The sequence below is a fragment of the Dioscorea cayenensis genome, chromosome 17 (assembly GCF_009730915.1).
Source record: "Dioscorea cayenensis subsp. rotundata cultivar TDr96_F1 chromosome 17, TDr96_F1_v2_PseudoChromosome.rev07_lg8_w22 25.fasta, whole genome shotgun sequence".
Lineage (NCBI taxonomy): Eukaryota > Viridiplantae > Streptophyta > Magnoliopsida > Dioscoreales > Dioscoreaceae > Dioscorea > Dioscorea cayenensis.
In genome coordinates, this window is record NC_052487.1 from 16,085,756 (window position 1) to 16,157,844 (window position 72,089).

The following is a 72,089-nucleotide window of genomic DNA, read 5'->3' on the forward strand; positions in this document are numbered from 1 at the left end:
GGAGAATTGGCAATAGCAGTGGCTTTCACTAGGTAGGTTGGACACTTACTACACTTAAATGGCATTTTGTTGGATATAATTCTAAATGCAGTAGAATTTCAATTTCAATGTAATTAGATATACTTAGTCTTCAAAATACAGTGCAGTCAAATCTTGTGTTTGGTTGAATGCAACTAGAATTACTATATCATAAGATTTTATGTTTGTTTCAAAAGATTTGTAAATCTAAAATTGGAAAACACATGCATATAAGGGTGTGTTTGTTTGGCCCGATATAAAACTACATATGACTGTAATTACAAAAAACTTCAAAATCTAGTATTTGTTTAGTTGGATTTGAGAATTTGAAGGTAGTTAGAAATGCACTGTACATGGATTTGGTTAGTTTTCAAACTACATCCAAATCGGGCATAGTTCAATCTCCTGCACTTTGGTTTTCAATAGAAGGGCTCGCACGTAGTGTCACATGAGACAGAATGAAGAGGTCAAGGGATTCAAGCCACCACTATATATAAATAAAAATAAAAATAAAGGCATTATATTATTTTATCTAATAATAAATGGTTACTATTACATTTTTATCAATACAAAAAATTATAAATAGTGTAATATATTTTTTATAATTATTAAAAATAACAATAATTTGTTCTGAAAACATAATTTTATATTAAATTAAGTAATTATATGCATAATTATTTTGGTTACTATTAATAACAATTAATTGTGTATTTATAATTAATTAAATTTAATGATGATCCAAGGTGGGGGTAACCTTACCAATGGTGTTTATATCCTACAAATACATGTTTTTAAAATCCAGATTTACAAATTTTTCCAAACAAACACAAAATTTTGTAATCCAGCATTTTCAACTACAGTCAACCAAACATCAGATTTGACTTTCTTGCATTTTTAACTCCATAATTTACAACTACAGTGTAATTGAAAATCTACTGTATTTTTAACTACATCTAACTAAACGCTACCTAAGTGTATGTATATGTGTGTATATATACATATATGCATATATATATATATAAGTAGATGTATATATGTGTATATATTCATATATACATATATATACATACATGTATATGAGTATATGTATATGTAAACATACTATGTATAGGTATATATGTGTGTATATATATGCATATATGCATATGTATATAAGTATATATGTAGAAGTGTATATATGTATATGTATGTATGTATATGTAAACATACCTATGTATGTTTAGATAAATATATATATATATATATATATATATATATATGTGTGTGTGTGTGTGTGTGTGTGTAAGTATACGTGTGTATGTATATAAGGTTATGTGTATTGTGTATATGTATATATGTGCATATACATTAATATATATATATACATACACATATATACATCACCTAAGGATTTTCAACTCCCGAGATTTCAACTTAAGCCCAATTTGAATGAAAGTTCAAATACATCTGTGGGAGTAATTGGCTTTACCTTAGTGTTTTAAAATCCCTCAAACCAAACAAAATATATTTTTAATGTAGTATTTGAAGTTACATTAATGTACATTCAAATACCACAAAACAAACACTATCTTATTAAAATTGAGAGAGGGACAGGAATCAGAAATCTCAGACTTGTCAAGCATTCCCTTATGGCTAAAAATATTTTCGCTATCTTTAACGTTGAGAACAAAATTTGGATTGATATTTTTAAAAATAAGTATAGAGGGTCGCATCCTTGGAATAAAGATAAATCTTATCATTCTTCATGGTTTTTTAAATCTATTTGTAACTCAGCTGATTCCCTCAAGACAAATTTTAAAATCCTTTCTACGCATCCCTCTTGTTTAGATTTGTTGAAAGCTCCTTGTATTATGGATCTCCCCATCACCCACAAACCTACCTTTCTAAACATGGATCTTTCTTTTGAAGATGTGCATTTTAATGATCTTCTTGATGACAAAGGTTTACACTCTACTTCTTTGGAAACTCATTTTGGTAAACATTTGGATTTGGAGTGGGTTAACAATATCAAAATTGATTCTTCTATCGATAATCTTTGGGTTTTGGCTTCTCCCACTAATAAGGCTACTATTTTCTGCTTCTGTGTATGACTATATTAACAATAATAATAGTGCTTCTGATTCTTGGAAAGGTTGGAAATCCATTTGGAAACTCTGTGTCATGCCTCGTATTAAAATCTTCATCTAGAAATTAGCGTGTGACAAATTAACCACGGGATTTTCTATATAGCTTGAATATTGGGCCTTTTTCTCTCTGTTTCTTTTGTGGGATGGAAGAGGAAACAGCTTAGCATCTTATTTGAAAGCGTAGTAATATTGGCATTGTTGGTACACAATTATTTCCATGATTGACTTGATGCCTAATGATGCCAATTATTTTTACACTGGAAATTGGTCGATTTACAATATTAACTCAAGAGCAGGGGATTTTTGGGCTAAACCAATGATTGCTTCTGTAGCTTGGCTCATTTGGAAAGAGAGATGCAAGTATATTTTCAAAAAACTTATCCCAGACTAGATCTATTATCTCCAAAGCTGGAGCTCTATGCGCAGACTTTTTCAGAGCTTCAGGAATAATATATAGGGAGTACTCTAAGCCCTCTACTCACTTGACTCTATCTTTGTTTTCACAGATGCCATTTGGCTAGACATGGCCATTTTGAACCAAAACCGTGGAACCGAATCATAATCAAACCGCAAAAAATTGAATTGGAATTAGTAAAACCGTAACCATCCTAAAGCCGGAACCTGAACCTTCATACAAGGTTCCGTTTCGGTTTCAGGATTTGAAAATCGTGGAACTTGCGGTTCAACTGGCAGCTTAAACCGCTGGTTCCAAGTTGAATCAAAATATCAAATTACATATATATTATTACATTATATAAAATAATGTCATGATAAATAATCTAATTAGGTTTACTTTACCCAGTAATAACACATTAGCACCGGTTGAACACTTGAAGTCTTGAACCAATTGATTAGGTATGATTAGGTTTTTATTTTGTTCTCTCTTTTAGCCTCACAAAAACCCTAAATACTTCCAGAGATCCTCCTCCGATGAAACCCTAACCCTAAATCTCCAATGAGAATTCTTGAGATCCCTCCCTGATCCTTTTTGATGTCCTCTACTTCTGAGTTTTAACCTTGACTCCCAGTCTCCCTCTCAAATCGAGTGGCCATGGCATCTCCTCACTGTCATCGTTTTCCTTGGCTACCCAGTGTTCCCTACCGAGCTCGTCGCCCGATGCCCCATCTTTGCAACGGTGTTGCCTGATGTTGTGGAGCAACTGTGCCAGATCCCTAGAATCTCAAATCTCCTCTACTTCTTCATGATCCTAGCTTCCTCACAATCTCAAAAAAGTTCAATTGGTACGCCCACACCCACTGGTACCCAGTGGCACCCGTCTGTGATCTTGACAAGTGAGCGTTGTACACCAAACGAATCCTTGGCCTCGACATCATGGTGTGGTGGCATTATGTGAAGGAGCAATGGCAAGTGTTCGACGATCAGTGCCCCCACAGCTTCGCCCTTCTATCCGAGGGCTGGATCGATCAATGGGCCTACTTGCAGTGTGTCTACCATGGATGGTGTTTCAATGGCTCCGTTGGCTACGAGCTCATCCCTCAAACTCCTGATGGCTCGCCCGTGAATCCCTATTTCTTCACTTTGTGTTCATTGAAAAAGTGAGGATCTTGCTTCCCATCAAGCTAAATTTTTTTGATTTTTTTTTATTGAATTTGTATGATGTGCAGTTCTAAGAGCCAAGAAGGCTTGTGTTGTTGTTTACCCAATTTGTTTTTCTTTGCTAGCGCCGGCGATGATCTTGTTTTTCTTTGTTTGTTTAATGATATTTGTAATTGTAACTCTGTATCTGTAACTCTGTTTATGAATGAGAATCAGAAACTTGCCAATGGTCCAAAATTGGCCCGTTGCTGAAAGGGCCAATTTTGGACCGTTGGCAACTTGGTAGTTGGCACAATTGGCTATTTGACCAACTGGCCAATCTGCCAAAGCAGCCAAACAAAGCAACAGTCATATTACTAACCATTATAATTAATTAATTAATTAATTAATTTTTAAAATTCACATCTTGCTCCAATTCCTTGGCTATAAATACATCACTTCACTATCCAATTCCCTCATACTAAATTTCTCTCAATTGCTCTCAAGTCTCAACTTCTAATTCTCTGTAGCACTCATAATTCAAACAAAAAAAATGGCAAGCTCCGGAAGTGGTTTTGGTGAGAGTCGTGAGATAGAACATCCAACCCAAGGAAGTGAAAGTAATTTACCACCGTCATCATAACCGGAATGGGAGGTAAGTGGGAGAGATTCAAATTCTGAAATCTTCAAAATTCATTTAAAAAAGACAACGATGGCAAGTTCGATGTTTCTTGTAATTATTGCAATAAAGTTTACAATTATTCGAAAGGAGGTGGCTATGGGACTTTCATCAAACATTTGCAAGCAAAGCATCCACTTAAGATTGGATTGAACAAAGGACAATCTCAAATGACAAGGTTTGCTTCTCCTTCTAACTCTACTCAATTATTTCATTATAATGAAATGGAATGTAGAACTGTATTAGCTTCGATGGTTGCTATTGATCATTTATCTTTTTGCTTTGGTGAAAATTTGGGTTTTACTAATTTTTGTCATTATTATGCAAATCCTAGTTTTAAAAAAGTTCCTATAAATACTTTGAAAAGACATCTTTTGAAATTATATAAATAACGTAAAAGTGAATTAATACAATATGTTCAAAACAACAATTTTCATGTTTCTCTTTGTAGTGATATTTGGAGTGATTATTGGTGTGAACATTCTTATATGGGTTTAACTTGTCATTGGATTGATGAAAATAATATTTTACAAAAATAATTACTTGCAGATGTTTTGATGATAGGCATACTGCTGAAAATATTTGTAAAATGATTTTGGATATTTTGCAAGAATATCCATTAATTAATAGAGTTTTTTCAATTTCTTTTGATAATACATGGGCTAATATCGCCTCCATTTTTTAGTTTAAAAGAACATGTCAACCGAATTTTGGTGGAAAAGTTTTTCATATACGTTGTGCATGCCATATTTTAAATTTATGTGTACAAGATGTTTAGGCTAATGAGCTCAATCAACATATATCTCCAATAAGAAAAGTAATTTCATATATTTGGGTGCATCCACAAGTTATGAAAGAATGGGCAAAGTTTTGTAAACAAAATGGAATGAAACTAAAATGTTTTTCAAAAGATGTTTCTACTCGTTGGAATTCCACGTTTAAATTACTTAATCAATCTTATGAGTATAGAAATTTATTGTGGTCTTTTGCATCTACTTACATTAAACATCATACACTTTTGCCAACTCAATGGGAAATATGTTCTACTATTTTAGATATTTTTCGTGTTTTTATGTTGCTACTCATACATTTAGTAGTGTATACAAACCAACTTCTCATCAATTTTTAATTGGAGCCATAAATATTAGTGGTGCTTTAATGGAGGGACCCAAACATCCTCCTGTTTATGATGCGATTTATGGATGAGAGAAAAATGGTTGAGTTATTATAAAACTATTCCCGATATTTAGTAGAGATGTTGAACATTTATTATTTTGATTTGTTGGAATTTAATGATGAAGATATTGATGTAATGTTAATAGTTAGTAGAATTAGAACTTTGTATAATGAGTTATGTGAGACATTTTCTTCACCTTCTACTCATGATGAAGAAGCGGAGCCTCCACTACCTCCATCCTCCTCGAAATTCACAAAATGAGGAAACAAAATTTTAGAAAGGAAGAGGTCTAGAACATCTAGCTCCTATTCGGAGCTTGAAGTTTATCTAACAACAATTTTTGAGTTTGGTGATGACACAGGTCCAAATTTTTCAATTTTAGAATGGTGTAGGCACATGGAGACTTTTTCTACTTTAGCCAAGATTGCTAAACAACTCTTGTAGTTCCCGCCTCAACCGTCGCAGTTGAACAAACATTTAGTAATGGAGGCAACATTTTAGATGAAAGACGATCAAGGTTAGGTCCAGAATCATTGGAAGCGCAAACTTACCTCGATGATTGGGAAAAAGCTAGACTACGAAGTCAAGATGACTTTATACACTCATCATCATCATGACGAGTGGGTAAATGATGGCTTTAGTACAACAACAACGGCTTCTAGTTCCAACTCCTCCGACGATGATGCAAGCAATTAGCCATTATGAAAATATGGGAAATGTGTATAATAAAAATAAAAGAACTACGTGGGCATTGATTCCCCGGGAGAATATGTAGGCAACTTGATATAATTAAGTTCAAGACTTTTATTTTTTATTTCTTCTCCTATTGTACTTTTATTGCAAAATATTGTTTTGAGTTATTAATACTTTTATTTTTTAATAAAATATCATATTAAATTAATTCTTATATTTTTTTCATTTTAATTTGAAATATTGAATAATTTAGTTTTAAAAAACCCCGAACTCGTCAAACCGAACCGTTGAAACCGAACCAGCGAACCGGAATCGCCAAAAATCCTTGCCTAGGTGGTTCAGTTCCAATTAAAGGTTTCTTTGAACTAGAACCGGCGGTTCCTGAATCATGGCCACGTCTACTCTTGGCATCTGACTACAAATGGCACTGGTCTTGATTTATTATTATCTCTAATCCTGATCTGGTCTTGCTTGCAGGGTCAATGGGAGAGCCAATCATTCTTCACCGGTGAACACTGACATTGATGCTGTTATTCAAGCTCTTCAAATTTGCAGAGACAGAGGACGGAGCCCACATAAAATATGTTGTGACTTGTGACTGTAAGGAATCACCACCCTTACAATGCCTGGCGCTTTAAACCTTAGATTCAGACTTTCAAACAACTGATGGAAGCTTTTCCAAACATCCCAATCGTCACCATCCCAAGAGAAGACAATAACATCGCCAATGAATTAGCCGCTCATTGAAGACTTAACCCACAGTTTTTTCTCTTTTTCTGAGGAATGGATCATCCAAATTGGCTCAAAAACATGTGGTCGGAGAAATCTACACTTCTGATCTTCTTGTTGTTTGTTTTAAAACTTTTTGCTGTTTGTTTTAGCTTCTAGCTCTTTTTCTCAAAAAGGAAAGAAAAAAAAGTACAGACTAGGTTTTATCAATATTCAAAACATATCACCTCAGATAAGGTATAAATGAAAAAAGCGTCACCAACTTTGGTAGTTCAAAAATAAAACAAATTTATTTGTGCCAAAGATTACCAATATTCAAAACTTCCTGCATTATTTTGTTTTTAACAACAATAATTTGCCAGTGAATAAATAAAATACGACCCGTTATAGTTCCTCCAATGACAACGAAATTTCACCCATCGCTTACTCAATTTCCAAACAGACTAGGTCAAAAATAATACCTTGCTGCCGGACTTCTCAACAAGAAACTGTACCAAGAGCCAAGAACCTATATATACATAAAACAAGTTAGTAATAGCATCTCATTAGAAATCATAAGGGAATCTTTATGTCCAGAAGTGAATGTTAGAAGAGGAACACATGCAATTAGACACAAAGAAAAGGTGTTATGTATTATCCTTGTTCTTAAAATTTCATGATGGAATGCATGATTAACAGTTAAGTAAAGCCATATCAAAGATAAACCAAAATCTATAGGTTCAAAGAAGCATAAGTTATAGAAAATAAACATCATCATTATCCATAGATCACTCACTATTTATGGATTCAAAAAACAATGCAAGGTAGAACATGAGAAGATGCACAAATTGCTGCAGTAAAGACTGAATGCAATCAAAGATACATGGAACAATTCATTAGATTTGACACGAGCTTGCTCGTTTAACTTAAGATATATATATATATCAGACAAACAAACAAACAAACAAAAAACCACATGTTTCTTACTACATTTAACACGTTTAAATTATTATATACACAAATCACCAAGGTTTGAGAACTTTATAAATTTTGCAGACTATATTGGTCATTAGGCTTGCTTGAAATCAAGATCTTTTATGTAGGTAAACTCAATTGAAACTGAACAATTTATGTAAATGAACTTAATTGAAACAAGAATTCGGGTCCATATTCCTTGAATGACTATAAATAAGGAACTTTAACCTTGATGAATGCTATGACTTTAACTTTCTCAAAAGTGTCAAGTGGGTTCAATAACAGCAAATGTGAGAGCAGTCCCTGTAAACATCAGCAGTTGACATCTTAGCATGATAGCAGAGAATTTCTTGGGCATCGCACAAGTGATCTTACATGACCACGAAGAAGGAAAGAATTACAAATCAAATGTTCTTGTACACAAGATCATGGAAAATGTGCAAAAACAATTATTGCTAGAGATGCTCTAAAGCAACAACTTAGTCCATGAATTCATTCAGTTGCTGGCAAACAATAGGCCTGCTCAAGAAAACGTACAATTGATTGAGAAAGTTCCACTTGATATTAGTCATCATTGAGATTCCCAAGCTTCATCATATCTAAGGCATTCTATGATCATCTTCATGTTAGTCAGAGATAGACTCATTCATTAGTTCCATGATATGAGATCCATTACTGGAACCCTGAAACTTCAAAATTTGTTATGCCCACCCTTGGCATAATTCCCCTTACACATGGAAGATATTTGCAATACAGCCTTTGCAAAATAGCTTTTGCATGCCTTTCCACAGCTCTAAATTAATAATTTTTTCTTCTGACAAACCATACCATGCAAAAGTATCTTCCCTAAACTAGTCCAAGTTTTCAGTTAGCAAATTGGAACTTTTAACAAGTCTTTGGATTGCAGCGACAAGACAATATATAGAAATCCAACGGTAATCATAATAATCCTATTTTAACTTTATTTTCAAAATTGTAATTTTTCTTTTACAAGTGTTGTTTCAATTTCAGTTTTAAGATTACAAAAGTGATTTGGCTTAGTGCACTACAATGGCTTCCAGTCGGACCTCGAGAATATTCTCCACATTAAGTATTAATAACAGAATGGCTGATACAATGTTATTTAATGCTTCTATTGCATGCGGTGCATAGTCATGTTCCACAAAATTAAAAACTTGTGATTGAGCTTTTGCATCTTGAGTACGATATTAGATAAAGATTTAATCAATGTCAGTAACTGATTCGTTTTTATATACATTAAAAAAGATTCCAGAACAAGAATTCATAAAATAGTGATTTTCTTTAGAAAATGCTTTGGTGGTTAGAACTAAGAAACCAGGATGGAGATTATGGAGGCATGGGAGTGGTTAGTCATTTACTAATAGTGATAACGCAAGAACAAAAAGTCCAAAATGCTGAAGCAAGACCAGAATTTGGAAGATAGGAAGAACATTATTTTTATTGAAGAAATCATAAAGCATCCATTCAAGAGTTCAAAATGATGATAGAGGTGGGATTAATCTTGGCATAGAAGTAAGTCTGGCACCAAGGAGGCAGTTCCCTAGTTCCTAATTTTTGGCCTTCAAAACATGGATTTAATGGTTTTTCTTAAAGCTATGATTTTATTGTCATTCTATGAAGAATCTGACTTATTTTTTTATTAGCAGCCTCATTTTCACAAAATAAGAACAGATTTTTTTTCCTTCCTAGTGACAATAGGTTTGGTACATGGTCCTTCCGAAAACTTAATGTCAATAACTTCCATTAAGTCAAACTGGGGTTGTAAAGGAGCCAAGCTCAAGCGCACTGAGTCTAACTCAAGCCTTGCTCAAGCTTGGATCAAAAATGTTATCGAGCCAAAGCCAAAACTCAAATTTGGCTTGCAAGCATCAAGCTCTAACTCAAGCTTGACACACCTCTAACCGAAGCAATGTCAAACAGTGTCATTGAAAGTGAGAAAGGTACTCGCCTAGGCTCTCGGACGAGGTGAGGCAAGGCCCCAATGTCTTAATAACCCCTATCATCGCCTTCAATGCAATGATGCCAAGCGCCAAGCACTAAAAAGGCGCACCTCTTATTTTTTTATTTATTTCTTTTTGGTCAGCCATATATTTAATACTTTCAATTGGTGTTAATTGTGATTTTAAAAAGACAAACTTACTAAAGAGAAGGAAATAAATTTAGGGGGAGAAAAACTAGGTGATTTAAGTGTATAGCAGCTATTTTTTTAAAAAAATAATGAGTAAATTAAGAGATTAACTAAATGACTAAAGAAAATTGAAGGGGTAGCAAAAGCTGCACTTGCTGTAAATGTTAGACCAAAAATGAACGCAAGCATATAATAACAAAAAATAAAAAGATGAAGATGGAACAAGGCTAGTGTTTTGTTGAAATCATGTTACAAAGGAAAAACATAAAAAGGACTTCAAAAAGCCAAATTCAACAAGAAATCAAAGCAAGTTAACTTTTTGATTTATTTTCTTCTTTTATATTTCTTTACATTCTCATTAAGCATGGGGTGAAGTAGCTAGGACAACTGGGGTTGGAGAAAAAAGGAACACTAGGTCATAAGCAACAGGAGCAAGCTCAAGTGCTAGAGCTTCAACTTTTACACCAAGAATTATAGATGAGGAATCCGAGAAGGAGCTTGCAGGTTATCAATCTAGTGATGGAGTTACAAGTAGCTTAGATAATAAGGATGTTGATATTGTGGAATTAGATGACTTATGATAATAGAATTTGTACTCTAAAAAACTTGAGTTTACTTGACTTTATGTTTTGCTTTGTTTAACTTTATGCTCTTCTTTGCTTGACTTTAGTTATTATATTTTATTATGTTTATATATTTTACCCAAAAATTTTAGATGTATATATTTTTTTAAGCTATTTATTAACTAGTGCTTAACTTCAATCGGGCGAGCGCCTTTTATGGGGCCTCTCGCCTAAGGCAATAAAAAGTCTTAGCGCCTTAAGGGCACCTAGTGCTTTTAATTACATTGATCTCAAGCTACTGGCCCGAACTCGATGTAGTTCATTTAACTTTAGATAAAACCGAGTTTGATGGGATTGTAACAAACATCAGTTAATTGAAGAACATTGTAAATATCTCCTAATTAGTTCAAACAGTTTATTTTTCCTGATAATCTAACTATAACATCTAGTCAAGTTTAACAGCCTTAACTTGAACCCAAGTCTAGTTCTTCATAAGTTTTCCTTAACAATTCCACTAATACTATCAGTTTTAATGAGCCTTATTGAAGCAACTTGAACAAGTCTTTTGTTGTTTCTATATAAGCTCGGCTCCTTTTACTATTCAAGCCTAAAATCTAGGCTAAAGATTAGCTCCTTTATTTTTCAAATGAGCTCGAGAAAGACAAGAATTGAGTCAACTCAAGCCGTTGGCTATGCTCTTTCACCACCCAAAGTTGAACTATGTAAGACATACTGAAAAGAAGAGCTGAGCTTCCATTTGCTGCAGATATTTCTTGTAGTCAACTCATGTAAAAATTAATGCAATCAACATGTCCATATAAAATTGCACAGCATTGGAGAAGAAAATGGGCAAAGAATACCTGATCAATAATTGAAATTCAACATAAAATCCACCGGTAGATCCTATGCAGACTGCATATCTGAAAGAAAAATATGTCAAATGAACACATTCACAAAATATAAAAAAATTTAAAAAGCGCCGAAAAGGTAAAGCCTACACATTCATATCTAGATACATTGACAGGTCTCCATATGTAGTTAGAAAGTAATTCAGATATGACTCAACTTGGCCAGAGTATAAACACTTCTTGAGACTTTGAGTTTATACCAGTTTATTTGAGATGGTTGAGATAGACAATAAAATGAACATGGGTTAAATCAGCATCCAATGTCCAAATATATGAAATAATTGGATAATCCCACCAAGAAAACTAGAGAAGCATTTTATTTCGAATGCGGCAGTTAGGAAAAAAGATGAATTATTAAAAATTTAGCCCAACCAGAGAGGACTTACCACAGTGTTACGCCAGGTAGCCAAGGTTAGATAACGGACTCAACATGTGAAATTGCCTTTTGCGAAAAACAAGATAGTATAATTTGCAGTATCAAAGCCACAAATTGGTCACTGTTCCCTTTCAAAACCATATTAGTAGTGTCTTGAATTAGATTTTTCCTTAACTGATGATTAAAATAAGCATTTATGCCATGCTGGTAGGGGCCTCTTCACTAGTCAATAAATTGGTCGGTCTGGCTACGTCCGTGCCCCTTACCACTCTGCTGTAAGTAACTTTGAATGACTGTGATCCATATGGTCTATTCAGCAAACTTATTGGCATTCTAAGAGTTTGTTTGCGACGACTTCTTCCTCTTATATAGATACTGAAACTGCCTCCACCTTCATACCTCCTATTGCTTCTTGAGACATAATTTTCTCCACTCACCTGATTTTTTCCTTTAATCTCAGTTTTCAATTCAGTTTTATTTGCTTCAAAACCACAAGATTCTCCAAGTTTTTGTGCATCTGCTGTGTGATTCTCAGTCACTGTAGTTTTCCTATCAGTGATCTCTGACACCGCAAAACCTTCTTCAGATAAAATTTCTTTCTTTACTTCACCAACTGTAGGCTCCGGAGGAGAGTTAGATTCACACCATTTGAATTGCTGGACTGAAGAGTTGCCTCCATCATGGATTCAGAAATTGGATTGATGACAGGTGGAAGAACAGAGAACTCCACTGGATGACAGCCTGGCCATATTGTTCCTTGCATATACTCAGATGCATTTTGATTCATATTGCATTGCCAAGCAAAATGGTTGGGATGGAACATAGAATTGTTCATAGCAAATGTGCTGCTCGGTATTGCTTGTGACTGGGTAAATGGTGGATACATGAAGGGTAAAGGATGGAATATGTTAGGAGGCCGTGGAGATGATGGATAAGGGAGGTGTGGAGATGTGCAGATAGGAGCGGTTGGCAAGGGAGATGCAGGTCCTGGTTGGAGACTGACATTCAAAGGCCATGGTGTGACAGTAGGGATTGCTCCACTTGGGGGAAGACCAACACTTACAGCCACAGGACCAAGCACCACAGCTGGAGAAGGATTAAATGGTGCAGCAGAGGCAGACAACTTCTTGTTTGGGATGTCTCGCAAATCATTGTTGTTCAATGATAGTGTTGCTTTCGTAGTATCACAGGTGGTGACTTCAGTAGTTTCAACCTTTTCAAGATCTTCATTTATGGTAGACGTTAGATTAGGCTCAAGCTCAATGCTTCTTGGCAAAGTATCCTCAGAATGTTCTTTCGATACATTGGAGACTCTGCACTCTACATTCTGCAAGCCACTGTTTGCATCAGGCAAACTAGGTTTATTATCTCCATGACTATCTCTATCTAGTGGTTGTTGCACCTTGTTGTCAACAGCATCATTTGCCAAACAATAGTTGTCTGTCTTTTTCTCACAGAACTCATTTTCTTTGTCCGGGCTCATCAATGTTGACGAATTTTCTTCTTCAACTGTTCCTAAGATTCCTTCCTTCTCATCACCAACCTCAATCTCCTTAGCTGAGAGACAGATATTGCCTTCAGCAACCTCAACCAAATTCTCTTCTTCTTGTTTCAATCTATCAACAGGTTTGAGAACACTAGGATCCACATGATCATCAACCGCAGCTGTCTCCTTCAGTTCAATTTCACTTTTCACAGACACAAATTGCTTATGTAATGAAAGATCCTCCTTTGGTTTCCTGATCTGGATCTTAGTAATAGTTCCAGGAGGTGCCAATGCAACATCTTTGTATGATGGAGATTTGCCAAGACTAACAATCAAATTGCTATGTGATTCAATTACTTCACTGGCTACACCTCTTTGATTATTTATGGCGGTGTCATCTGGGGTAAAACTTGTCTGAAAATCTGGCTGAAGGCTTACTGGCTCGCTACCATGTTTGGGATTATCCATTGCCTCACTACTAACAGACGAAGGTACTGTCTTCACCCTGTATGTTACAGCTTTGTATATTTTCCTTCCAAATTTGGTACCAGGTGACTGAACTTTCATCTGGTGATTATCCGTGTAGCCTCCGGGAAGTATAGTTCGTTTCTTTAACAAGTAGTAACAGCTATTTGAAACAGTAAACTTCTGTTTTGAATGAACTACTTCATCATTAATATCATTCTTCTGATAGCTGTAGACCTTTCCAAAACTTGAACGTCGTTGCTTGAATCGCCGTCCAGCAAGGCCAGCTGACCTTGGTCTTTGAACAGGTTGCCAGCCATCTTCTACCTCAGTGTTTATATCTGCTAAATCTTCTTTAATAACAGATTGCTGCTTATCAACCACTCTTTCTGACTGTCTGGAAACTTCAATATGTTCCTTGATTAGAGTGTCTTCTTCTTTAGGCTCAACAAGTGGATTGCTACTAGGCATATCAATTTGGCTATATATGGTTTCTTTAACTTGCTTCTCATCATCAGAAGTTGGTGCATTTGAATCTTTAGAAGATAGATCAGAACTTGTCACCTTCAAGCTTTGTGAGGATCGCCCTTTCAACTGAACCAGTTGGAATTGTATTAGTTTGTGCAAGAAAACACAAATCTCAGATATCAAATATTCTCAAAGGTTTTTCTGGAAAAAAAAACTGTATTTCTCCTTCAATTTTATTACATTGAATTAGAAGGTGGTTATATTCTTTGCATTCATGTACAGTAAATACTAATTACTCATACAAAGGTGTGGATCTTCAATTGTCTGAACAAGCCAAGGGCTTCTCGTTCTTCCCTGAAAACAAATTTCAAGCCCAATACTTCCACAGATGGTCATGGGCCAACTATTAATTGCCTAAATTGATGTAGTTTGGCTCAAGACAAGGTAAAGATTATTAAAGCCTGGTCCCCAAAGCTAAAAATCATATCCAAGAACGAAGTAATCCCCAAAGTATCTAAAAGTAATGTATTTTTCACAATAAATTGTAAATGTAACATATAGCCCTCAATAAATTTGTGAAGAAAATTCAAGTCTGATCAATCCAAGCTAGAATGAGTGTGACCCTCCTCAATATCAGCCACTACTTATTTTTGAGATAAGTAGCCTGCTCAACCTAGGTTTGTTGTAGGGCTAACTCAAGTTCTTCCAACAGTGTAATTCTTTAAAGAATATACTAGAGCAATTGTAGGTCAAGAAGCATAACACATACACTTTACTCCACATGTCAATAAACATACAACTTAGGTGGTTCAAAGCTTAGATTGCAGTAGATCGCTATTAAATAGCAATCTGTACCACAGTTTGACAGAGGACCTTTAGGGTACCTTGGGGAAATGCACCTAGTGTGGTAACTAAGTGGGTGGCTTTAGAGGCATGTACAAACTCATAGTGAGGAGCATGACCTTGCTCATAAAGGTAATGAAATTATCTGCAAAGCCAACAATGGAATCCTGCACTAGCTGCTGCTTTTGAAGCATGGAAGAATATCAAAACTATGAATTCAAATCAGTAGATACACTAGATTCACAGATGTGTTAGATAGAAAGTAAGAGAATTTGGAAATTCTTGTTTACTCTCCTAATTGTAATTAAACTCGGACCGATCTTTCACTAAATAAGGATTGAACAGAATAAATAATGAGTATCCTATGAACCTATAATATGTATTTGTATATAAATTTAAGACGTTCAAACCTTGTGCATACATCCAAATACATACGAGACCTAAATACAAGAATAAGATAGAGGACTAAACAATTATTTAATAAATAAACAAGTGGTCAAACTAAAAGAAGAAGAAAAGCTGAGACACCACTACTCCTGCAGTAACTATCACAAAATTAAGTTATTCGGTGTGTTAAAACTCAAGAAATTTAAATAGGAAGAAGTTTGAATTCTCTTGGTTGCAAAGCATTATAAAAGCAAAACTAATCAGATGGTTGTTATAAAAATTTTAACATCAACAAGATGATGGAAGTTATGAGGATCCAGAGAAAAGGCCAAGAATATGCACATCTCAAATGACTATTGTGCAAGGCCCAATCGCGAACTGGCACAAGAAGCCCATTCAGAATGTATCTATGAAAGATCCAGCATTTACCAACATTTAACAACATTTACATATTAATCTAGCATTGCCAAAGATCATTAGATAAACAGGTATCCTGTGTTGTACTTACATATATCCAATTCCTCGAAAAAGCGGATCAGATAATTAATGTTCTTCAGAAGAATCCACAAATAAAGGTTGAATTTAAGTTCATGAGTGAGCCAGGATAGCATGCATTCCATATGGACAATGATTACACCTTATATGATAGACTAATGTATCAATTCAAGCTCTTATTCTTAAGGATGCTGCTGTATGTTTCATGTAGTATTACCATTCTGAAATCAAATATCACAGTGCTTTCTTATAAACCCTTATTCCGGTCATATTCCTTTTCCAAGAAGATAATTTTAGTAAGTCTATTATCAACAAAAAAGTGAATTATGTTTAGGGTCATACCTTCAAACTGAGATTTTTTCTCTTAGCTGATTCAATATCTCTTCCCCTTAGATCTTCATCAGGATTAATGTAATCAAGGAGGTCTGAAACACTGCCAACAAGTAGAAAGAAAATTTTTTAAGAACCTCATCACACAAATCAACAATAATAGGCAGTAAAAGTTGTCATACAATGAAGTACAGATCTTTCTGACTTATATGCACCAACTAAGAAAGCTAGACAAAGTTATATTAATGAATAATTCTCCTAATAAAGCATTTATATACCTCAGGTGCCCTTTGCTGGCAATAGATGCATCAGGCTTACGGGTTCCATTGCGAGCTGCTTCTTGCTGCTCAAAAGCCTTAGACTCAAAATACTCTAGCCAAGCAGCAGCATCCTGCAAAGGTAACGCAATATGAACTATTGATGCTTGACACAGCCATCAAAAGATTTAAAAGTGAAATATGAATCAGCTCCTTTTCAGCCTAACTTTCAGAGAGTGTACCTGAGTACGTAAATCATCAGGACCAAGTTTGGCACGAAGAATTTGCAAAGTAGTTTGTTCATGCTGAACACTTAGAGCATACGCTTCCATTAAGGAGAGCGCAATGGCTATAGCATGGTAACTGGCTGCTGTCTGAAGAATATTAAAAACAGAAAAAGGTAATTTTTTTGAAAATGCTAGAAGAATTTAGAGAAGACAGCCACTTTACAAGTGCGGTTAAGACTAACGCATTTAATTCTTCTTATATCACGCATAGTAGGAGATTTTGCCACTGAGATGTGCTTTAATTAAAACATGTTGACAAGAGACAGTGATATGAATCCTGTCAAGCTACTAGTCAAACAGCAGCAGAATAAGATATTCTGCTGCAGGTTTACATATATACCAGCATATGTAAACTATATGCTAATTTTTTTTCCATTCATTTTACTATATGTATAATGGATGGGCTGGTAACCAAAATGAAGTCATTCGGCTGCAAGTACCTTGACATCAGAAAGGAATTGGGATATGCTTTCAAAATAAGAACTGACACAACAATGGATGAGCTAATAAACATATTTGAGCAGAATTGATAAGATCCCAGTCGAAAAATTTCTACTTCAGATGCATAACATGAATAACTCAGAAAAAGGAATTGTCATGTTATATGTTGAACAATTTGGCATCACAATAAATACTCCAAATCACAACCTCATTTAGATTGGCATAAATTGCCAGTATCTAAAGGTTGTCAACATTTCAGAACTCTAAACCGTGAATAGAATTTCAGGTATTAAGAGAAGACCTGTATATGATCTGTGCCAAGTAATCGCTGGTTGCATTTCAACGCTTTATGAAGATATCTAAGTGCCACATGCACATTCCCAAGGCCTTCCTCCATCATAGCAACATTTATGTATGTGGCAGCTGTGTTTGGATGAGATGGGCCACAAGTAAGATGTAGAAGATATAACGCACGCTTCACATACCTAATTACAAAGATAACAATACTGTCACTGAGAAACTAAATGTAACGTCAAAAATAGAATGGTCAAGAAAAAGAAAGAAAACAACAAAAAAAGGTACAAGCATTTAAAACTAGCTTACATAATGAGAAAATCAAATAATTAAGACGGCTGTAGCTCTCTTTTTTAGAATTCACAACCTGTATAGGTGATTTATCATTTGGGAGAGTGATTTCCTGCCAATTTGGCCATCGATTGACAATTACCAAATTGTCACCTGTATCTTAAGCCATGGTCTTTGAAATTTTAATAAACACATCTGCCAAAAGGGTCTTCTTGTTAATACCATCTCTAAAGACCTCACCTCCCTCAAGGAAGAAAGTCATCTTGACCTAATTATTATAACTTCCAAAGGTACCTCTTATGGTCAAGAATGACTATATATTAGCCTAATAATTCTCCTCCCCGAATTTGACATAAGGTCATTCTGATAATACAGATTTACAATATACAAAGTTAGTTATAATATTGCAGAATCATGCGATTTTTGTCTTTATACCATTTTCTCATAACCAATTATCTGACTAAAGATATGATCATAAATCTATAATGATATATGTCCTAAACTTGTTTGGTCTATTATCCCCATTAAATTACCTAAAATTTCTATAGTTCCAACATTTCATCTACCAAACAAACCTGAGCTCTTGGTATTTAGATCCATATGATCTGAATCTGCATCGAGCCAGAAAGAGTTTAGACCAACTAGCTTATATCCAGACACTCGAGCTACACCTTGCAAATGAAATAACTGACTATATTTCTCTTAAATGATTGTCACACCAGAACAATTGTGGTATTACCAGGATTCAAATAACTCAAAATGATGAGTACCAAAGTTTATTAGGACAGAACACAATTTACTTAGCTTGACCAGCCCTGAGGGCTGGAGTTGACTTCTATAAAAAGCTATGACCTAATTGATTTGAATTCCAAAAACAGTAAAGGTGATGAACTGCATAAAAACAGTGAGCACAAGCTTCAGAATCATAAACAGTAGTCACTTTCCATCATACCAAATGTAAATTGATAAAAATAATTATGACCAACCATATTGATTTTAGAAAAAAAAAAAAAAGCATGCCATATAGAAGCATGATCTATCCATACAGTTCCAGGACCCAGCTTACTTGAGAGCCAATTCTGTATGCTGAAGCCTGTAATAGAATACAGCAAGGTCCCCATAACTCTTCATTGTATCTGGATGATCCAATCCAAGCTCCCTCTCATTAATATCTAATGCCTTTTGTTGATAAATTGTGGCCTGTAAATGTTGTGGTCGGTAAAACATTTATCTTAATGGAGATGTAAGAGAATAAAGCAACATCTTAATAACCCTTTGCATCATATAAATTATATAATTTTTCTTTCTTTCAAAAGAGTTCAAAATTTTCTAGATATGCAAAAGATTGATATACTTTCTTTCTGTAGAAAATAAAAGCATATCTAGTTACAAAATATCACACTTAGTCTTGGATGGTTAATGAAATATTAGACTAAAGCACACTACCCTAGCATCAAGCAGGAAGGGAATGCATACTAGGAAAATGAAAGCAATTATTATTTACTGATTCTTGAATAAATGCCAGAATTTAGAAAATTACCATAATTTAATGCTCCAAACAATCAACATACTCATGGCTCGATGAATAAATAATGCAATTTTATTGTTTTTCTTATATTTGGTAGAAAATGGATGGAGCAAAACATTAAAAATTACTGCATATGGTATCAATATATAACCCTTCAATAAAGTAAGTAATTTTGATCAAAATAATTTGCACTACCATAACAAATTGAAAATTATTGCATATTTATTGCATCATAGTTAAATTTTTTAGGTAAAAATTTTGGTTTTATAAGGGTATAGATACAACAAAAACTTTGGCAAGGCCATATATGTAAAATACCCTATACAAAGGTGTAGAACTTTGAAAGGGGCATATACAAAATACATATGTGTATATATATACAAACATTAATAACAAAATTCTTTTTTGCATAAGGAATCATATGCAAATAAATTTATTTTAGAGGGGCATACATGTAATTACAAACTATGCAAAATAAATAATATTTAATAAGGTAAGTATGCCTTCCAATATGGTATAATTAGCTAAATTATCATATAGAGGGAGAGGGAGTAAAATTGCTCAAGGAAAAAAGCAATGAATGTTGTCCTAAGTTGGGCAAATTTATCCCATAGGCAAGCATTGAATAAAAGTCCATATAATTTTGTCCAAAGGGGCAAGAAAAAAAAATGCTCTTCTGTCCTATCTTTGCTACAGTGCAGCAAACAAGGTATCAAAATACCTAAACAGGTTTTACCCCCAAACCAATCTGTTCAAAGTACCTAAACCTGAATGATAAAATTGCTCAAGGAAAAAGCAATGAATGTTGTCCTAAGTTGGGCAAATTTATCCCATAGGCAAGCATTGAATAAAAGTCCATATAATTTTGTCCAAAGGGGCAGGAAAAAAAAAATAGTCTTCTGTCCTATCTTTGCTACAGTGCAACAAACAAGGTATTTAAATACCTAAACAGGTTTTACCCCAAACCAATCTGTTCAAAATACCTAAACCTGAATACACCCATCTCATAAACATGTTGATCCACCTATCAACATACTTATATAGTTTATGTTGATGTAAACACAGCCCATTTTGTTTCACTTAACCTGTCCGACATGACTTAGTTATTACAAAATAAATGCTCATAAAATTTTTAGGGAGTCAATCTCTAGATTTTCATCTTGAAACTTAATCATAAGAAATATATTAAATAAGTTACGACTATCCCCCATAACAATAATAATGAAAAATAATAATAATAATCTTCATCATCATCATCATAATAATAATAATAATAATAATAATAATAATAATAATAATAATATTATTATTATTATTATTATTATTATTATTATTATTATTAATAAATTGACCTGTGACTAGGCCCAACTTTATGGGTCGGTTCAATGAACAAAACCCACATAATTCAATCCACTGGTCAATGAACAAAGCCCACATAATTCAATCCACTGCTCAAAGTCAATAAGTAAATAAAGCATACAAAGCAACTTATAATATTAAAGAACTTTTGCATGGCCCTAGCCACATTGCATCAAATATTATCGACTATGATGGTTCTTCGATGTATGATAATTAATAGTCATTGTCAAAAATTCCAAATGGAAATTCGTGGTTCAATGAAATTGGATTATATATTTTAGGTAAATGTTTAGAGAGAAATTAGAATAAATGAGATATTAAATGCAAAAAGTTCTATATAAGAAAATTTACAGATACACTGTTTCAAGAGTTAAGCTGACTTCTCACCAAAATGATTACACATAAATCAAACTAGTGAACCTAAGTTAGCTGCGCCCTGACTTAATTTTTGCAATAAAATGGGGAGAAATACCTCCTTGGTATGTATGCTAAACTAGATTAGGTTTGTATTGTCATTCTTGTTCTAACTTACCACCATTATATATATATATATATATATATTAAGAACTATCTTTGACAATTTCTGACTTTCGAGTAAGTTCAATTCAGGAAAGCACAGACAAGCAAAATACTATCTGAGAACTTGAAGTTTTTTAATTGATAAACATAATTATAAAAAATAAAAATTCTATTCCTTTGGCAATCAGGTCGGGAAAAAAAAACTAAGATACAGATGTCACACCAATCTAGTTTGTAGCTTTCAGCATATTATTAAAATTTTGGGATCAGAATTTATCTGGTAACGATGGGCAAGACTGAAAGCTTGGGATATAAGCAATTATAGATAATTAATGGCTCAAACTCTTGTATTTTAAACTTAATGCAAGTGGAAACAAAGGAGTAAACTACCTGATTGAAGTCTCCGGTATGGTAGAGGACAACAGCTAGCAGGCTGTAGGCTCCAGCGGTCATACGATGGTAAGGACCACACACTGCTATCAGCTTTGCAAGAGCCTTTGTTCCATAGTTAACCGCATCTTCAAGTTTACCCTTATCTAGAGCAGTTTTTGAGGATTCTAAAAGTTGTCGCCCATCAGCAGAAGAGCATGCAACTTGCTGCAAGGATATAAGCAAGCAGCAAGTATTCAGTTGAAATAATCAAACAATAATTCTCGTATCCATAATGCCGCACGGACTGCTCATTACCTTATGCACAGGTACCAGGCTAACAATATCAAATTTGTGGAAAGGAAATGCAGAATCCATATCAAAGTCCCTTGGTGCCAACTCAATACCCACCTACAGTAATGCACACATCAATTAAAAATTACATTAGATCTTTGGCACATTGCAATACCTACATCTATAACCAATCTCCATTCATCTTGTTTGATAACAAAACCCCTACTCTCATTCCCCTCATATAATAGTAGAACTAAATCTCCCAGCTCATTACTACTCAATTACCAATTAATTCTATTTAATTAGTTTCAATCTCCAAAACAACTACTCCTATTTTCTATAATTTCAGAATGTTGAAAGAACCATATTTTCTCCCATCTCTTTCTTTGCAGATATTTATTACCTTATGGCACAGGCCCCTTAGAATGGCATATTTTCTCACATCACAGTAACTTGTCTTTGAGAGTTCCCACTTGTATCGCTTTTTCAAGAAAGTCTCCAGCCATTTCCACACGAGGTCATGCACACCAGCAAAATTTGAAGTTCCAGTATCACATTTCCCAAGAAGCAAGTTCAGTGTTGCAGCTACAGAAATAGCCAAGTTCCCAGCATCAGAAGCAGCAACAATAACAGCTCGTACTATGTGCTTGAAAGCTCTTACAATCATCTCATGAATACAGAGAGACTGTACATGGGACAACTTCTCTGACAGTTTAACCTAATAGAGAAAATTGATCATGATAAATGAACAAAAGCTGATTCGTAGAACTATAGTTTCAATGGGTATCATTATAACAAAGCTAGGTCTAAAAAGTGCTGCCAAGAGAATGAAAATACTTACAACTTGCCCTAAAGAACGCATCCGTAAGCCTCTAGTATGCATGAAATCAGTTAGGGTCCGACCATCAACAGGTGAAAGTTCCAATGAACCAAAATCTGCAACCTGAATCAGATATCATATTTATTTTGAGCCTAATAGTGGCAGGCCACCAACAGGAAAAAAAGGAAAAAGACTGTCATACCACATGTAAGAAGATCACACTTACCAGCTTTGGAAGGGCAACTTCATCATAATATTTTAGAGCCATCTCAGTTAATTCCTGCAGAGACTGTTTCCCAAAAGTTTTACATTACAATTAAAGCTACATTAATGTCCTTAGTTTGCTAACACACAAGTAGCACTATCCACGTGAGAGTTGATAAATTACTACAAAAAGAAGGGAAACAAGTCAAACTTTAAAGCCATTTCGCGACTGACATTAATTGAATATAAATAATGCATAAAAAAAGGCATAGTTTGTTTACACAAATATGAAATCAAAAACAAGACAAAGGCAAAAAAAAAAACTTTTCAATCATTATTAGATACCAAACAATCAAATTGGAACGTGAAATTGAACTTAGAGCATTAATAAAAACTGAGCAGATACAAGGTGTTATTCTCAGTGTATTCATGCCATATTAGAACCATCAAACTAATACATGGTAACTCATAATCATCGATGTTTTATAAGGCTAATATAACCATTTTAAACCTAGTGCAAGTATGTGCACAACCAAATTTGACCTCAATGTTAGAAAATCTATATTCACCCTAGATTTGCTTCTTAGTCATATAACAAAAAAAGTAAAAGAAATTTTGCAGTGCTCTCACTATGAGCAACCTGTAACTCAGAAAAGACATGTTGCACTCAGTAAGCCATCATGTAAAGTCAACAAATCAAGTTTTGGGTTGAATTGGGCCCAGATTATGTGTTTGGTTTGCATCTAACTTGCCATTAACATATTGGCAATTCACATGGGTGCCTGTGTTGAGTTAAGTCTATGGAATCATGGATTCTGGGTATTGCGTGCCACACAGATACTAAATGAATTTGAAATTCATAGTACTCTCAAACATTAGCATCTTTCCTAATCAACTTATATAATTCTATGTGAGGATCCTCACAACACAACATACAAGTCATTCATCCTTATTGATTCTCATCATGAAATAAATCATACACAGTTCAGTCAAGGAAATAGGTTTAACATATTTACTCTTTTGTCATTAATTCATACCTTCTGATGGAGTCCTGTTTCTGACTCTTTCAATCGTGCAAACGCCACATCAGATAACAAATCTTTAAGCAATTCCTTTTCAGATGATTTAGTCTCTCCTAAAGATTCTCGACTAGATGAGATGGTCCGTTGAGTTTCCAAGCCAATTATGCCTTCAGGTGATTTTCCATCAACCAATAAGGTATTCTCATCGTTGACATCAGATTTCTTTTTGGGGTCCCTGAGGAATTTAAGAGGCTTTCCAAGACCTTCAACCTTTGTTTCAGTTCTAACCATCTCATTAGTTTGCTTCTTATCCTTCCCTCCGGCTTGTTTCTTATCTTTCTCTGCATTCTTCTGATCTTGCAAATGTTGAATCCAGCAGGCTCCAAGTTCCCATCGCACAAATATATCATGATCAATTTCCTCTTCCTCAAGCTTTGCAAGACTTGCCTTCACCACATTCTCAACTAAAACTTGAGCCGAAGCAGTTTCCTCTTGCTTTATACCCTCTGAATGATTAGAAGTTCGTTTTTGCTCTAACACTGGACTTTTGTGAAGAAGCATCCTCAAACTGAAATAGCAAATAAACATTTTATGAGTTTAAAAAAAAATCAAGAAGCTCCCTTACTAATGAATATATTACATAGATTTATCTATGCACTCATAAACACCTGTTAATATTTAATGCATTAGCACCCCCTTCTGGATGATCATTAATGTCAACACTTTGCATAGCATCATCCACCTTGAATTTTTCATTATACTCAACTTTCACGACTGCAATATAACCACAGTATCTAATGTTGACAACACCTAAAGTGGCAAAATCCTGCAACATGCCAAAATTAGTATGATATTGAACTTACTGCATCAAAATAGTTCTACGCATTTAAAGAGAATGAAAATTAATTGCCTGGCAAATGAAGATAATAAGTGTGAAAATTTGTCTTACATGGGCTGCAGTATTTTCATCTGCAGTAACTCCCTTAAGTATATTTTTTTCTGCAAGTTGTTTGCATTCAATTTCAGTGATCTTAGTCCCATCAATCTTGGTATCCACCTTACAGCTTGCATCCGAAACATCCCTAAAGACAGTAATGTTAAAATCTCCTACTGTCTCTACATACAAAATTCCATCCTTCTCAATTAAAGGTGTGATTAAGTTCCTCTCCATGACATGCCGTACAGCTGCAACAGCTCTGAAGATTGCAACATCCACAAAGAGACTATGAAGCAGGAATGCTCTTCTGTCACGATCCTGCCTCTCCTCGGTGGTTTTGCAAGGCATTGTTGTGAGGAGCAAAAATTCATTAGCCCAAGCTAACATATCACTTTTGCCATCTCTTCCCCATCCACCCCCATTGCCTCCCCATGTTTCATCCTCTGCAGGAAGGGGGGTAAATACCGATGGCAATTGAGCAGCAAATGGAGGAACAAGCCATGTGTTTGCCCGAAATCCATAGGGAAGATTTCCAAACTGAAAGAGATAGACAGCATTCAAATTTACTCCAAGGAAAAAATGTGAAGAATACAATGGCTACAAAAACATGATTTTCTGAAAGTTCTCACTATATTATGATTTATTTATAAAACTTCGCAATTATGCAATCAGAGAGATGAGACTGAGACTTATAAAATTGTTTCAGATCATAACACACATTCATCCTCCATGCATTCAAACCATAATTTTACCGAGATATGGCAGATAATTGAACAAGTATAATATGAACAACTAGAAAAAGGCAATAAATAAATAAATAAATAAATAAAAATCCAACCTTATTATGGGCCACAAATGCCTTCATGAGTTCCTCATAAGCCTGTCAATCACAAAGTCACAAAATAATGAGAAAGCAATAAGTTTTAGTATTACCATCACCTCTACTAAATAGTTTCAAAGCAAGTATAAACTAACCTTCAAATTGAACTATCTATAAGCATCCCAATAACACCTAAATAACAATTGCGGGTGAAGAGAAATTAGAACTCACATTGTCAAAGGCTCTGTTGAGCTGCCTCAGCAGATCAACAAGGTTGTGGCAAAGCACCCGGTGCTTCCCCACACTGTAAAACCCTCTGGTGCACGCTTCCACAAGCGATAGCTTTCCATTGCAAAGCTTGACCTTCAATTTTATCACAATCCATCAATCAATCAATCAAAACATCCAAAATCCGACGATCATCTAACCCAACAAAACTACACTCACTTCAAGGAAGAACAGATGATCTTCAGACGGCCGCTCATCCTGCCGAATCGTAGAAGTTCTCTTTATAACTGCAAAAAAGGAGGAATAACTTTCCAAATCGAAAAGAAAATATTGAAAATGCATCTCATGAGAGCAAGGCGAGCAAACATTGAATCGGAGGAGTGAGATGCGAAAGCGAAAAGAAATCATAGAATGATCCAAGCTTTAGGGCAAGAGCCGCTCATCTCGGCCTCCACATCCGCCGACGCATCCTTGGGAGACGACGGTGGAGACTGCTGCGCACGCTGCCGTTCAGACCGGCTCCTGGCCAGCCCTCCGGCACCGACACCGACACCGGCGGCGGCGCCGGAGCCGGAACCGGCGATCTCCTTGGCATCCTTGGACGCATTGGAGCCGAAGCAAGAGGTGCACGCGACGATGTCGAGCAGGCGTCTCACGTGCGCCACGGCACGTTCTACGTCGTAGACCTCTGCACTCGAAAGCGACAACGTAAGCTCGCTTTAATAATGTATTTTTGCATCTATACCCCCGTAAATCTCGTAATTTCTTATTATGCTCTCTAAAATTATAAGTTTATAATTACTATTTTGTTTAGGGCTATACTGTATATATATATAAGTATGTAAAACAAAGATTTATGTATGATCTTTGCATATATACCCTTATCAAACTAGTAATTTCATGCATGCAGCTCAAAAATTAGAATTATAATTTGTTTTGGAGAACACGTGTAAAACAAAGATTTTATCATGATTAATACATTTGTATCCCTTTAAAAACCTTATAACTTCATATATATATATATACTCTTTTTAACGTACACACTTCTAAATCTCAGTATAAATATTGTAAAAATTGAAGTTTGTTCATTTTTGTCAAATTATATCCCTAAAAAACCTCACAATTTTAACTTTCTAAAATCAAAATCACAACTTCCCAAGGCAAACACCCAAAAGAAAGCCTTTTTTTTTATTTTCAAACCCCAATAAAAATACAGAATTTTACATGAACCCCTCCAAAGTCCAAAATCAAATTTACAAATTTTTACGGGTTTATATGCAAAGCAAATCTATAAAGGACACCCACGCTCAGTAACTCAGCCTTTTATTTTTTTTCTTGTCGAACTTTGATCATTTTTTCACCTAGACCCTTACAACCACTGTAAATCAAAAATAGAATCTTTATAGGGGTATATATGCAAAAGAGGCAAGCCACCATTTACTACCAAAATGCAATATTACCTTCAACCAACGTAAGAATGCAAGGCTTGAGTGCTGCCACGTCAACAGTGTCCTTCAATCCCGGCCCTCGGACCTGAGATCATAAAACCAATAATAAGACTAACAACGCTACTCTTCATTACTTATAACAATATAATATATACTCTAAAATAATTTAAAAAAATATAAATACAAAATAGAATTCTTAATGAGCAGTAACAAGGCATGTGCGAGTCACAGCACGAAACATTCCTTTTATGTGAAAAACAACCATGTCCTCCTCACTTGCAAGTACACCAATCCCCATGCTTCTTTTTTTTTTTTAATTACAAAAATAACTAATATTTTATTTCCCATTTTCAAAATTAAAAAAATAATAATAATAAATTATAATTTCCAAAGTCGATCTCATAACAATTTCACAATTTTGGTTTAGAGGTGGCTTGACAAATTACACAAAAAGACATGGAACTATTCCTTCATTTTCCACAACAAAATAAGAGCCACAAGAAAGGAGTAGGAGCAAGCAAACAAACAGCGTTCACGTACCTCATGAGACAACGAGTAGTTCGTGATGCAACAAGTGACGGTGTTCACACACAGTAGTCTCCTCACATCAATGATCCTGTCCGTTGATATCCCCTGCCAAAATTCATCTCACCCGTCCATTCATACACGTCAGCATCACATATATATTTATATATATATACTTAAACTTAAATTAATGATTAATCAACACGGGTAAAACATGTTCCCTCTTTCGTGGATACAAACCCTTTTGTGTATTTCCCCCTACTGTGTTTTCCATGTTGCGTGAGTCTCACGTGATATCTTCCCTCTCTCTCTCTCTCTCTCTCTCTCTCTCTCAAGTTTTTTAAGTCTTAATGTTAATTATTATTTGTTAAAAAAAAATCAAAATATCTCTAGTTATTTATTTCATCAATGGAAAAAAACAACTCAAGTTTTGATATTTATTATTTAAAAAAAATAAAGAGCATATATTAGTGTTAGTATCATTACTACCTTGAGCACAACAAGAGACTCATCCGGCAAGCAAATAGTGATGTCCATGGCCACAGGAAGAACTGCAAATCAAAACAACAGAAAAAAAAAAAAATTAAAAAATGAAAGGGTTTTGGATTGGATTGAGAATTCAAGAACCAGACAGAAATGAAAGAAGACAAACACACACACACACACAGAGAGAGAGAGACAGAGAGAGAGTGTACTCTTGTCATCTTTCTTCTTCTTTTCGCCTTTGGATTTCCCACGGCCAGACTTGGGAGCCATGAAGACAAAAGCAAGCTTTGGCGGTGGTGGCTGGAGAAGTTAAGCTTAGCTGAGCTGAGCTGAGCTGGGGCCTGGGGGAATAATAATTATAGAGAGATTGTGAAAAGTTTATAGTGGAAAAGATGAGGTATTTGCTTTAGATAATGGGGGAGAATTAAGATAAGGGACGTCGGTGGTATAATAGTATATGAAGATGAAAAGAAGAGCGCACCAAATAAATGTGGAAAAAATTAGGGATTTGAAAGATGGGAATGGAGAACTTACCAGAAAGAAAGAAGGAAGAAGGGGGAGAGGTTGGGATGGGGGAAAAGTGAAGAGTTAAAGAGGAGAGGATGATGGTGAGGAGGAGGAGGAGGAGAGAGATGGAGATGGAGATGGAACCGCCATTGAGGATTGGTGGGGGTAGGGGTGGATAGAGAACGAGAGAGCGTGATAAGGGAGGAAGGGCGGAGATTTAAGGGTCAGATGGAGAAATTGGCAGTTTATGGACAGTCTTCTCATTTCATATTCATACATACACTATCTTTTTCTTTTTTTCTTTTTTCTTCTCTATTTAAATAATAAATTGTTTTATTATTTTAATTATTTCTTAATTTCTGAAAATGGTAATTTATATAGAGAGAGAGATATGTGGTTTATATTATAATAAAGTAATAATTTAAAAAAAATTAATATTAGAAATTTTCATGTAAATTTACCAATAGCTTGAGTTAGAATTTTTTTTTTCTATGCCATCAGTGGAATATGTGAGTGATAGTGTCATTAATTCTTATGTAGAAGGTTAAGGTTCAATGTACACCTGACCCCGATTCGGTTCGAACTGTAGAATCAAACCGGAACTGGCACTATTAGAACTGAACTGGAATTGTAAAAACGGTTTCAATTCTAAACCGAAGCCTTGAACCATAATTTTAAAATTCCGACTAAGATTTTTATGAGTTGAAAATTGGAATCCAAACTGAATCGGAACCAAACCGCCGGTTCTGATTCTATTTTTATTTCTTGAATAAAAAGTATGTATAATATAATTTTTATAATTTTTAATTAATTGGAACCAAATTATTTGGAACCGAACCGAACCTAGAACGGAACCTTAAGACTACGGTTCGGTTTTGTTTCTATAGTTTATAAAACAGGAACCAACAATTTCAAATCGAAATTGAACCGTAACCAAACCGTGGTGAGGTCTAGTTCAATGACTCTATTCCAAAAGATGGCTAAAGATTTGAGATACCTATGTCACCATGTGTAGTGGCTTATCTAAAAAATAATCTTATATATGTAATAAAAAGAAACATCCACTATAGAATGTCTATCGTTATAGGACTCAGTAGTAAACTAGTGGGTCAAAAAAAAAACATAAAATTCATGTAAATTTGTATATATATTCATGTCATTAAAAGATTTGAGCCTTACTAAATGGTTTATCCGTAGAAAAAGTTGCATATACTCACACGAACCACTATTTTTAATTTTTTCAAAATTTAAAGAAAATTTAAAATATATAAATTAAAATCTTTATGAAAATTTATCCATATAACCACAAATAACTCAATGGATTTTTTTTCAAAAAAATAAAATATAAAAAAACTTAATGTGTGGTGCGGAGACAAGAAAACAGAGCGGGTGGGGAATACTCAACCTAAAGGAATTCGATAATGCACTTCTAGAGAAATGGTAGTGGAGATAGCAATCAAAATCCCACATATGGTGAGAAGCCAAGGTGATTTACTATACTTACTATTAGAATTGCAAAACATGGAATCTCATCTGCAGATACCTGGAAGGAAATCCTTCTTTTGGAATGGAGTCCTTAATTGTTTGCCTATTTTCATATCATGTATCACCCCTGAGATTCAGGATGGTGGTGCTATGCTGTTTCTGGTATGATAGATGGGTCATTAACTGTGCACCCATGTACCTCTACCTTGAGTTGTTCACGGAGTCACAATAATCGTTTGGAACTATACTTGATCTATCACATCAACTACAATCGCCCATGAGACAGATTGCCCTTACACTTTTATACAAACTCAGTAGAAATGTTCGCAAAGCCTAATTTCTAATGGTTGTTTCACAGTCAAGTATTTATATGGTTTCCTAAATCATGGTGCTACTCTTTGCTCGATGAGAGATTGTCTAGAAAGAGGCATGCCCCAAAAATCAACCTCTTTAACTAGTTGGTATGGAATAATAACATTCTCACTTCTTAAAACTTGGCGGCTAGAATATGCAACAAGCTATCGACTACCACCTATGTATTATGTCATGTGGTAATTGAATCAATTGATAACTTGTTTTTTCTCCCATAATGGAATGCAGTTGGGATTATTTTACCTAGTTGTTTAGACTCTCTAATTTGCCAAGAACTTTGCATGATCTTTGAGGTAGTTGGACATCCCAATTTACCCAACCATTAAGAGATATTAGAGATCTCCTCGCAAGGACCATAACTTGGAACATTTGGCTTGAGAGGAATGTTGCCATAAAAAATTTTCATCATGCCTTGTTATTAGGGTCAAGATTATTTACATGCATCAGTCGTGGATTGCAACGTCCCCAAATGCTAAGAAGGGCAAACTAAAAAGATTTAGGTGTTAGCAAAGTGCAATTTAGAGTTTCTTAGACACCATATCGAAGGAGATCAAGAAGAGATGACAACTTAACAAAGAGAGGGGCCTCGCCTAACTGCTCCTACTTTGCATCGCCCTAGGGTTTACAGGGCCTGCTCCTTTATTCGTTTCCTTTCTATTCTATAGTGTATCTATGATTTATTTCAATTATCTTCTTTGTACTCTCTTCTTGTTATACGACAATATTTACATCTAATGGATTGATTTTGTGTTGTTTTGTTTATGTTTATGTATTTTTATTATTATTTGAATAAATGTAGTTTATCTTTTTTAAAAAAATAATGTAAAATGATTGATAAAACTTAACATATCCTTTTAAGAAAATGATACCACTATTTGAAATATTCTTTTAAACTGTAAAAATGAGCAACTAAAAACACTAGGTTTTTCCCAATAACTCAATGGGGTTTTGACTGCAACCATATAAATTTGTGAATGTAATTATTCAGCGTGGAAAGCTATATACATAATTACTATATTAAATTAAACAATCATTGATTTTTAACCTAGTTCCCTAGTTTGGTTTTGAATATATAATTTCGTATTAGACCCATCATTAATTTTCAACATCTTCCCAGTTTTGTTTTGAAAACTATAATATATATATTGAACCATCATTAATTTTTAACCTCTTTCCTAATTTGTTTTTTAAATAATAATAATTTGATTCTGATGTCTGTATTATTGTTATTATTATTACGTAAAAATTAGATTTAAGGATTAATATGAGCCGTTGGATTGGAGAATGGGGTGAGGTGATAGGTGGTGGGGGTGGTCGATAATGGAGGCTCCACCAAATATACTAATACAAGTAGCTGCCCAATGGACTAAAGGCACCCAAGAGTGTAGGCCCTCTATGCCTGATTTTTCACTTTTTTATTGTAGATCTTTGGTTTGACCATCAATCTCTTTTTACAAACTTATTATATTTAATTTTTTAAAATCTTTACCGTTATCCGAAATATTTAATCGAGATTCATGTATTTTGTGCTTTAACTAATAATTTAATTGCTAATTGTCAGCTACCTAAGGCGATAACCTTTTTTTATTCTTATTCAAGTTTGGGATTGATAATAATAGTTGTAATCGGTAAAATTTTATTCATCGTTTATTTTGATGTTTATAAAATAAAAAAATATGGCATATGTCTTTGAATGCCACTATTTGATAAGGAATGGGACCAAAAAATTTGAATAATTTACAAGTTAAATTAAAAAAAAAATTAATTTAAAGATCAAAATATTTTTTTAATAAATTAAAGATCAAAGTATAAAATAAAAACTCAGGGATTGGTAATTAATTTAACCCTTTTATAAATATGGTATAGTTTAGAATTAAATCAACAATCATTCTTGCCCAAATGTTTTACCCAACACCTATTAACGTATTTTTTATTAATTAATATATTAATCAATTAGTTAATAATTGTATTCACTATAATTCAAAAAATAATTTAAATCTTTAAATATATATTATAACCAATATTAATTGAGTCAAAACTCGATAAAATTCAAATAAATGTTTTGAACACCAAACCCTAAATCTCATTTAATATAACTTTTTTAATCATAACCAACAACAAGAGAAAAGAAATAAAAAAACAAATCTTGCATACAAGATGGTGTATTACGTCAAACTATTAGATATGTGGGATGTGGCATAGTGCTAAAGTGATGCATCTTATGCACACCATATTGGTGGTGGGTTCAATATTGCTCAACATTTGGAAGGATATTTTTATATTTTAAACTACATATTTTTTTTAATTCATGATAAAATATAAATAAAATAAGGTTATTACTTTGTTTGGCAGTTTAAAAAGTTTAGGGGATAAAATAAAAAATAAGAACATGTCACCATATATCTAATGAATAGTTCATGCCCACATTGCTAAGAGGACAATCAAAATAATATTTAAGACAGTGGGGATTGGTTTCACCACCAATTGACAATGAGATGGTCATTCTCTTGCACGGAAAATGGAATAAATAAATAATATTAAATGAAAATAAAAATAATGCAATTGACACAACTTTGTTTTAGTCTAATTGGTATTAAGTTTTTTATGTTGAATATTCATTTAAGGACAGATCCAAAATCAAACCCCAAATCTCATATAAAATAGAAGTATAGATGTTTATTGAGCTTGTTTCATGTTTGTACACATCTTTCATATGTGATTGTCAGTTATTGCATTTCTTAAAAATAAATAAATAAATAAATAAATAAATAAATAATGCACTTCTTAGATTGCCAAAAGTCAAGGGACCTAATTACAAAATTGCATTTAATAATTATGCCTTTTTTAGAGGTTTGAATTGAGAGAATCAGTGTAAGCTTGGTTAGTGGGGGCTGACTTCGTGCCCTTGTCAGCGCCAAAGTCGTGTTTGAAAATGGAAAAAGTTAACCAAAAAAAGTTACAAATTGTGATAGTGGGGTTTGACTTATTTTTATTTTTAGGTAATGTGTTTGATCTGTTTGATTAGTTGGAGGCAATGGCATATTTGATTTATAATTTTTTTCGGACCAATTGGTCTCTATAAATATTTATTTAGTGTGTTTGATTTTTTTTCCTTACTTTTAGTTAGCTGGTCAATTCCGTTTGTAATTTTTTTTTTTGCAAATTAAATTTAACTAATATGGAAATTTTTTTAATGTAGATTATATATATATATATATATATATTATTTTGGCAAAAAAAGTCAACTAAAAAATTTTATAAAAGTATTAAATTATAATTTGAATTCTCTCTTTATTCATTTTCATCTTGAGAAAGAGGAAAAGATATATATATATATATATATATATATATATATATATATATATATATATATATATATATATATGAATTCGAACATTAAATTAAGAAAATTATATAAAATGATATTTAATCTTGAAATGTTTGAACAATTCTGTAAATCTTGTGTAGAAAGATATATCTTTATGTTTATATTGTTTACTTTAGATATATTAGATTTAATTTTGCAAAGGTTTTACATATATGTTGACTATTATTATATGATATGGATGTAAAATTAATCTGTATAGTTGTGCTGCTTTTAATTGTATATATAATCATATTAGTACATAGAATAATTTATTTATTTGGCAGGAATATTTTATAACTTAGTCCATATAATTAATACAACCTAAAATGAAAAGAGAAATAGAATAATTATATCCCGGTTATGATTGGACAATAGACTTCTTTGAATTACCAGATAACATAGATGATGTAATATTTTGTATAAAATGTAGATATAATGAAGAAGATTACCCAACAAAATCCTCTTATGAAATAACTGAATCCAATTAAAATTATTATGTAAAAGAATTGAATAACAATGAAGAAGAAGAATATCAAGAATTGGTAAAACAGTTAGAAGAAATTAATATAGAAGAACTATTAATGAATATAGAATCATCTAGAGCAAGTAATAGGAATAATCAGGGTCAAGCTACTCAAGGCACTTCTTCTAATACCCCTATCACTTTGACATCTACGGAAAGGACAAGTAGAACAACTCAGCCATTACAAACTCCTGCTAGTTATGAATTCACTTCTTATCCTGAATAGACATATAGAAAAGGAAGAGGAAAACCAGATCCGTTAGAAGTAATAAATAAAATGCTAAACAAAATAATGAGGGAAGCAAGTTGATCTTAAGTATGGTTCACCCACAAAAATGGGCATATATATATATATATATAATCAAATACCCAACTATATCTTTATATAATTATAAGTTGACTACTCATAAAAAAATATATATGAAAATAAAAGGGTTAATATAAAGGTGTATATAGAAATACAATTTTAAAGAATATATCAGTAATTATCCACTTTTGAAATGGATATTTTTTTAATTAGTTAGGAGGTCAATTTCTTCTCTACAACTAAGGCCAATCAAATTTGACCAAACTATAATCTATTCATGACTTGTGTGAATTTGGCGTTTGAATTATGCCATGTTACATGGATTATTATGGTGACTCAATATGAAAGTTGACCATACATTCGAAGGTGATATTTGAAACTCTAGTTTCAAGTTTTAAAATTTGTTTCTAAATAACATTGAAGTGGATAGGGCAAAAATGAGATTTGAAAAATATTCAAAATTTTATTTTTAAAATAAAAAAATGAAGTCTTCATTTGAAACACCATCTTCATTGTTTGTTGTTTTTTATTTACTAATTTTATTAATTCATTGTCGAAAAGGGTTGATTCATTTTTTACTCCAATATTTGTTTAATGATCTTCACATTACTAGTTTAATGGTTAGGATTTCAGCCTTGGGCTATAAGGCTATAGTTGTCTTAAATGCAAGATTTTTATTGCTTGTTCTTTATGTTTTATGCCTGTTGCTTAAATCTTGGGTGGATGTGAAAATATTATGATATTTAGTAATGTGGTAATTGGTTTATTTGTTATATGAATAATGATTTTGTTTTTGGTTTTTCTTAGATTAAACTTAGATTTTTTTTTCATTGAAAAACTTGGTTGAGAATTCTTTAAATTTTCACGTATGGTCATTTTAGTCAAAACAATTTATTTAATTTTATACATCATCATGACAATTTCTGCTTAGACTTTCAGGTAAAATGATAATTGTATAATCTCCACTTCAACATTGGTTTAATATGGAGATTCATGTGTGTAATTGTTGGCACCTCCATAGGTAGGAGTCCAAATGTTAGAATCTACTTAAAGTGTCAATGTCACCATTTTGACAGCCTCCCCTCAATCTTAACATCAGACAAAACACATTGAATTGATCTAGAATATTTTAGAAGAAAACACTTAGTGGCTCAGTTACTGGTGAATGTGTTAATCCCTTAATCTTAATTGCTTTGAACAGGTGCAAGGACAACGTGGTACTTCAGTTGAAAGATTTCTGTTAGAGCTGGAAGCTCACATTGACATTGTTTGACAAGTAAGAAGATAACTTGGTAAAAACAATGATGACATGGCAAATGACTAGGAACTTGATGATGTGGCAAGGGGTGATAATGAAGACATGAAGTCTTTGGAGCTTTTTTTTGGCAAGGAGTATCAAAGTAAAAGGATCACTCTTGAAGAACAAGCCATGAGGAGAAAAACTTGAGTTATGATTTAATCTATCTTTGGTAAGATCCAAGATGATAAAATCTATCTTTGGTGACTCTAATTTTCATGAGAGATTCATTTTTTGATGACCATGTGGAGGATTTTTTAAAGAAGGAGTAATCTACTATTGGCAAGTATGGAGATCATCACTTTGAAGACCAAGGATTGCATGGAGCTTAGTTTGGTGTGAAACTAATTGAAGACACAACCCAAGAAAGTCAAGGGGAAGCCAATATGATTTTCAAGACCATAACTAGCAATGCAATTTGAAGATAAGATCCAAAGCTAACTATGGGCGTGGAGTTATTTGAAGACACAAGCTATTTCAAAGGCACAAGCTATCTTTAGCAAGTGCCTAGATTTGGAAGAAGATTGATGACCCAAGCTTGGATGAATGAAGATCATACTTGGAAGTTCTTGAAGAGCTAAACATGGATGAATAAAGATCAAGTTTGGAAAGAAGATCATGGAGATCTTTGAAGACTATCTTTAGTGAGATGAAGACACCCCTTGATGGGTGCGACCCTCGGGAGAAAGTGATAAATAAGAAGAGAAATGGAATGGACAAAAGGACCCACCCTTCAATTGGGATAGATCTCTATTTATAGTATGAATTACAATTATCAAGGATCCTGAAGAATTGGCATGGGTGAAACAAACTCCACGCCATGCACTCTACCCACTAACAGAACCTAACATGGTCACTGTGATCCTTTAAAGAACCGGTCACCACGATTACAAACGCACAAACTGTTACAAATTCTAACAGTCCCCCTCAATCACAAGCTAATCAGATTGAGATTGTTACAGATGCAGTTGAATGGAGCCTTTGACAATGCCTTAGTGAAAATGTCTGCGAGTTGATCTTTGGAGGAGATGAACAGAACTTCCATGGCCTTACGTGCAACCTGTTCTCGAACGAAGTGAAAATCGACTTCGATGTGTTTTGTACGAGCATGAAACATCGGGTTTGCAGTAAGGTAAGTTGCGCCGAGATTATCACACCACAGAACAGGTGCTGAACTCTGAAAGATTCTGAGCTCCTTTAGTAGCGATGGTATCCAGATTACCTCTGCTGTCAGATTTGCAATTACCTTGTACTCAGCTTCAGTGCTCGATCTTGATACTGTTTGTTGCTTTCGTGAACTCCATGACACCAAGTTGGATCCCAACAAGATGACGAATCCACTGGTTGATCTTCTATCGTCAGGGCACCTTGCCCAATCGGCATCAGAAAAGGCATGAAGGGTGTCTGTTGTTGATGTTTGAAATTTCAGGCCTTGATCAGCTGTGCCTTTCACAAACCTCATAATCCTCTTTACTGCTGCTCAATGAGCATCTGTTGGTGCTTGAATATACTGCCAAACCCGGTTTATAGCAAAGGACAGATCAGGTCTAGTTATTGTCAAATATTGTAATCCCCCGACAATACTTCTGTATAGAAATTGTTCATCATTACTCAGGCTAGTTTCTTGGTCTCTGCTGAGCTTTTCACTTGATGCCATGGGTGTAGAGATGGGTTTACACTTGTCCATTTTGGCTCTCTTCAATAGATCTTGTGCATATCTACTTTGTGACAGTGTCACACCACCTTTGTCATGCTTGACCTGTATTCCCTAAGAAATACTCAAGTGTGCCTAGATCTTTGACTGCAAACTCTTTTGTGAGCTCATGAATCAACTTGTCAGTTGCTGCAGATGATGAGCTCACAATGATTATATCATCCACATAGATTAGTATATACATTGTTAGCCCATTCTAATTGAATATGAACTATGAAGCATCTGCTTTAGAGCTGCTGAACCCTAACTCTTGTAGCTTCCCTGTCAACCGAGAGTGCCAAGCACGTGGGGCTTGTTTAAGTCCATATAGTGCTTTGTTCAATCGACAGACATAATCAGGTGGAACATGATTGTCTTCATAACCTGGTGGTTGGCGCATATACACTGTTTCTTCAAGCACTCCATGTAGGAACGCATTCTGAACATCTATTTGTCTCATTTTCCAACCCTTTGACATAGCTAGTGAAATGAGTACTCTGATGGTTGTAGGCTTCACTACATGGCTATAAGTATCAAAGTAATCTATACCAAACCTTTGCTTGAAACCTTTTGCAACCAGTCGAGCTTTGTGTCTGTCCACAGTTCCATCTACTTTTCTTTTCAGCTTGAAGATCCACTTACAGTCAATGATATTGGTCCCTTGCTAGGAGGCACAAGAGTCCAGGTCTGATTCTTGATCAATGCAGCATATTCAATGTCCATGGCCTTCTTCCATTCACTGTGCTTCAATGTTTCCAAATGAGAGGAAGGTTCTGCCTGTGTTGACGGCAATTGATTTGTGATCATTGTAGCAGTATATCTGACAGTCCCATCCTTGTACTCTTTGGGCTTCACAATGTTGTCTTTGAGCCTTGTACGCATAGGATGACATGATTGACTAGATGCCAGTTGTTCTGTACCAGCAGTAGCTTGTTCTGCAGCAACAGCAGCCTGATCAACTTCATTTCCCGCAGGAGTAAAACTACTACCACTAAGTGAAGTGTCAGCAGTTTTAGTATGCCTATTGTCAGTTGTAGATCCACCTACATCTGGATTGCTAGTAGTTAGAGCTGGGCTATTGGTTGCAGAAGATGTTGGAGGTGTTTGGCTGTTGGTTTCAGTCAAGTATTCTTCAGTGTAGTGTGACAGTGGTGTGTAGGATGGCAGGACAGTAGGATGACAGTGTGACAATGGGACTTGAGTAGTCTCTACAGGTGAGATAGCAAAGGGAAAATTGTCCTCATCAAACACTACATCTCGAGAAACGTAAATCCTACCAGTTTGGTGATCAAAACATTTATACCCCTTATGATTTTCACTGTAACCTACAAAGACACATTGTCTTGACCTGAAATCAAGTTTTCTTGAGTTATAAGCCCTAAGATTAGGCCAGCAAGCGCAACCGAAAACCTTTAGGGATGTGTAATCTGGTTCTTTCCCAACTAAACGATGGAGAGGAGTATCATAGTTGATGACACGGCTAGGCATTCTATTGATCAAGAAACACGCAGAATGAAAGGCTTCATCCCAGAATTGGACACGTGTTTGTGACTGGGCTAGGAAAGAAATCCTTGTCTCTACAATGTGTTTGTGCTTTCTTTCCACTAGGCCATTCTGTTGGTGTGTGTGTGGGCACGAGATAAGATGTTTGACTCCAACAGATTTGAAATATTTGTGCAACCTGTGGTATTCACCACCCCTAGTCTGATTGCACAGACCGAATTTTTGTACCTAGTAAGCGCTCAACATGATGCTGAAACTGAAGAAAAATAGACTCAACATCAGACTTTTGTTTTAGGAAATAAATCCATGTAAATCTGTTGTAATCATCAATAAAACTAACATAGTATTTGAAGCCATTGACAGAGATGCGGGCTGGACCCCAAACATCTGTATGAACTAATTCTAAAGGACTGGAAGATAAGTGTAAAGAAGGTGAAAAGGACAATTGATGAGCTTTGGCCTGTTGACATGCATCACAAACAGAATGCTCTTTACTTGGAGCTACAATAAGATTATTTTTCTCTAAGATTCGATGGACGATTGACTGAGACGGGTGTCCCAGCCGACGGTGCCATAACTCCCTAGTGACCTTGGCAGTGAGGAAGGCATGGCTGAGACGATTAGTTGGCAAGAAGTAGAGCCCATTCTCACATCTGCCTCTGAGAAGAGTGGCCTTCGTTGCTTGGTCCTTAACAAGACAGAAATGAGGATGAAATTCCATGAATGCATTGTTATCACTAGTAATCTTGTGAACAGATAAAAGGTACCGGTTGATTTTAGGTACATGTAGGACATTGTTTAGGGCTATAGATCTACTAGCTGCAGAAATAGATAAATTTCCTACATGGGCAATAGACAAACCTGCACCATTGGCGACTTGCACATTGTCGTTGCCGTTGTAGCGCTCCTTGGTGGTCAGGCGCTCGAGATCGTAAGTGATGTGATCAGTGGCGCCCGTGTCTGCATACCAGTTTGAATTAGTGGTGTAAGAGTTGGTGATGGCAGCTGCGACTCTGTTATTGTCATCAGCTTGGTATGCGTGATCGAAGCGATGGTAGCAGCGTAGAGCATCATGGCCTTGCTTGAAGCAGACTTGGCAGATTGGCCTCTGACCACCAGATCCGCCCTGAGGTGGCCTGAAATTGTTACGGCCGCCGTGGGATCTGCCACCGCCTCCATTGCCGCGGCCGCGACCATGGCCATTTCTACCGCGACCACGACCCTGGTTCCTGCTTACTTGATTAACAGAGAAAACTTGACCGTTAGAGTTGTTGTGCTAGAGTCTCAGCTCAAAGCTGAGCATATGCACGTAGACGTCGCTGATGGAGACATTGTCAGTGCGTGTGGTGATGCTGGTCACCAATGGATCATACTCAGATCCAAGACCTTGTAGCAGGTACGAGATCAACTCTTCATTATCGATCGGCTTGCCGATGGCTGCAAGGGTGTCAGCGAGATTCTTGATCTTGCGGTAGTACTCGGCGACGTTGAGATCTTTCTTCTGTAGCGTTGTCAACTGCATCCGGATCTGCATGATCCATGCCTTGGAGCTTGATGCGTACTCCTTCTCGATGGCGAGCCACAGCTCGTGCGCCGTGGTACAGCCGACGGCGTGCGTAAGAACCTCCTCGGTAATGGAGGAGAGAATGGTGCTGAGCACCAGCTGGTCCTGCTGGAACCAGCGCATGTACTCCGGGCTGCTCTGGTCGGGCTTTGCGATGGTGCCTTCGACGTAGCGTGCAAGACCCTTAACTCCGGAGATAGGGGAGAAGCTGTGCACTCCATAGCAAATAGTTCTCCCTTGACAACTTCACATTGATCATGTGGCTGAAGGCTGGCGTAGGAAATGATGCCAGCTTGGATGGAGGTCGTACCTCCGATGAGGGATCCAGAGTTGCCGGTAGTGGAGACGCTCTCAGTGCCGGTCATGGCGGAAGGAAAACGTGGATTGGATCGTGGCTCTGATGCCATGATAAATAAGCAGAGAAATGGAATGGACAAAAGGACCCACCCTTCAATTCGGATAGATCTCTCTATTTATAGTATGAATTACAGTTATCAAGGATCCTAAAGAATTGGCATGCGTGAAACAAACTCCAAGCCATGGACTCCACCCACTAACAGAACCTAACATGGTCACTGTGATCCTAAAGAACCGGTCACCATGATTACAAACGCACAAACAGTTACAAATTCTAACAAGAAGGACCTGCTGAAAAGATGTGAGGAGGCAAACTAGTTGGTGGCAGTAAGATCTTGGAAGGAGTTAACTGTATCGAGTTGGACTGGCACAGTAGAGAGGACGGGGGAACGGTGCAAAGTCGCATTGCAACGGGAGCTGAAACTTAGTTAGGATCAATAAATGAGCCGTGTTGCAAGCTCGGTTGCAACATCTAACTTTGGAAGGTATCCAAGTTAGGAAGCCGTGGGCAGTCTAAAAGAGGAAGCTATTGTGGGACGTAGAGACATCTATATAAGATACCATGCTTTGAGATTTAGGATGAGCCACGAGTGAGAGACCCAAGTTTGTGGGTTGAGGAGAGTGGGTATCAGGCAATTAAGAGAGGGTTATTCTTTGTTATTGTGTGAGTGAGAGTGAATGCTGTACTCTACATTTTTTTCCCTCTTTTAATGGATTGTTCACTTTGGACTCGGCCCCAAATATAGGTAGGTTATGCCGAACTGAGTAACCAATTCATGTGCCTTTTTTATCTTGCATGTATGATTATGTGTGATTGCATTACATGAGAGGTTGAGCAAAAAATTATCACACTAGTACCCCTCCAAAACTAACAAGTGGTATCAGAGTGTTGACCACCGCTTGTTCACTTTGGTTTCAAAGCCAGCGAGGTCCAAGCAAGTTCCGATAATGGCCGAAATAGAAGGAGGGTCTGTCACATGACCACCACTACTCAATGGTTCCAATTATCCTTATTAGAAAGCGCGTATGAAGGCCTTCATCAAATCCCCTAATGAACATGCGTGGATCATAGTGGAAAAAGGTTGGTTTCCTCCGATTAATGTAGATGAAGAGAAGAATGAATTCAAGAAGAAGAAAAAGTGCAATTGGTGTCTAGAAGATACAAGAAAAGCTAATGCAAACGGGAAAGCTCTCAATGCTATCTTTAGAGGAGTTGATAAAAATCAGTTCAAATATGTTACAACATATGAATCAGCAAAGGAAGCTTGGGATATTTTTTAAAGAATTCATGAAGGTACAAATCTTGTACATATCTCAAAGCTTCAGATGTTAAGTACTAGGTTCAAGAATCTCAAGATGGAGGAAGATGAGACTATTGACATATTCAACACCAAATTGATGGACATAGCAAATCAAGATTTTCAACTTGGCAAGAGATACTTGGATGAGAAGTTAATTTGGAAGACTCTTAGATCCTTACTTAAGAGATTTGAACCAAAAGTGGCAGCCATAGAAGAAGCACGTGACATTACAACCACAAGACTTGATGATTTAATGGGTACGCTTTGAGCTTATGAGATGAGTATGAAAACAGAAAGAAAAATAGTAGACATGGCATTGAAAGTAAAAGCTAGTAGGTAAAAGAGTTGCAACAAGGAGATGGAAATGAGACCAATGTAGCGTTACTTCTCAAAGATCTCAACAAATTGCTACAACAAATCTTACATAGAAAGAGCTACAAAAAGAGGAACACGGGGAAAGATCCAAGGAAGTTTCAGAAGAGGTCCAATAGAATGTAATGTTGGGAGTGCGGGAAAACTGGTCATCTTTAGTATGAGTGTGGCAACACTAAAAAGAATAAATAATAACTCTTCACTAGAATAAATGATGATGAAACAACTGAGCAAAATGATGAAGAACTTGATGAAAGAGTAACTGTCAATCATACTGTCTTCAAAACAACTGCAGAAGGGATTGGAGTAATTGAGTATCCTAGTCATGCAGCATATCAAGTTACAACATCAGTTGCAACACCTGGAGAAATAAGAAAAACCAAAAAATATGCTCCTATTTATCACTATTGCAGAATCAGTGGTCATATTCAACCAAAATGTTTAGGACTAAATAGAGACTTAAATGAAGAAAGACAAATGGTGCTATCACAGTACTCCGGAAGAAACTTTCAAAGAAAGAAAAGAATCGGGAAGGTGTGGATCAAGAAGACAGACTTAAAATTTGAAGTAGCATATACATCTAAAAAGAAACCCTTAAAGGAAGATTGGTACTTTGATAGTGGTTGCTCAAGGCACATGACAGACAATAAAAGTTTCCTAAAGAATTACAAAAACTACTTAGTTGGGGAAGACACTTTTGGAGATGGATAAAAGAGTGATAATTGGAAAAGGAACCTTAATGCTGTCTGGCTTACCAAAATTGAAGAATGTTCTACATGTGGATGTTTTAAAAGTAAACTTGGTGAGTATAAGTCAGCTGTGTGATCACAATATGATAGTAAAATTCAACAAGGACAAATGTGTGGTCTATGATGATACTGCTAAATTTGTTTTAACCAGTGCAAGGTCTTCAAATAATTGTTACTTGCTTCAAATACTGCAAGTATGTTACAACACATCTTGCAACATGACAGAAACTTGGCATAAAAAACTTGGGCATGTAAATTACAAGAACTTGATAAAGATTGAAGAAATTGGAGCTATTAAAGGACTGCTCAGACTGACTTAAAAAAAGACAGAGTGTGTGGTCCTTGTCAAATAAGAAATCAAAAGTGAGCGTCTCATAAAGTATTGCAATACATAGTTATAACAATGGTGCTGGAACTATTGCACATGGATCTTATTGGCCCTACACAAGCCAAAAGCTAGTCATGACATATGTATATATTTGTATGTCTGGATGATTATTCTAGATTTACTTGGGTTGAGTTTCTCAAGGAGAAAGTGGAAACATTTGGGGCATTTAAAAAGCTATTCACTCACCTTCAAAATGAGAAGGATTGTCAGATTAGAAGAATTGTAAGAATCATAAGTGATCATGGAAGATAATTTGAAAATGCTTAGTTTGCAGACTTTACTAAAGAGCACGAGATATGTCATGAATTCTCAGCACCAAAAACTCCTCAACAAAATGGAGTAGTTGAATGAAAGAATTGTACTCTTCAAGAAATGGCTAGGGTCATGCTAAATTTAAAGAAACTCTCCACAAAATTTTAGGTAGAAATAGTAAATACAACATGTTATATCATCAATAAAGTGTATCTTCATCCTTCCACTACTATGATACCATATGAAATCTAGAAAGGAAGGAGTCCAAATCTCAGTTACTTTCACATCTTTGGAAGCACATGTTATATTCTAAATGATAGGAAGCAGCTGGGAAAGTTTGATAAGAAGAGTGACAAGGCAGTATTCATGGGAAATTCTACAAATAATCCTACTTATCGGGTGTTTAATTCAAGAACCAAGAAGATAATGGAGACCAAGAATGTCATCATTGATGTGTTCTCCGCAAGTGCATGGGTCGCACACAAGTAATATAGTGGTACCCTATGAGGGGTAGGGTTATCGAACCTTACGGACTGGACTAAAAATACTTGCTCAACACTGATCTCTAGTGAATAATAAATTGGTGATAGGATTAATTCAAAGAAAAGGGAAAGAAAAAAAGTAAAAGAAAAAGGGAACTGATGAAGATAATAGGCAAATGGGTTGAGTGTCAACAACAAGAGAACAATGCCCCGGGATGTTTCCTAAGCACTTAGTGATACTCACTCGCTCTCATGGTTTACCAAGTACATTCTTAGGTTCTAGTGTGTGCTCAAAAGCAATATTGTGACTAAGGCTCTCAAATACGTCATGTTTTGCAAAGATAACTATGGATTCAAGCTCACCAAGTTATGTCATCACCTAGGGCAACAACAGCTGTGACAATCCACCATCAAGTTTTACCTAAGCAACTACGCAAATCAAGCACATCAAGTTTTGCAATACAAGATTTAACACAAGAACTAAAAGTACTTTGTAAATCAAGAAGAGTACAAGTGTTTAAAGCATACAAAGTGACAAAGTTCCCACCCCGGGGCACTGTGGCCGGCTAGCCCCTCATGGGTGGGTACAACATGGAGGAGATAACACTAGATCTAAAGAAAAAAGACATGACTCCCTTCTCTTTGAGATTTGCCTCCAATGTTGAGCTCCGTGTGCTAGCACCACTTCCCTTGTGCCTCCACTTGCTCCTTGATGCCTTAGAAGATGTGGATAAGCTTGATCTTCGCTCTCATCAATGTCCTTCCAGTGGAGAAAAAGATCCCCAAACAAAGATATTTTTGAAACCCTAAAAACTGGAGTTAAAAAGAGGAGATTCGGGCTCGACACAATTGGCGCACGAGCGTGTCCAGACCGTATCATGTCGGGGAAGAATCAGTACAAAGGACACGGTCGTGTCTTAACCGTGCAATGGTGTGACATGAGCGTGTCAAGAGCACCCAGCGCGTATCGCCTATTCTTAAATAAAATTACCTTCGGCTTGGTTTTTTCAGTGGCATGGACACGATCGTGTCCTGACGGTGTCAAGCTTGAGAGCACCCTTCTACAAAGAGTTCATGCTGGATCAACATCAGGCTGAGATATTCAGTGGGCATGACACGAGCGTGTCCAGCCTGTGTCCAGCATGAGTACTTGACTCTTTTTAAGTATTCTCTCGTTTTCTTCCTGATTTCACTCCAAATTGCATCGAGCCCCCTATTCCTGCACATATAGCAAAAATACCCATAATAGCACTGCTCATGCATAAAAGTAAACTTGAGAACAAGAAAAATGATAGATTTAGGGCATGAAAACATATATACAAAGTGCACTCATCAGTTATTGATGACCTTTGTAATCAATCAGCTAGTATGGAACCTCGGAGTCTTTTGAGAGAGTCAGATGACACACAAAAGCAATGCTTCAGTTAATGATGATGTTCATGAAAAGGAACATGTTACAACACTTATTGTAACACTTGAAACTGCTCAAGAAATAGCCAGATATTGTTCCAGAATCTGATGAAGATAATCAGGAAGACCACACTTATGATAAGGAAGAATCATTCGATACAAGATGTAATTGGTAGTATTAATGAAGGAAGATGCACTAGAAACACTCAAAAGATAGAGTATCAGGAATTGACAGGATATATGTGTTATACTTCTCTTATTGAGCCAAAGAATGTGATGGAAGCCTTGAATGATGAACATTGGATCATTGCCATGCAGGAAGAATTAAATAAGTTTGCTCGAAATGATGTATGGACTTTGGTTCCAAGACCAAAGGATGTGAATGTCATTGGAACCAAGTGGATCTTGAAGAACAAAACTGATGACAAAGGCAACATTACTAGAAAAAAAGCAAGACTAGTAGCACAAGGGTACACTCAAGTAAAAGGAATTGATTTTGATGAAACATTTGCACCAACTGCTCATCTTGAATCCATCAGACTATTATTAGCCATTGCATGTAGCATGGGTTTCAAGCTATACCAAATGGATATCAAAAGTGTATATCTTAATGGTATTCTCAATAAAGAAGTATATGGAGAACAACCAAAAGGTTTTGAATACTCTCAGCGTTTAGATTATGTGTTCAAGTTGCAAAAGGCTTTCTATGGATTATTGAAGCAAGCTCCTCGAGCTTGGTATGAAAGACTTACAAAAAGTTTTTACTTGAAAAAGGCTAATAAAGAGGAGAAGTAGACAAGACATTATTTATCAAGAAGATAAAGTCAGGCATCATAGTTGCACAAATATATGTTGATGGTATAGTATTTGGCTCTACATCTCAAAAGCAAGTTGATGAGTTTGTATTTCTTATACAATAAGAGTTTGAAATGAGCATAGTGGGAGAACTAAACTACTTCCTGGGCTTTTAGATTAAACAAAGTAAAAATGGTATTTTCATCTGACAAAGTAAGTATGCAAGGAATATGGTAAAAAGATTTGGATTGAAAAATTCAAGACATGTCAAGACACCTATGGGTGTTAATGAGAAATTGTCTAAAGATGAACATGGGAATAATGTGGATCCAAGTCTTTATAGAAGCATGATTGGTAGCTTCCTCTATCTCACAGCTAGTAGACCAGATATTTGTTTCAGTGTTGGAGTTTGTGCAAGATATCAAGCATTACTAAATCAATCACACTTAACAGCAGTCAAACGCATAATCCGCTATATCAGTGGCACTGTAGAGTTTGGGATTTGGTATTCTAGTGATTCAAATATGCACTTGGCAGGCTATAGTGATGCTGATTGGGTAAGCAATATAGATGATCAAAAAAGCACTTCTGGTGGATGTTTTTATCTAGGCAACAACTTGGTCACTTGGTACAGGAAGAAGCAAAGTCCTATCTCACTTTCTACTGTTGAAGCTGAGTATCATAGCAGTAAGAAGTTGTTGCACACAGATTGATCTGAATGAAACAAATGATGAAGATTATGGACTACAATAAGAATAAATGACGGTATTTTGTGACAACAAAAGTGTGATTGACATTTCCAAGAATCTAGTTCAACATTCTCGTATTAATCATATTGATATTCAACATCATTTTATATGAGATTTGGTTGAAAGCAAGACTATCACCATGGATCATGTTGCAACTGAGAAACAATTGGCCGACATTTTCACCAAGCCTCTCGATCTTACAAGATATAAACACTTAAGGGGTGAACTAGGCCTTTGCCAAGTTTAATCCCTATTGGAAGAGATCTGCAAATAACTATGTATCTGATTATGTTTATTGATGTCCTTTGCAAAGATATGATAGATGTCTATCCTGAAGGGGGAGTATTTTTTATACAACTGATTCTGAATATAGGGAGAGTTACACATAGAATTTACAACATGTTTTGCAATAAAAAGAAGACTTTGCCATTATCTGCTATAAAGGGGGAGAAAAGTTTGAAATCTACTGACCACCAGTCCTTGTCTGCCATTTGTCTCTGTTTGTCAATGGTTTATTATTTGTAAAACATTTGCTTAAAAGACTGATGTGTTTTGTTATTTGGTTAAATGTTTTGTATTTGATATCTATGTTAAAACTACTCATGTATACAACAACTAGCAGATGATGTCTTATCAAATCAGTCTTGTGAGAGTCAGATGAGTCATGTCAAGGCTTCAGTACATGTTGTAACTGGGTGTTGTAACTGGTGTCCGTCTAGCAGTAGTTTGCCAGTAAAGGTTGTGTCAAATAATGCCAAAGGGGGAGATGGTTAGAAGTGGAAGCTCAAATTGGCATTATTTGACAAGTAAGAAGATGACCTAGTAAAAAGCAAATGATGACATGGCAAATGACTAGGCACTTGATGATGTGGTAAGAGGTGATAATGAAGACATGAAGGCCAAGATCTTTTTGGAGTTGTTTTTGGCAAGGAGCATCAAAGTAAAAGGATCTCTTTTGAAGAGCAAGCCATGAGGAGAAAAACTAGAGCTATGATTTAATCTATCTTTGGTAAGATCTAAGATGATAAAATCTATCTTTGGTGACTCTAATTTTCATGAGAGATTTATTTTTTGAAGACCATGTGGAGGTTTTTCTAAAGAAGGAGTAATCTACTATTGGCAAGTATGGAGATCATCACTTTGAATACCAAGGATTGCATGGAGCTTAGTTTGGTGTGAAACTAATTGAAGACACAAAACAAGAAAGGCAAGGGGAAGCCAACATGATTTTCAAGACCATAATTAGCAATGCAATTTGAAGAAAAGATCCAAAGCTAACTATGGGCGTGGAGTTATTTGAAGACACAAGTTAATTGAAGGCACAAGCTATTTCAAGGGCATAAGCTATCTTTGGCAAGTATATAGATTTGGAAGAAGATTGATGACCTAAGCTTGGATGAATGAAGATCATGCTTGGAAGATCTTGAAGAGCTAAACGTGTTAGCATAGAGATCAAGTTTGGAAAGAAGATCATGGAGATCTTTTATGACCATATTTGGGGAGATGAAGACACACCTTGGTGGATACGACCCTCAAGAGAATGACCTACTAATAAGATGTGAGGAGGCAAACTAGTTAGTGGCAGTAAGAGCTCGAGAGAAGTTGACTGTATCCTTTAATGTTCCTAATCTAGAATATAATCTTAATGAGTCTTCAATAGTGTGTACAATGCTTTGGCGGATGTCAAGATGGATAATAAGGAATGGTTGCACAGTTTCGATAACTTGATATGTATTTTTAGAAAAGCGTATCATATTCAAAGTTAGCTATCAAGGAAAGCCTATATGATCAAAATCTCTGAATTAGCAATCAATCAATTATTGGCATTGTAACAAATTCATTTTCAAATTGATTGTTTGCTTCATAATACTACAAATATCATCAATTAATATCAGCAAACACCATTCACATGATGAGTGAATGAATCAAAACAACTAATAAAATCAATAAATCAAACATAAAAAAGAAACTTGTGATCATATTTGCACTGAAAAGTATAAAGAACTTTACAAATCATAATAAAAAGCATACATTTTGTGTTGATGATACTCAAATCTTGTCCCTGGAACATATCACTAAACTCTGATGGCACAAATCTCTTCTTCCATATCTTAGAGGATTTATTGTTTTTTTAAACTATTTCCCAAATGTCTTGAACCAAAGAAGAGCCTCTTAACTTTAGCAACTCCTCATGCATTCCATCCATGATAAAGACCAAGAATTCTTTGTCATCTAGTTAGCTTTTTCTTCCATTAGATGGACTTGTGGGCACATAAATAGTAAATTTCTCAATGATACCCTTAAACATAATCACACTAAATGGCTTCCTTCTCTCGTTGCTCTGATAATATGGAAGGCCAAACTTTGAGATGAAGCTAGCAAATGCATGTGATGTTGGATGCTTATCCTTCATACATAATCAAATAACAAGTTGATCATCAATAGAAAAACAAAAGTGAGAATAATAACATTGTTAGCGCTAAATAAACTTAATTTGGGAGAAAGATTAACAAATAAAAGTATCCTCTAAATACTATATTTTCTGAGCTCAAGTACCAACTGAGCAAACTGTGTGCATGAAAGTAGATCTTGCAATGTTACATTGACAAAGCAAAAATTGCTAAGATTTTTCAAGCCTCTGACAATATAAAACCAGTACCATCATGATAATCATCATAGGTAATAATATCCTTTTCTTGATAGTTAATAACAAGGCTACAATAATATCATCATCACTAAAATCAGCAATTATGTATATATATATACACACACATGATATCGATTAATTAGATTTTCTTAGGATTGTTGCTCTACTCTATTTGTAGAAATTGATGTGGATTCCCTCCTCCTCCTTTTACTAACTTCACTGCATTGAAAATCATTCAATTTATCATCATGATATTCAAAAGAGATATATGATTTCCTCAATGCATCTTTAGTAGAATGATTGAGAGTAAATTCCCACTTGTGAACAAATCCAAGTCAAGTTGTAAATTTCCAATGCCTTGCAAAGCATGTAGTTCATGAAGTTCATGTATTTCATTCATGAAACAACAAAAAAGTTATCACATACTCCATAACGAGGAGAATATTTACATATCTTCGCCTCCATGGCACTTCTTAATTGCTTGTAGAAATTTCAGAGTTCATGCTTATTTCTTTAATTGGCCTAAAAAAATTGAGAGTCAATAATCCAAAAAATTCCAAAATGTCAAACAAAACATGCAATACCAATAAAAGAATAAGTTTCACTCTTATTTATTGCTCCTCACATATGTATGCTCTCAATCCTTTCTACTTTGCTTTCCTTCAACTCAGATCAAGTTATGGGAAGAAAAACTTACTAGGCTCTTACAATTGTTTTCTTAATCACAATGAGGTATGTAGCTTTCACACATCCCTTGAGATAGCACTTTCTCTTGGTAGATCATCAACTACATATTGGCGATGCATAGTATCCGATCATTCAAGAGTGGCTTTCACACTTCAAATGTGGTAGCTTTTTTTTGCCCATGAAATAGTAGCTTTCATGCATCCCTTAAGGTAGTCCTTTATCTTGGTAGATCATCAACTACACAATGGTGATGGATAGTATTTGATCACTCAAGAACGGCTTTTCACACTTCAAAGATGGTAGCTTTTTGTCCTCTAAACAGTAGCTTTTACAAATCCCCTAAGGTAGCCTTCACTTCTGGTAAATCATCAATTGCACATTAATCACAAAAGAGTGTCTAGTTGCCCAAGAGCAGATTTCACACCTCAAAGGTGGTAGCTCTTTGCCCTTAGAATAGTAGCTTTCAAGCATATGATCAAATTAAGTCTCTATTCATAACAACTTCTTCTAACCGTCCAGATCACAATATAGTAAAGGCTATGTGTGGAGGAATAAATAATAAAGTAAAACCAACAATTAACTCAAGAAAGAAATTTTACTCGACAAATGTTGTTTTCCTAGACTAAGAGGTTGCCAATCATGCTATATAGGCTCTCAAAAGCACACTGATAGCAACATACTCGCTCGTATTGATGAATAAAAGCTCATCCATGCAAAACATTGCTTAAGCTAGCGGTTGTAACTTTCTCATCATCGTAGGGCATCCATTGGCCATTGGGCATACATGATTCCCTGCTTGAAAATCATAGGTTTAGTTAATTATGTCCTATTTAATTTAATTTGTACAGATAAAATAAAATATGTTTGCTTACTTGATGTTGTGATAGGTTGGCGAGAATATCATTATCTATCTCTAAATACATTGGGAATTTAACTGGTTTATCAAGCTTAACAAATCCTAAGATTTTTTAAAACTGAAGCGCATAAGATGCAATAGTAAAATATCTCGAAGCTCTTCAATCTTTACTAATTTGTTGGTGTTGTTATTGTCTTCAAATTCCTGCATATCATGCATCAATTATAAAAATGAAGATCATTAGATCCGAAAAGTATTAAATTATCATTTGAATATCCACTTTGACATGGATAATTTTCCTTTCTTTTCTATAGCTAAGGCAGATCAAATTTGACCAAAAATCATAATCTACCCATGTTTTGTGTGAATTTTCCATTTGAACTACGTCATATTACATGGATTATTTTGGTAACATGAAAGTTGACCATACATTTGAACACAATATTTGAAATTCTAGCTTCATGTTTTAAAATTTGTTTTTAAATTTCACTAAAATCTGTAGAGTAGAATGGGGTTTGAAAAAAAATTTCTAATTTTTATTTTGAAATAAAAAAATGAAATCAGTGTTTTGTTTTTTAGTTTTTTAAAATAGTTTCAAAAACTTAGGCCCAAAACAAGTCTTTTTGTTTTTTTGTTTTTAAAAACAGAAAACTATTTCTGAAAACATCAATCAAACAAACCCGAAGTCTTCATTTGAAACACCATATTTATTGTTTTTTTTTATTTTAAAAACTAAGAAGCTTGATATCTTTTTAATTTTGTTTTGTTTTTTAAAAAAAACTTAAAGGGGAAGTTAGAAATATTGGCTATATATTTCTAATTTTTATAATGATCACTAAAATATTTTATTTTTAAAAAAAATAATGAGAAAATTTAAAAATGTGTTTTAAATAATGACTTAATATGAAGCCCACATTTGAGGTCACCAAACTATGGCCAAATATCAAAATGGATACTGAACTTCATTTTGTTTCTTTTGGATACCACACTTTGATTGGGCTTCAACTGGAGGGTACCCATCATTTCTAGTGAGAAATTATTGACGTGAATGTCAGAACTACCACATGGATTGTGGTTTGATAGGTCATATGCTGACGTGGGAATACTAGCCAGGAGGTTTTAATCCATATCATCTGTAAGAGAGCCACCTCACACTTTTTTAATCCACGTCACCAATTTTTTGTGGCCACATCAGCATCCCTTCCTTCCATCTCTTCTTCCTTTTTCATCTTACGGGTTTTCTTACACTCTCTCTTCTTCTTGTTCTCGTTTCTTTGCTCAAACATGAATATAAAGTTGTAGCAAGGGAGAGTCATTGCGCACATCATTCGGTCGAAAGCAATTTCTAGTGTGAGGTCTAGCCTGTAGTGCATGGAAGTTGATTGGGCGATAAGGTTTGCAGACTTAGAAGAACCAAAATACAGTAAGTGTTTCCTCTTCCTTTACTTTAGGGAGCTAGTGACGCAAGTATGATTGTATTTGGGTGGTGATATATTGAGAGAATTTAAGTTTAGTTTGAAGTTTGATTGAAAGATTGGCTCCATTATAGTTAGGGTTAACAATCCGCCTTGTGTAAGTGGGTATCTTGGAAATGTAGTTTATTTGAGGTGTTTTTTTTAGTGTTTTGCTTCCATTTATGCCATATACAATTAGGATTTTCCAAGAATGAAGAGCCATAAGGTAAGTAGGCTTAATGACATTTTAGTTCAATCTCTTCCGTTATTGAGAACTCATCATATAAAAGTTGTTGAAACCTTTATACATAATCTAGTTTAGCATTTTTGGGTAATTATTTTACTTCAAGAAAAATAATGAAGAATATTGAATTGATAGGTATTTTGCTTTCCTTCCATTTAAGAGCTTTATCATTAGTATTATTACTTAAGCCAAATATGGCAATTGCATAGTTGTTAGAAATGGCACAAATATTAAGTAGTAATTTTAATAGCGTTTTATGTAATTAAAATATTATTAAGGTAATGTTAATAGTTAATAAAATATAATAGACAACCTAATCAACTTATCAATTTAGCATTTATGGTCACAAAAAGAAGTTAGCATCTTGTAATAATTTTACCATTTATGAATAGTTTACCATTTATGAATTTAGCATATTTGTTATGATAACATCTTCCACAGACAAGTGAGCTACATGATTCAGATTATAGTTTCCATAGCGATGAACTTGAAGACCCCCAAGAGGAAGACCATGAAGAGGAAGACCTTGATGCAGAAGACAATTTAGCAATTTTTGAGGAAGAAACTACAGTAATGGGAGAGGAGACTGAAATTAATTTTGACCATGTTGATTATGAAATTGATGACTTGAAAGACTTGGAATCATGATCCAGCACTAATGAGGAAGATTTGGATCCTATAAGGTCCAAGTATGCTGAGTTTAATGAAGAATCTGACATGAAGGAACCCGAATTAAAAATTGGCATGAAATTCAGCATCTTTAAACAATTCAAGGAAGCTGTCAAGAACTATGGGATAAAAAACAAGTGTGCCATGGATTTTAAGCCAAACAACAAGAAAAGGTGCAAAGCTTTTTGGAAAAGAGGTTGTCCTTGGTATTTCTATGGGCTTCTCCTATGTTTAAAGACAAACATAGTGTTCAAATTAAGTCTAGGAACCTAAAGCATGAATGCACAAGATATCATAATATTAAGCATGTGAGTGCACAATGGATAGCTAGCAATTAGTTGGAGCAGTTTAGAGCTAATCCATCTTTGAAGGTTATGGGTATTATCCAAGCTGTCAGGCTTAACCAACAAGCCGATATAAGCAAGCTTAAAGCATAGAGGGCTAAATGCATTGCTCTTAGGTGATTGTTTTTCTTTTTTTCTTTAAGGGTTATGAGTATAACATATATTTTTTCCCCTGCAAGGATGGTGGACAGTGAAAAATAATCATAGATTACCAAGGTTGATGACTATAGTCTAGAATTATTGAAAACTCTTGCCATATCAACAGTGAAGGTCAAATGTAAAAAAAGGGTTTTTGTAGGCATGTCTGTAACTAATTGGCATATATAACTATAGTCTGGAATTGTAGTATTTGTAACCAATTGCCATTTATGCATTCATTTTGTAGGCATGCATGTTTGTTTAATTAGGTCCACTCAAATCTGGATTCTTGGAGGGTTGCAGGCACATAATTTCCTTGGATGATTGTTTCCTGAAGGTCTTATATGGTGGCCTATTACTTTCAGTTGTAGAGATAGATGTCAATGACAGCATATATCCTCTGGCATGGGCTGTGGTGGCCAAGGAAAATAATGAAAATTGGCAATGGTTTTTAGAGTTGCTGGCTGAAGACATAGGAATAAATATCAGCTACCATTGGCCATTTATGGCTGATAGATAAAAAGTAAGTGCATTTTAACCTAATATGTTTATTTCTAAAGCTAATTATATTTCTCTACTCATTAATTGTACAAGTTTGGCAACTAATTATATTTCTCTGCTCATTGATCATACAAGCATGATTGCTAATTATATTTCTAAATCCGGTATTACTGATAATTGTATTTTACTTTTGTTTGGTGTTTGTCCTCTTCTCCTTAGTTTATTGGCTATGGTGTATGAAATGGGAACATTACTATAGGCCCTTATACCTGCTCTTGAACTCTTATTCCCAAATAGTGAACATAGATTCAGTGTGAGGGATATCCACACAAACTTTAGAAAAACTTTAAGTTTAACGGCCTAAAGGACCAATTATGGATATTTGTTAGGTATAGCTACGTTACAGCTTTTGAGACTGTAATGGAAGATTTAAAAGTGATGCATGTAGGTGCTACCAATATATGAAAAATAAAATAGACCCAATACATTGGAGTAGGTCTTATTTCCAAACTTAATTCAAATGTGACATGCTTTTAAACAGATTTATGTGAGTGTTTTAATAGTCAAATACTGGAAGCTACAACAAAGGGCATAATTACAATGAATAAGATGATTAGAGCAAAGCTAATAGGTAGGATCCAAAAAAAAAGAGATGCAATGGAGAAAAGTAAATACACTGCCCTAGGATTCTTAGGAAGTTAGAGTAATTGAAGCAAATGAGTAACATGTACATATCAACATGGTCTGGAAGGGATAAATATCAAGTTTTAGAGCAAGATGGTCAATTTGTGGTTGACATTAAAGAAAGAAGTTGGAGTTGTAGAAAATGACAATTAGTAGGAATTCCTTGTACTTATGTAATATCAACAATTTACTATAATAAGGATAGGCCCGAGAACTACTTGGATGAATGTTGCAAAGTCTCCATTGTCCTTAAAACATATGGTTATATTCTACACCCAACACAGGCTAGGGGCTGTTGGCCTAAGAGTAATCTAACCCCCACCTTCTCACTTCCACCTGAGCTAATAAATATGAAGAGAGACAGGAAGCCCTTCCTTAGAAGGAGCAGGCAAATTGAGCAAAATGTGGGTTTCACCAATGGCAGAGTATGCAACAAAGGGATTGCAATGTGATGCATTATTTGTAGAAAGCTTAGCCATAACAAGAGGTTCTATGGCATGCAGGTATGTTCAATCTAAAAAATTATAATCTTCATTTTTTCTTTCCTATGACCTAAACATCTTTGCCATGTTTCAGGGGAAGATAAGAGCAAGTGGACAACCTAGTGGGCATTTCATTAGAACAGGCAATGGTGATAATGTGGGGGTTTTTGTGTTTAATAAATTAGGTTCCTTTGCAATTGTTAATTTTGTTTTGCTTACTAGGGTGAAAGCAATGATCCCATGGCAATCATTAATCCCCAAGTTCTTAAGTATCATTTTGTTTAGGTTTATTATTAAATTTCGTTTGCATTTTTTTTTTGGCATTCAATTCTATGACATGAAAGTAATTGTCTTTCTATGAACATTGTAAGGTGGATCTCCTCAACAGAAACACTGAATCCGGGGAACTCTCACAACAGGTTGTAGTAGAATCTATATCACAAGTTAGTTTAAATGCTGCGCCATTGATGCCATTTTTTTGTTAGGATTGGATATCTTAACAAAATTTAATCTGGGCATTCTAGGTTATTGACACATGTGAGAAGGCTTCTCTTGGAGAAACAATTATGACTAAGAGAATGGCAAAGAGAAATAAATTGCCAACCAGGGGAGGCAAAAAGGATGCCAATGCTGAGTTCCTACCCAAGGAGTGACATTATTAAACATATCTGTCTCAATATCATCTCTAACATGAGTAGAATGCTGTCCACTTACTTGATCATTGCCACAAATAATCACCATAAGTCATGATCCTCGATTGGCTTGTTTAAGAATAGCTTATCTTGCGGATGAGCCTAGTATCTAGAAACAAATTAAGAAAAAAATTGAAATAAAGACTACTTTAGAGTAAATTATAAGAAAGTAAAATTAAAATTGCTTCAAAGTAAATTAGTACCTTCATGTAGTTTCTATACTCTGATTCTGCTATGATTATCATTTTAATCTATCATCCCAACCATTTTCAATTAACCCTTTCAATTTTTTAATCCTTACCCATTGCTTACAAATTGTCCTTAGGTGATTTGACACATTTGCTTCAGTGATTGCGATGCTAAACTCATTTTTCATTGCAGTAATTGTAGCATGGAATGCTTAAGGTTTGACGCCTTGCTTCACTTGAGAAGTCATAAATCATATAGAGAAGTGGCTTTTAGTAACAGTCCATCTTCTATTGCCATCGGTTTTCATTTGGCTATTAGTTTACATCCCTATGTTGTTCATTCTACAATTTATCAAACACATTAGGAAAATTTTCAACTACAAGCTTGGAACATTAAACAATCAACCAATGAATGCCATTTATCGTACAAAAAAAATGTAAATAACTACTTATTCACCCACATATTATGTGCAATCTGTTTTCGATGTGCCACTTATTCTTCGGCCTTCTCCCTTTACTCCCTTGCACTACTTTCTGAAGATGGCCACTGTGGTGTCCATTCTTCCTTAGAGGGTATGACCTCATCTTCACCCCCATTTAGAATGTAATTATGTAGAGCACATGCAACCAAGAATAGGTCAACCTGGGGTTCAACTTTAAAAAATGGCCTAGAGATGAGAATTTTGAAACTTCCCCTAAGAGAACCAAAAGCACTATCCATTGTAACATGAGTAGATGAGTAGCGAAGGTTAAAGGCTCTCTATGGTTTGCTGGTGTCTGTGAGCAAAACTCTTTTAGATAGTATTTGTCATCTCTATACGGGGATATAAAGCCTAGTCTCATAGTATATTTGGTATCAACTAGATAATACTTCCCTGGCAAAAATAGAGGTGGTAGTTGAGAAAATCATAATGATCATATTATTCTTGCATACTAACTCATATATTAACCAACTACACAAAATGGATGCCTTTAGGGACTAGGCCCTTTGGTCTCTCAAGTGCATCACGTAAGACTAGAAAATCATGAGCTGAACCTTCCCATATTGCAAGGACATACGTAAACTGTAAGCCAAAGTCTACGACGACAAGCACATTTTGTGTAGGTTATGGTTTTCGGCTATGAAATGCTGTAACTTCAAATGTAGGAACAAACACATGGATATCGGTCCCATCTAAATCTCCAATATAGTCCTACCATTAACATATTTTAACCAAGAGTTGGATATAGTAAAGTAAACTCAAGGTAAGTAGTATAGACCTGGAGGCTATATATGCTGGGTTTGTATACTAGGTGGGTGCACATACTCATCACACAACTTGTAAATTACGTATAGAACATGATTGAGGTATCTACTGACAGTCTCAGTTGACTTGAGAAAATTATGCCTAATGACTTGATTGTGTTGGTTATATCCTATAGTGTGTAGGAACATCAGTTGTTGCTCTTTGATGGTGATGTGCAATGTATCTTTCATATTACTTTTTGCCTTAATATAAGACATAGATTTGTTTATATGGACCATGCTAATAATAGCAGTGTTATTTCCATCCAACAGTCTTGATAAATGTTGTTCTCTAATTTCCAAGTGACTATGTGAGGGCTCTCTACAAATTCTATGTTGTTTACTACCCAAAAGTAAAGTGATAACAAAAGTTGTGGTCAAGATTATAGTTTGAGCAGCATAGAACTCATAATTTTTATCATAGCCAGCTATATGCTAGTTTTAAAACTTAAAGATAAAAAACTAATGCATCATAGTAAACATTTCTCATATTTATTCTACATAGAAATATTTAAATTCAGAGAATCTAAATTAGTAGTAATTTAATTATGAAAATCAATGAACATTGGGCTTGATGTCTGAATTTAACAAAACCTAATTATTAAAAACATAATGGACATGATGACAGTCCCATGTTTTTGACAAGCGTAAGGAATATATCTAGGTCATATCACGCCTATATGTTTTTGACAAGCATATCAGCAACCATCTTCTCTTCTAAAATATCATAATAAAATAAAGTGAACATTTGCACATCTGCACATGTTTAGATTTCAGATTGAATTTGAAACTACAAGAAATATCAATTACGAAACCATAAAGTTGTAGTGCACACATTAGAAAAAGTTTCACTACTTTTTTGAGTAAATTAAAGAAATAAGGTTCTAAACATAGAAAGCGGCAACAACATATGGGAGCAAATAATCACTATTACAAAGAGGAAAGCTCTTAAGAAGCTTGTTTCCTTATGAATAGAAGGTAGGATTTGATTTTTTTCACTAAAAAATTACCAATATAAATGCCACTTATTTTTGGTTTATTAAACTTTTAACCAACAGAATTTCTGACGGTTACAGTTTTGATTGTCATAATTTTGTCAATTACACATTTTCCTATCATAATGATTGACAATTATAGATTTAACCGCTATGATTTCTTACCTTTCCAGATTTGACCATCATAATTTTTGATGATTGCAGGTTTGACCGTCATAAATTTGATAATCACATATTTAACTGTAATAATTATTGACAATTGCAGATTTGATCATTGGGATTTTTCACCTTAGTACATTTGACTATTATAATTTTTTACGGTTGCAAGTTTAACAGTCATAAAATTGATAATTGCAAATTTGATAGTTATAATTATTGACAATTATAGATTTGGCCATTGTGATTTTTTACCGTTACAAATTTTACCTTCATAATTTCTGATGATTATATGTTGTCAGATTTAACTGTCATAATTGTTGATTATTGTAGATTTGACACTTGTATTTTGTTACTGTTGCAAATTCGACTGTCATAATTTTTGACGATTTTATGTTGTTAGATTTAATTGTCATAATTACTATCAATTGCAGATTTTACCGTTGTGAGTTTTTTACATTGTAAATTTAACTATCATAATTTCCACCAATTAGAGGTTGTCAGATTTGGCTGCCATATTTATTAACAGTTGCATATTTGACCTTATGATATTTTATCATTGTAAATTTGATCGTCATAAATTTTGACGATTATAGATTTAACTGTCATAATTATCATAATTGCATATGCAACTATCATAATTATTGATAGTTACATATTTGATAGTTGCAATTTTTTATTATTGCAGATTTGACCGTCATAATATCTAGTGGTTGTAGGTTTTAATTGCCAAAATTCTTACGATTACAGGTTTAACTATCAAAATTCTGGCAATTGCAGATTTAGCTGTCAAAATTTTGAAACTGTCGTAACAATTTCATATTTAACCGTTGTGATTTTTTACCACTACAACTTCATTGTAGATTTAAGCATTGTATTAGTTACCATTGAACTTTTAGCCATTGTACTTTTTAACCATTATAAGTTTAATAAGTGGTGATATTTAAATAGGGTTTTGATAAAGAGTTTGAATTAGAAACGTTTTAAGGACCAAAGTATAAAAAGTGTATATAACATAAAAAAATAAACGTAGAATCCCTTAATTGGTCCTTCTACAATTGCAAACCTGCCCATTTAGCCCCTCTACTAAAACTTGCACCAATTGAGTCCCTTTAATTTTTAAAATAGGAAATCTCAGTCCATACACAAACGTCCGTTCTCTTTGCCATCTATGTGCACTGATAAACCTTTTTTTTAATGGAGAAATGAGAAAGACCAAACTATCCTCACCAATGCAGCCACCTTCCAAACCTACTCTGGTAATTTTGCATTACACCCCTAACAACTTCCTTCCACTTCGGTCATCTCTTACTCGTCATCATTACGCCTCGATCAGTGGTCACCACTAACGAATCTCAACAGTCCATCCTCTTCTCTCTTCCACCTCTGTCTCCACCTCTATCTACTGTGTCATTTTGGGCTTCGGCGTCATCTCCGACGATAATGACCACTCCCTTATGATCTCCTTCAATCATGGCCGCCGCCTCATCCGCAACATCTATGCCCTCCTCCTCTTCATCCTTCTCTTCCTTGCCACGCTCTCCGTCGGCATCATTGGCCTCATCCACCACAATGTCTCCTTCTTTGATTCCCACTCCTTCATCTAAGCCCTAAAAGAAATCGAAAGACGCCACCTTTCCTCCCTTCCTCCCCATTCTGTGAGAAAAATCCAACTGTTGTAGGTTGCTGGTTCAATTGGGTAGAATAGCTGGGAATACTTCAGGAAGGAAGGGAAACAGGGGAAGGGGAAAAGAAAAAGGAGGAGAGGAAGAGGAAGAAGATAGGGAGAATTGAGGAATTTCTGGCCAAAGATCCCAGTCACTCTCAGTGATGCTTCTTATATAGCAAATCAAAAAGGAATTATGACAATTGTAACAAACTTCTCTAGCTACCATTCTAACAAATGGGTCCTATGCCAGAACAATATCATATAATATGTAACCTCATTGTAACCATCTACTCATCGAAATTACAAATCATTCATTATACTAATAGATCCTTCATTAATTGCTAATTATTCATCACAAAATTATTGAGTTTGTTGCCGCTTTGTCCATGATTCCTTCTTGCACTACGCCTGGGCACCGAGGCTTGCTGCTAACGTCCCACGCAACCCTTCTCAATAATTGGCACTGCAACAATAGCTCCCCTTTTGTTTTATCCTTGTCCTTAAGGATGAAGGCTGCAAAAGTTATATGAAAATCCTCAGCATCTTCCCACATGGCATCCCCAGTCGATTGCACTTTTCATTGAGCTAAAACTTCAGTGAAACATTGGCCTTGCCTCAGAATCTCTTTATTCTTCAATATAGCCTTAGGCTCCCTTAGTGGATGCTGATTAAGGAACTTGTCAGGTAGATTCCGAAAACAAGTATTTAGATCCCCTACAAATCGCTTTAGTTTGGACACATGAAAACCATTATGGATTTTAATAGTTGCTGGTAACTCTAGGTGATACGTCACATCCCGTATCATGAAGGAGGCAAACTCGTGATACAATCCATCGACACTGAGTGCCATACTTTCCCCGGAATCGGCAAGGGTTGCAGCAGTCCCTGTGGTGCTCGATTATTTGGTTTAATGGCTTGCCAAATAGTGCATTGTGATACATACATGGTAAATGTCTTCTTCATGTTCGGCCAGTAGAAGACACTAGCTAGCTGTGCTAGTGTTCTCTGAATTCTGGCGTGACCCCCTGTTGGAGTTGTGTGAAATTCAGCGACGAGCAAAGGGTGCAGTGCCGAATCTTCTGGAATCCATAGCCAATCTTTGAAGAACAATAATCCTTCCCTAATTCGAAATTACAGGTGATCTCTTGGATTCTCAATGGCATCGGTGAGTAATGTAATTGTGGTGGGATGCGCAGAGTAAGCACACTTTACGGACTCCCATAGAATTGATAGCGGTCTTGACTCCATGAACAGGGCATTGCAAGAAATATGAGTCACCCTTGAAAGAGCATTGGTGGGGCCATTGAAAACTTCCGGTTTATACTCAATGTCAAAGTCATATCCTACTAGCTTGTAGAGCCATCTTTGTTGCTCTAGGGTTTGGATGGTTTAGTGTAACAGAGCTCAAAGACTCCGGTGATCTGTTTGCACAGTGAATTGGCATTTCTTGATAGATCTCGTCATCGCGAACATTTCTTGGGCATACGTCGAGGAAGCCTACAATCTCAGACCCAATTGTTTGCTGAAATAGGCAATATGATGTCCCTTCTGAAGTAGAATCGTGCCAATTCCGGTCACGTAAGCATCCGTTTAAATGACAAATGGAACTTAGAAGTCCAGTAACTGAAGAATTTCCATTTTCGTGAGAGCAAGTTAGAGCTGTTGGAAAGCCTATGTAGATGTTGGGATCCTGATGAAAGCATCCTTGGGCAACAGCTTGATCAAAGGTGCAGCCAATTGAAAATATTTGGGAACAAATCTTTGGTAATAGCTACACAGGCCCAGGAATCCCTAAAAAGCTTTGATGGAATGTGGTAGTGGCCAATCCTTTATCGCCTCAATTTTGGTGGGATCAAAAGCAACTCCTTCGCCAGAAATAACATGTCCCAAGTAGCCAATAGAGGTGCATCCGAATTCACATTTTGTTAATTTAGAAAACATTCAATGATGATGAAGTCGTTGGAACACCTTACGAAGTTGGGATAAATGTTACTTCCAGTCAGAGTTGTAAATGAATATATCGTCAAAGAATATAAGGACGAATTTGTGAAGTGCTTGTCTAAATGTTGAATTCATGAGGGATTAGAAGGTTGATGGTGTGTTTATTAAGCCGAAAGGCATGATGATTAATTCAAAGTGGCTGTTGTGAGTGCGGAAGACCGTTTTCTCCACATCTGCGGGGAAAATTCGAACTTGATAATACCCAACTCGAAGATCTAATCAGGAGAAGATCTTAGCGCCGATGACTTTAAGGAGTAGCTTTTAAACCGTGGGAATCAGAAACTGATCTTTGACAGTCACAATATTCAGACCCCTGTAGTCAACGCAGAAGCGCCAAGTTCTATCCTTCTTCTTCACCAGAAGTACGGGTGAGGACAAAGGACTAGTGCCAGGCTAGATGATACCCTCTGTGAGCATTTCTCCAACAAGTTTCTTAACCTTCATCTTCTGAAAATGTGGATATCTATACTGTTTGATATTAACCTGGGCAGTTCCAGGAAATAATGGAATTCAATAGTCGTGTTCCTGGACCGGGGGAAGGCCCGTCGGAGTAGCGAAAAATATCGCTGTAATTTTGAGAACTGTCAGAAATTCGCTGAGGAAGACGACTGGTACATTGGATCTAAATTTCGGGTTCAAATCCTTGTCAATAGGTTCCACCGTGAGTTGGTAAAACTGGCCTGTAGATGAACTTGATTTTTGGAGAGAAACTAGTCAGGTGGCAGCGGAATGAGAATGATTCAAGCCGTTGAGTCGGATTTGTTGACCCATATAATTGAATTCCATCCAAAGCTATTTGTAGTCAAATAATATAGGACCAAGTTGACGCATCCATTGGACGCCTAGTACAATGTCCGCACCGTAGACAGGTAGCAAAATTAGATCAACCTTGAACATGGCTAGACCCAACTTTAAAGGAATGCCCAAACATTCTCCACCGCATGTGAGTGCATCACCGTTGCCGACAGTGACTCGCAGGTGGGATGACAGCTGTAATAATAAGTTAAGATAGGTGGCTAATTTTGATTGAACTAAATTATTTGTGGATCCGCCATCTACTAAAATGATTATCTTCTTCCCATTGATTGATCCGGTGATCTTCAAAGTTGAAGGAATGATTTGCCCCATCAGAGCGTAGAAGGATATGCACGGTGTATCCGACTCCCAGCTGATAGCGGGGATTGTCTCCGGTGATGGTAACTCGAACACCAGTAGGGGTTTGTCCTCTGGCATTGGTAATTCCCTAAGAATCTATCATTAAACAGAGGAATAGAGTTGGCTCGCAATTGAAGCAGAGGCTCTTCTCGCGATGAGCTGCCATCTTCGACGACAATAACCATTTAATTGGAAAGGGATTTGCTCGCTGAACTGGTAGGGGGAAGTGCCGCAGCTGGTGGTAGCACTGCCAATGGTGATCGCTGAAACAGTGGCCGAGTAGCGACCACGGGAGTTGCACGAATTTTATCTTCCATGAGCTTGGCCAGGCCAACGGCATCATGAAGGTTCTGTGGCTTCATCATGTACAACTCACGTTGAATCTCCTCTTTAAGACTAGAGAGAAAGTAGTTCATCAAGTTGAGTGGATGCAGCCTGGTGACTCTAGTAGACAAGCATTCAATGTCATGGAGGAACACCTCCATGGTGGTTGTTTGTTTCAGCTTGAAAAAGAGATGCTTCGTGATTGAGATAAAGGAAGGATCGAAGCACAATTCAAGCTTTCAAACAAAGTCATCCCACTGTTCCAATTGGTTAGTGGAATGCTGCCATTGAAATCACTGGCAAGCCGTGCCAACTATGTAGAAAGCCGTAATGGAGACCCATTGATCATTCGGGATCTGGTTAAACATGAAATAGTGCTAGATTTGAAACAACCACAACATAACATCCTCACCGAAGAAGAAAGGAACCTCCATCTTAGATAACTTTGGAGTCAAAGAAGACGAGGTGGAATGGAGAGATGGTGGTGTTAATGGAGAAGAATGATGGGTTGGTCGACTAGAGTTTGATGGAGGAAATGGAAGTAATGGAGGTTGAGGGGCTGGAAAATGGGATGATGGCTTGTTGAGATGTTGTAATTTCACCATCATCTCGGCCATGACCATCTGCTGAACGGCCAGAGAACTGCGGAGAATGTCGAAGGATTTCGAGTGGCTTTTCCTCATGAGCTCAAAGGAATCTAAATGATGTTGGACTGTGGAATAGAGAGTGTCAATTTTGGTGATGACGACTTCGTGTCGAGCGAGCTGTGCTGCCATGGAAGACAATTGTTCATCGACCGCGATTGCTCTAGTCACCATGCCGTCAGTCATGAAGGCACTGAAAGCACCAAATTATTGTAGGTTGCTAGTTCAATTGGGTAGAATAGCTAGGAATAATTCAGGAAGGAAGGGAAACAGGGGAAGAGAAAAAAAGGAGGAGGAAAGGAAGAGGAAGAAGATAGGGAGAATTGATGAATTTCTTGCCAAAGATCCCAGTCACTCTCAGTGATGCTTCTTATATAGCAAATCAAAAGGAATCATGACAATTGTAACAAACTTCTCTAGCTGCCATTCTAACAAACATGTCCTGTGCCAGAACAATCGTAACCATCTACTCATCCAAATTACAAATCATTCATTATACTAATAGATCCTTCTTTAATTGCTAATTATCCATCACAAAATCATTGAATTTGTTGCCGCTTTGTCCATGATTCCTTCTCGCACTACGCTTGGGCTCTGAGGCCTGCTGCTGACGTCCCACGCGGCCCTTCTTAACAATTGGCACTGCAACACCGACTTTTTTTTCCCCCTTTTTTTATTAATTTTTTCTTTATTTGCTTCTTCTTCTTCTTCACTCTCTTAATTTCTTCATTTTATACTCATTCCTTAATCTGAAATGATTATCTAAAATCAATGATAACTAACTTGTTCTCTTCTTCTTCCTTTTCTTTCTTTTCTTAATTAAATGCCATCAAATAGGAGTAATGTTTATCTATTACTCCATTAATGCTTGCTTATTTTTTCCAATGAGAAAAAGAACTTTACCTGGTTTTCTTATGCTTATTAGGTTTTAGACAATCTTCTCTATGAATCAATGAACAACCATTAAGGGCTGTTAATTTGGTAGATCATTCACATTGGAAAGAATAAGTTTCAATCTTCTCTAATGCAGCATGTTATTAAGGATTTGAAGGTTGCATTGCATGTGTGTTTTCCTTATGCTTATTAGTTTTTGATTAATATTCATTAAAAAAAAAATCACGTCAGCCCACACAAACGGCAAAAAAAATGGCCGTTTGTGTGGACTGAAATTTTTTATTTTAAAAAGTAAAAAGACTCAATTGGTATCAGTTTTAGTAGAGAAAAATAAAATGGGCAGATTTGAAATAATAGAGGGACCAATTAAGGAATTCTATAAAAAAAATTAAATAAAATGTATTTAAAAAATTAAAAAAAATGAGAATGATAAAAACTTTATCCTTTTTCGTGCAAATGAAAACAGTAAAATCTTTACCTTTTTGTGCTTTACGGTAAAGTTTTTATGGTTTTTTAAAAAAGATTGTGTGTACATTGGTAAATAAAAATCAAAGTGAGCATATCTGTAACTAATTTTAAAACATATAATATTTAAAAAATCCTAATCGTGTTAGAAATAAATTTATATTTTAAAAATATGTTTATGCAGTCTAGACAACCGTTTAAGTGAAGAATCAAATCATCAAAACCCACCCAAATATTAGGAAAAAAGGGATTTTTTCAAAAACTTATGCACCACGCAAAAATAATATATTCATTGATACCCTTATAAAACACTAACATTAGCACTTAATTATACCCCTCCGGTTAGATAAAAAAAGACTGTTAAGATATACAAACTCAATCATTTTTGATTATATAATATATTGTGGAAAAAAAAAAAGTGGTGGTTGAACTTATATTTTAGAGATATACACGGAAAACTATTATTATTTTATTATTATTATTATTATTATTATTATTATTTGAAGGGTATTCGAGAAAATATGAGTTGTTTGTGGGTGGCATACCTACAAATATATATTCTTTTTAGGAAGGTATACAATTATATAAACAAATATGGATGTTTCTGGAATTATATATATACAATTTTCCCTATAAAAAAACTGGCTCCCATATTTTCTTTTAAACCCCCAAAAACTAAAACACAACCCTATGATAAGTGATTTCCAAACCTAACAATAAGTTTGATTGTCAATTATCTTGAGTAATACTTTTATTTCCCCTCCATGGTTACCACACATAAAGAGATTATTAATTTAGATAAGGGCATCACCATCATATGAATGAAAGTGATTTAAGCACACAATTAGAAAATTTTAATATCTTTCCCTTTTGAACGAATAAACAAAGAGAGGAACAGGATGCATGGTACGCATGGTATCTTCTAGTCCTTTGGCCCCACAAATCACTATAACATTTGTCTCACCATGGAATTCAAATCAATCACTTCATTTCACGTGTACGCAACCAAACAGAAGCCTTCCATGCTTATCCATTCATGGTCTTCTGAAAAATACGTTCTTTGTTTGGTCCTTCTTGAAAGTTTTCAGACTAATAAAGGATTAATACCAGACTTTGGGATTTATACATCTTATATTTATATTATTTATAGGAGGCTCTTTTTTAATGAAAAAAAAAGTAGATATACCATTTTACTTTATTTGTTTAATTCTTTTTACATAGGCATGTGTCAATATCAACTGCTTTTGTCACTTTATAAATCACATTCATAAGCTTTGAATATCAACATATTTTTGTTTTGTTTGGTCTAAATGTTAATCACACCTTGGTTTTTAAAATGGTTGCGGTAGATGTAGTAGAAATAGGGTTGAATGGTTCAGATTTTTTCAGATATTGTGCTTAAATTGAATGAATAGTTGAGATCAAAATACTATACAAACCACTTTTCACTGTATTACTATTCATAAGTATAGTGATACCGATCACTGCACAGTGCATAACTATTGGATTGAAATCCAACGGTCTTTATCAATGTTAATAGATTTTTAATCTATGAACATATGCAAATTTTTTATGCTCATATAAATATATATACATAGATATACACACATGCATATATACAAATAAAGTTTTGAAAAAAAACCCATTGACATGACATGGTTTGGCATGCAGGCCTTGAAAACCATGGGCCAGCTTAACAACAAGCCACATTCAAACATAGTGTTTGGCCCGAGTCAAGCATCATGAACAAGTTTCCTAGAAGTCATAAGCTCTAAACTAATCCGAAGGTATTAGAAGTAATAGGTAAACATTTCTTAGTTTTTTTTTCTTTTCTTGAGTACACAATTATTCAAATACAAAACCATTTGCTTAAGCTACATAACCTTCTATTATTTGGACCAACTATTATTAGTAGCAGCAGTAACGTTAAGGAACACGAGACTTCGTTTTATAACTGGGTCGAACTCATCCAATTTACTATGTTCTATGTCTAGGGCTGCAAAAATCCATGAGAGAAGTATGTAATCGATCTTGGCCATAATACACACACACACACACACACACACATATGAGAGAAAACACAAGAATTATAGATGTGATTGTTTCTCTCTAGCCTAATTTACTAAGGGTTGTCATGATAAGAGATCCCCAATGTCCTAGAAATGACTGTGTTGTACCTCCATATTGTCCAAACCCCTATAATTAAGATGGAACATCGAGGAGGCTAAAGATGGGGATAAATAATTCCAAATGTTGGAGGTAAATGGCTAGTAAATGAAAAGTAATTAATATTTTCCTTTACAACATGGCATACAGGGTGTTATGGTTGGCATGATTGACCATCTTTAGGATTTTATTATCCCAAACTAGCCAAGTGAAGATGTTGGTTTTCAAGGGGCAAGATCTAATCCAAATAATCTAACTAGTAGGACACTTGAAACCACCATCATTTAGGAATCTATAAAATGATTTTATAGAGAATTTTCCATTACTTTCAAACGCAAAGATTTGGTTTTAGGCCAACCTTGGGAAGACTCAAGATATATAGGGAATTCTTGCCAGGAGATTTGCCATCCTAAGACCAAAAAGGCAAAAGTGAGTGTCTTATGAGCAAAGGTCATAGGATGTGACCAATCAGGGAAAAAATGTGGTAGATATTGCATGGGGCTCTATTCTTGAGCCAACGATCATGTCAAAATAAAGTGGAGGTGCCATCCTTGATAACTAGTTGAGCATGGCATGGAAGGTTTGTCAAACAATCATGAATCCTTGTTCAAAAAAAGTCAATTACAATAGACCAACACCATGAGAACCCAAGATAATTTTTCATAACAATTTATGAAGGAAGGCCCTATTGAAATCTTGGAGATTAAAGATTTTATCTTCTCTGAAAACTCATCTTATATTGGAGATATCCATTGGGAACACTATTTATTAGAACTATAGCTTTTGAAGTGGAGAGATTGTTCTGCTCTTAGCAACTTGATGCTATCTAAAGCCACGAGCTGTAAGGAGATTGAGGAGAAAGTCCCAGTCAACCACATCAAAAGCTTTTTGCAAAGTCAACTTTGACAATGTTCTCTTTATTCTTGCATCTTTGGAGACTAAAAATAAGTTCTTCTCATGTAACAATGGTGACAATGTTATTAATAATATACCTACCCTTAGTGAAACCTGACTAGGTATGGTCAACGAGGTCGTGCATTTTTTAGCTAAGTTTTCTAGCTAGAATTTTGGAGATAATCTAAATGGAAGGGTTAATTAGGCTGATGGAATAGAAGTCAACAATCCTAAAAAGGAGAATCCTTCTTAGGAACAAGAAAGATGCTTGTCCAATTCATTGGCTCGAGATTCGTAGATCTATTATAGAAGCCTTGACAAATTTGGAAGAGCTTTTTTTAGATGACCATCTAGAATTTTGGAAAAGAGATGGGGAAATCTTTGGACTAGGTATTTTTTCCTCTTAGATCAAAGGCTACCCTCTTGGCTTCATCCAGTGAGAAGTGTGTCTTAAGTAAGGTATGATCAACTAGCTCTTTTAAATAGGAAAAATCTAGTCCCATTAGGCTTGAAGGGAAAAATTGTGCTTACATACAAAAAGGTTGCAAAAGTAAATAGTGAATGCATCCCAAATTTTTTTTTTATCCTTAGTGATCCAAATATTATTGTGTAAGATTTAGAGAATATCGTTATGGTTCTCTTGATCATTAGTGACTGAGTAGAAGTACCTATTGTTGGTGTCACTTTCTTTGAGCCAAGAAAGTGAAGAATGTTGTTTCCAGTGAAACTCTTATCAAAAGTAGCTGCTAAATTTGAAGTTAAGGCCTTCTCATTTTAAAATTCACCTATTGAATTATCCTCTATAATGTCTAGAAGCTCCATTTCTTAGAGGATAGACTTCTTGGCAAGGCGATGTAGCCAAAATCCTCCTTTGTATAGGGTCTTAGCTTGAATTTGATGTGAGATAATCTCTTAAAAAAAATGAAAGCACCGCGGCCTGATAGGTTGAATTTATTACACCAAACTCTCATTAAAACACAAAAAGCCCTCTATTGAACATTAAGCCAATTTGAATCTAAATTGCCATGGTATGAAAATATAATTCTTTAGCATCTAAGAAAATGAGCACATGGTCAAAACCATATCTAGGTAGGCAAGCTTGATGTGACATGGAGAAAACAGAAAATCACCTCTAACTATCGGGGGAATAGTTCAAACTAACCTAAGTCGGATCTACTTGCCCATCAGCCTAGATGATTTTTCAACTGAATAGGGGGAGCTTTGTCAGGCCTATATCCTAGGAGAAAAGGTAAGCATTATTATTAATGTGCTTAAGGTTAGCACAAACCTTTCTTTTGGACATACACAAAAAAGATTGAATTAAAAGTCTCTATAGATAACCCACGGCAGCTAAAAATTGCCTTTGTTCAATCAAATTTCATAAACTAAAGTGCACATCTAGTGGGAGTTTCCATGAGAATTACATAACTGCATGGACAAGCAAAAAGGAGCTAGTAAACATCAGATGACCTCTGACCTCTGATCTAGTAGCGGAACCAAAAGCAAGATCAAGTGGGTGATGATCGCTAGCCTAAAAAAATTATAAATATAAAAACAATTATATTGATTGAAGCTTGAGATTATAATAATTAAAATTTTTAAAAATATAAAATATATATACCGCTAACGACTGCCTCTATGAGGTGGGAGTTGAATCTTGGCTTTGAATATTTTGAAACCACACTAAAATAGTTTCATCATCAATTGTTTCAAACACTTGTCATTCAAAGTAGCACACTATCATATTATTCAACCACTCATCTTCCATTTTATTACACAACTTAATTTTGATGATGTTTATTGTTGAAAAGGCTCTTTCAACTGATGTTGTTATCACCGATATGATTAAAACAATTCAATAAGGTGATAA

General features: G+C 35.2%; 2 protein-coding genes, 1 long non-coding RNA gene and 1 other non-coding gene across 4 annotated transcripts; 1 reads left to right on the forward strand and 3 right to left on the reverse strand.

Moving 5' to 3' along the window:
- Nucleotides 1-7,234: 7,234 nt before the first annotated feature.
- LOC120280396 lies at nt 7,235-12,101 on the reverse strand. Its single transcript, XR_005542331.1, has 3 exons — nt 11,920-12,101; nt 11,486-11,545; nt 7,235-7,467 (listed from the first exon to the last, which is right to left on the reverse strand). It is a non-coding gene; the product is annotated as an uncharacterized LOC120280396 (long non-coding RNA).
- Nucleotides 12,102-12,389: 288 nt separating this feature from the next.
- LOC120280395 (protein TSS-like) lies at nt 12,390-29,245 on the reverse strand. The gene is given in 24 exon segments (XM_039287238.1): nt 12,390-14,454; nt 16,396-16,486; nt 16,662-16,774; nt 16,883-17,014; nt 17,670-17,853; nt 19,020-19,153; nt 21,750-21,956; nt 22,047-22,139; nt 22,426-22,740; nt 22,864-22,965; nt 23,069-23,131; nt 24,084-24,636; nt 24,737-24,894; nt 25,018-25,542; nt 25,844-25,885; nt 26,057-26,188; nt 26,273-26,340; nt 26,420-26,477; nt 26,479-26,741; nt 27,514-27,586; nt 28,042-28,134; nt 28,516-28,577; nt 28,722-28,853; nt 29,047-29,245. Coding segments are annotated over 23 exon segments (5,466 nt in total). The 5' UTR covers nt 28,783-28,853; nt 29,047-29,245; the 3' UTR covers nt 12,390-12,510.
- Nucleotides 29,246-40,853: 11,608 nt separating this feature from the next.
- LOC120281531 lies at nt 40,854-40,992 on the reverse strand. Its single transcript, XR_005542671.1, has one exon. It is a non-coding gene; the product is annotated as a small nucleolar RNA Z247 (small nucleolar RNA).
- A 6,522-nt stretch (nt 40,993-47,514) lies between these two features.
- LOC120281158 (secreted RxLR effector protein 161-like) lies at nt 47,515-47,949 on the forward strand. Its single transcript, XM_039288061.1, has one exon. The coding sequence runs from the start codon at nt 47,515-47,517 to the stop codon at nt 47,947-47,949; it is 435 nt and encodes a 144-aa protein (XP_039143995.1).
- Nucleotides 47,950-72,089: the final 24,140 nt, after the last annotated feature.

What these genes read in the sequence shown, in the direction of transcription:
- LOC120281158 (XM_039288061.1), top strand. Translation starts at nt 47,515, where the DNA reads ATGGGTGTTAATGAGAAATTGTCTAAAGATGAACATGGGAATAATGTG.